The 67,805-nt window shown below is 42.8% G+C and overlaps 4 pseudogenes across 8 annotated transcripts in view; 1 reads left to right on the top strand and 3 right to left on the bottom strand.

Moving 5' to 3' along the window:
• The window catches only part of LOC144297115 (cationic amino acid transporter 3 pseudogene), a 13,546-nt pseudogene extending 10,573 nt beyond the window's left edge, over window positions 1-2,973 (bottom strand). For both annotated transcript variants that reach the window (XR_013364187.1, XR_013364189.1), the window contains exon 1: window positions 2,842-2,973. The product of XR_013364187.1 is annotated as a cationic amino acid transporter 3 pseudogene, transcript variant X1 (transcript). The remainder of the gene's footprint in view (window positions 1-2,841) is intronic.
• Window positions 2,974-20,397: 17,424 nt separating this feature from the next.
• Window positions 20,398-46,074, bottom strand: LOC144297113 (cationic amino acid transporter 3 pseudogene; annotated as a pseudogene). Of its 6 annotated transcripts, none has more exons than XR_013364180.1 (4): window positions 45,531-46,074; window positions 31,217-31,378; window positions 28,755-28,860; window positions 20,398-23,696 (listed from the first exon to the last, which is right to left on the bottom strand). The product of XR_013364180.1 is annotated as a cationic amino acid transporter 3 pseudogene, transcript variant X2 (transcript). The 6 variants fall into 6 exon arrangements; XR_013364184.1 differs by lacking the exon at window positions 45,531-46,074 and adding an exon at window positions 41,301-41,466; XR_013364181.1 differs by lacking the exon at window positions 28,755-28,860.
• LOC144297114 (cationic amino acid transporter 3 pseudogene) lies at window positions 45,798-48,882 on the top strand (annotated as a pseudogene).
• A 7,992-nt stretch (window positions 48,883-56,874) lies between these two features.
• Window positions 56,875-58,406, bottom strand: LOC144297636 (fibroblast growth factor 2 pseudogene; annotated as a pseudogene).
• Between the last annotated feature and the right edge of the window lie 9,399 nt (window positions 58,407-67,805).

The following is a 67,805-nucleotide window of genomic DNA, read 5'->3' as shown; positions in this document are numbered from 1 at the left end:
TTCAATGAAATGTTCTTGATGCAGAATAACAAGCTCCAGGCCAACTGTACATAGACTGATCCATTCAGCCAAATATAGACCAAACTCTATGTAGTTGCAGTCCAAGACATTTTTGTTTCCTTTCCATTATACCTGTATAGTCCCTGCTAGGTGCAGACACCACACTAGTATCATTGTGCCATCAATTGGGTAAACAATCAGATAGGCAGAGCTTTTCTAGGGGCAGTATAGACTCCATATTATCTAGTATCATTCTGGGATTGTTCTGAAAAGGTGACTTTTCTTAGTCCCTGTGAGATAACTTTAGAGAAGACAGAGTGAAATGCAATGTTCTTCATTTATGATTTGACACCCTGACAGGCCTAGTTTCAGTCAGAATCAAGTTTTAGAAATTCTTAACATTTACATCACACCAAAACAGGATGATCAACTTGACAAGTCAGAAAAACCTGAGCTTCTTTAGGGGGTCTTCAGAAACTAGATGCGCTATCAGAAAGAACCAGAATGAGATTTTCCAAACAGGAATAAGAAAGAGCTGGGAAAGCCAGGAAGTGTGTGCAACTAAGAGAATAGAAAGTGATAGGATACCTTGATGTCAATGGTGTCAATCAATTTCTTCTCTAATATCTTCCACAATTCTCTACTCCATTTTCTCAACCCCAAATCCTGTCTACACAGAACACCTAATAAAAATCCTTAGGAGAAAGCAGTAGAAGGAAATCCATCTGCCTGTCCACCTTATTTTCCAATCTAAAACTGTAATATAGGATAGACTCGGTCTACAATGAGCACTGTTCCAAATCATTTTTTCCCAAAAGGTCTTATTAAATAACCTTGTTTTTCTCCCCAAATCCTTCCTTTCCTTGTAAGATGAAAATCTAGGAACCTATCCAGTGCTCCTATCCATCACTATAAACTGTCTCCACATTTAGACCAGCAGTTGTGAGAGGTGAGGGCCCATGGCTCCTTCTTCCATGTACCTCTTCCCAATATACACCCTCAGTAATATACTGCACACAATGTGTCCTCCCATGTAAGGAATCAATTCTCTCTCTCTCTCTCTCTCTCTGTCCTCTCTCACCAGACTGTGCTTGCTTCCTCTCATAGCCCTAGGTAACTGTTCCACACCACCACCTGTTCCTTTGGAAAGTAAATAAGTATTGCTTTGGTTAGTTGCAGTAAAGACACCAGATCACCGGAGTCCTTTGAAAGTTGTGTCATGCCTCAAAGTCATGATTTCTTATGCAAATATAGATCCATATGACTTCTCCACCAAGACCCATCTGCCTCACCTCAGCTCAGGCATCATAATCTATAACAAAGGGCCTTTGCTACTACTTTTTCCAGGGCACTCTATCCATCTTTCGTAGGTCTTTCTAATCCCTACTCTGCCTTGTGATTTCTTGGATAATAAAAGAAAAAAGAGACAAGGATAAATCAAAAGAATATAATCCAAAAATTATATTTTTCATTTTTTTTCTTTTTAAAGATTTTATTTATTTATTCATAGACAGAGAGAGAGAGAGAGAGGCAGAGACACAGGCAGAGGGGAGAAGCAGGGTCCATGCAGGGAGCCCGATGCGGGACTCAATCCTGGGACTTCAGGATCACACCCCAGGCTGCAGGCGGCGCCAAACCGCTGCGCCACTGGGGCTGCCCCCAAAATTATATTTTTTAATTTGGAATATACTTGGTGAATGAAATTAGCCTGTACCATGATTTTGCTTAAACTAAGATTATAATGAAACTGCCTTCTAAAAGCACATAACACGTGTTCATTGATAATGGAGAGAAATTGTCAAAAACTGCCAGATGGCAAGAGAAATTAACCTAGAATATAACATTTTTCACATGTAATCAATAAAACAGGTTTCATATATCTCTAAGTGTTGTCTAGGCTCCTTGTGTTGAGGTATGGCCCACAGTGTATGCGATGGTGGGGAGTCGGGTAGGGTGGAGAACAGTTTAAGACTCCAAGAGCCTTCAAAATTAAGACGTAGCAAATATGTTTTGTGATAACAGCAAGCTGCCTCTTGGTCACCCAGTGTTTTAATGACCACACCCCAGGGGACCTTGGTAATCTTTCCTCTCACAGTCTGACCTGGTCTATAATCAATCCCCACCACAACTTTGTAAAATTAGATAAGAAAGGCAGGCAGACACCTTCAGCAAGTGTAAAAATAGATATTTAGCTCCTTGAGCCTACAGGAAGAAGCCCCTCAAATGCTCTCTGGCCATGGGGACCACATTATCAAACTAGGCCTGCTATTCTGCAAAGTCCACACGGATGGCCTCCCTAAGGAGATATGACATAGAGACTTTCAGAATCTCCAGGAAGAAAGTGAGGCAAAATATGAAGGAGGCAGCAGAGCCAGGTGGGAGAATCTTCATTCATTCAGAGAACCTGTGTAAGCACACTGTGTGCTGGGCCCTGTGGGAGAGACATAGATGAGGAAAGCAAGCTGTGCACCAGGTCAGAAAGGAAAGGTCAGGAAAGAGGGCAGGGCAAACAGGTGGGAGGATGCTGGGGGGAGAAGCATCAAGGAATAACCTCCCTTAACTCAGATTTTCTTCAGGAGAGCTGAAAATTCTCTAGTCTGAATGAGAATAGGGTGTAGGTCTCCAAATCCCTCTGACCCCAGAAACCACCTGCCCCTCCTAAACTCACAAGGTCTCTGGTCTGCACTCCTTAAACCAAAGTCTAGCTCTGGTTCCATGAAACACCCTCTGCTCAAACCCTACGGGGCTTCCATGGCCAGCGGTACTCCAAGCCCAGCCTTCTTCCTCTCTGGTTCTGACTCCGTTTTCTTATCAACTCTGTAAACAGAAGAAATCACTTACCCAGGGGCTTCTTCTGCCTCAGAGGAGAAAGACCTGAGAAGAAAGTGCAAGCCAAACCCAAGGAGGAGGAAAGAGGTTGGTCAAGCAGAGTCAGGACTTGGAGTGCAGCTCACAGGGCGCCCTCAGGGAGTGGGGCCCAGGGGAGGCGGGGCTTTGGGGAGGTAGAGCCCTTGGGAGGAGGGCCCATGAGAAAGATGGGAGATGGTGCAGGAGATGGATTAGGTACAATCTAAGACGAAAGCTGAGGTGGGCAACAGGAGACCAGTGGAGCCCTGCATGGTGAGGAGGTGGACTGAGGGCTTAAATGGGGCTTTGTTGGAGACTCTGATGGCAGCAAGAGGTGAATTTAGAGGTTACCAAGCTCTCCAGGGTCCTGGGTATGGAGGAGGTCCTGGCTGGCAAGAGGGGAGTGTGGGGAGCCCGGTGGAGCCCAGCCTGTGGTGTATGGAGGCCAGTCCCAGACCCAGCTGAAGAGCCCACTCTGCAGTCCTGTAAACAAGCATGGAAGCACCTCCTCTATCCCCAGGTGCCCCTCTCAGAATCTCTTACAGTTTCCTCTACCAGCGCCATCCATCCCAGGTCCATCACCTGGTTTTGTATCACCCCAGGAATAAAACTAAAAGGGAACAGGCTTAAGCTTCACCGGAAGGGACTTCATGAGTAACTCAACGTTCATAGCATATTCTGACTGAATGTGCATTGAGCCATGTGATGGAGGAAGTAAAGATCTAGTCCTGCCTACAGACATACCTGCTCTAGACAATCATTAAGTAGGGCTTTCAAGACCTTGAAATAAACACCAAGGGAAGATGATTCTTCCTTCCCAGAAAGGTAGCCTTCAAACAGAAACAAAATGTCTCAAAGGAGAAAAATTGAGTGGGAAATATCAGAAAGGGAGACAGAACATGAGAGACTCCTAACTCTGGGAAATGAACAAGGGGTGGTGGAAGGGGAGGTGGGAGAGGGATGGGGATGACTGGTTAACGGGCACTGAGGGGGACACTTGATGGGATGAGCACTGGGTGTTATGCTACATGTTGGCAAATTGAACTCCAATAAAAAAAAAGTCTCAGAAATGGAGAAGGTGGGGCTTCCTTAGACATCCAGGGCTGAATGCACACGGGATGGACCCATAAGCCACGGGTCTCAAGGAAAAGGGGCACCACTGCCTCATCCTATTTGAAAATTCATCATGGTAAAACGAGTCAGGGAGAGCCCAAGAAGGAGCCATTAGGATCAGAGGCAGGACAAGAAATGGAAATTTGGCACCAGGGTAAATAAGAGATCCAGGGACAACAGGTGCTTCCCAGAAGCTGGGAGGACACAGACACAGTGCCCCCATCCCTCTTCCACTCCAGCTCCAGCTATGCGTTTTCTTTTCATCCTACTCCTCCAGAACAGAAGCTAGGGCCCTTGCCTTGCTATTGTGCTCCTGTGTCCCCTGTATATTCCCCACTCTTCACTCCCTCCTTTTGTGGGTAACTAATTATAACATTTTAATTTAAAAAAAAGAAAAGAAAAAGAACTGTCCCAGGGCTGGGGAGTTGCAGAGGTTGCAGAGCTGGGATCCTAAGTCCCTTCTAGAGGAGAGGGACAAAGGGGTGGACCTGGCAGGTGGGCCCACCCAGGTGATGTCACAGGAAGTCTCTGAACCTTGAGTGGGGAGGCCGGAAGGGGAGGAGGCAGGGCTGTGAGCCAGAGACAGGAGCAGAGGCTGAAATACACAGATGAGAGAAGCAGGGAAATCACTAGAAGGGAGGGCAGAGAGGGACTAGGGATGCGGGAGGCAGCACAGGAGACAGACAGCAGGACATGCAGGGGGAGACACTGACAGACTCCCAGGGTGAGACTCACACAGATGTGAGGGGAAGAGAGACCCTCAGACCCTGAGGGAGGGACATAGGCAGGGAGACAGCCAGAAGGAGGAGCTGAGGGCAGACCCAGTCCTGGGAAATCTCAGACCACAGAACATCTGGAGTCAGACAGACACACAGACAGGCCCCCAGACAAACAGATGCATTGACAGAGGTGAAGGTGAAGGAGGCCAAGATGGAAGGGAGAAGCCAGGGCTGCAGGGAGGAGGTGGGGAGCAGACAGGGAGAGAGAAGGAGGCAGGTGTGCAGCAGGAGGGGGAGCCAGGCCAGGGAGGGGGCTGCAGAGTGGCTCCAGGAGCCTGTGCCCTCCCTCCTGGCTCCTGCTGAGCCCGGGCCCCTCTCAGGACCTGCTGCTGCTGGATGGGCCCAGAGAGCTGACAGGGCCAGGCTGCTGCCAGGGCTGCCCCAGGCTCCCTCCTGTGCCCACTTGGGGGTCCCAGAGGCCCTACGTGGATATGGACACTGCCTCCCCTGCCCTCCCCACCACGATGCTGTCATCAAAGGAGGCCCGAACTCAGCCCGAATGTCTCAGAGTTTATGCAGCCGGTACACCCAGGTGCCTTGTCTCCCTGCCTGCTATGCTGACAGAGCTGGCCCTGAGGCTGATCCCTGAGGCTTATGCCTGAGACTTACTCCAAATTACTCTACTGAGAGTGACTGGAAATTCTAGGAGGGCACTCAAGGATCCCCTAGGCCAGGTAGCCAGGTATGTAGGTGTCTGGAGCATTCTGTGAGAGGAGAGGTGAGGAGAGGAGGGAGGGCTACAGGAGGTGCATTCCTGAAGGGGTGCTGTGTGCAGAACAGAGAGCCTGGGATACTGCCTCAGCATCCTTGCAGATAACTCCCCAGAATCTTCTTGTGCCCCTCAGATAGGCACATGTGGGGCAACCAGTCCAGGGATTAGATGTGTGAGTTCTCAAATACAGGAAAGGGAACAAAAATATGTGTCCCTCTTATGTCCCCTCCTGGCACTGTAACCCTTCTTGCACATAGGAAGTTCTCCGTAAAGTCACTGGATCCAATTTTACCAGGCCCCCCTTAATATGCCCCTAAATCAGTAGAACTCAATCTCTTTCAATGTCCCTTCCCACCCCACCCCAACTCCCTCACCCCCAGCACCTCAGTATCTGTGCCCATCACAGTGTCCCTGCCAAGCCTGCCCAGCACCCCAGGGATCAGAGAACCCCAGCTCAAATCCCAGGCATCCCAAGCCCTCCACCCCCCTTATTTCCTTGGGGTCCCTCCCTCCTCCTCTCCCCTCTGCCCACCCAATGCACCCTGCCCCCCTGGGTGTCTCCCCAAAGACAGGCAGTCCCTAATGAGCCAGGAGCACTAGAAGGGGAGGACCCAAGGCAGCCTGGTGGGGGAGGGGGTTCCAGAGCTAGAGATAAGGAGTCCTGTCAGCATCTGTCCATCTGCCATCTCCTCCAGCATCCCTGTCTCCAGCCTCCTGGCTCCTGCCCATCCACCTCCCTGCTGAGGCTGATGGGCTGAGCTCAGGGGCAAATGCACAGAAGCCCAGACCTATCATGCCTGGTCAGCTCCAGATGCATGGTTCCCAGGAATGTCACTACCTCTGGCATCTTTCTTTGAAAACTCCAGACGACTCTGGGAAACTAAGGTTGTAGATGGGACCCAAGGAGGAAGAGAAATTGTCTCTCTGCTCAACATCTTCATCTCAGTCCCTTGTCTCTACCACACATCCCCAAAACACAACTTAAAACTTCATGCAACGGCAAAGAAGGTAAAATCTCAGGAAGACTCCCCTAGCCTTAAAGAAGTCCTGATTGCCTCAAGAAACCAGAGGACATGCGGTGAAAGATGAGGTTGGAACCACAGAATGCTGCTTGGGATACAGGCAATGTCCACGAGGTACGCAAATGACAGTCCTGAGGACTTGAGGGGCACCTTCTCCGCAGCGGCCTGCGACGCGCTCCGCGGCCACCAGAGGGCGGCAGAGAAGGGCGCTCCCCGCACAGCCCGCCCTGGGCCCTGGGCGCTGAGAGAGGGGGGGCCGCCCAGCCTGGGGAGTCGGGGCTCCAGCGAGAACCCAGGCAGTTCCGAGTTCAGGGAAGCCCTCCTGCCGCCCTCCCCACCGGCGTCCCTGACCCCCGCGGCAGCCCCTTCCCTTCCTGGCCCCAGCCCTGGGGCTGCTGGCACACAAGGGCCACCTGGCTTTTCCTTTATGCTTGGACAGCAGGTGGCAGCGCAGCTCCCAGAGGTGATGCCTCCAGGGGCCCCGCTGGTCACTAGAGCCAGCCCTGGAGCCCACGCGGGCTCCATTCCCAACCCAGGGGTCTTCCCTGGGCGCCCACAGCTGCTCCTAAAAGCAAAGCACACCCTGTAGGCCCGGTGGGAAGGCAGCTCGCAGCCCTGGGCTTCGATAACCTGATGTCACAGCCACCCCTGCCCCGGGTGATACCTGCTCACACACAGAACTGGGCACAAGGACTGTGAACCCCGCAGCACAGACCCGCGGGCCGCACACGCCTGCTGTGCACACCCGGCCTCGGCACCCACACCCTCTGCTCCTCAGACTCCCCCAGCCCTGCCCTCTGCTCCTCCCTCCTGAGCTGCCAGAGGAGCTTCTCTCCATCCCTCATTTGCTCTGTGCCCTGTGTGTCCAGAGGCCCCTGGAAGCTGCACACAGGGAAGCACTTCCCCTGCTCTAATCGGGTCCCTCCCACCACAGCCTCTGTGTTGTTCCCTGGCACTGGCTGTGGAGACACGGGAAACAGAGGGAAAGCTGGTGGTCTCTGAGCTCCGAGCTCTGGATCTGCTCTGCTGATCACCTCTCCTGCCCAGGAAAGGTCTGACCCATCTGTGACCCTCAGGATTTACCCCAAACCCTCCAGGTTTCCTACACATGGGCATACTTCCCTATCCAGAAGAAACTACTCCCATACTGGAGGGTGGGGTGTGGGGTCCAATTTCACAAATTCACCCTGGATTCCTTGGGTGCAAAGTGCAACAAGATGTTTTGAATTAGACTCAGTATGAACTTCCCATCACAAGGGTTCTGATATCCTCACCTTTTGTGAAATTCAGTGGAAATGCATACATGGCCTCACCAGAGGCCTCCAAGAGATAAGGACTTGTTCTGGACTTTTCTGGGTAGTACTGACTTGAGACAGTAGTTTCCACCGTGATTCGGGTCGTTCCAGCCTCAAAATGTGGCACGAGGACTTCTGGGGACTCTGAGGCCCTCAGGCTAAATGAGGGGAGCCTAGAGTTAGGACTTGCAGCCTGGTGCCCTCATTCCAACATTCTGGTTGTGGGGGCAGGGAGAGAGCAGGCCTGGACCCACACTGTCTTGCCTCCCTCCTACCCTGCCCCCCCTCCCTCTTTATGGCCCTCCCTGGTCAGAGCAGGGCCTCTGAGCTCTTCCCATGCAGGCCTGAGTGCAGGCCTCAGGACCCAGTCTCCACCCAGCCTCAGACTCATGACCGTGATGCCCTCACCCTGTACCTGGCAGGGCAGAGGCACCCCCTGCTCAGGCTCCCATCCCCTGCCCCCAGGACTCACAGCCTCCCTCTTCTTGCCTCTTCCCTCCCCCTACCCCATAGAACAGCTTCAAACTTGCTGAAAATGTTCTCAAATCAAATCAATGACATCTTTAGCTGTGAGTCTTCAGGCTTCCCTGTGATAGCACACACATATACACGCATGCAGCTACACACATGCACACATGCATGTATACACACAGATGCTCACACTCATACACACAGACACCTACACTCAAATACACACATATACACATCTGTACATCACAAACATTCTCACATGCATGCAATACATCCTCACAGACTCATCCAATTACAGACAGACCTGTACACGCAGACTTCGACACTTTCATACACTCATCAAACACAGCTGTGCACATATACACCACCATTCTATTCCTTTCTTCCAAGGACCCAGATCCAAGTTCTCTAGATTATAGAGCTCTAGAATGCCAAAGGGAAAGCAGGAAACCCACAGGACACCTATTTCCAGTTTCCAGGCCCACACTGGTTGCCTTTTAGTTTTGTTGACTGTTTCTTTTGCCTTACAGAAACTTTTTATCTTGATGAAGTCCCAATAGTTCATTTTTGTGCTTGTTTCCCTTGCCTTTAGAGTTATGTCTTGTAAGAAGTTGCCATGGCTAAGGTCAAAAAGGTTGCTGCCTGTGTGCTTCTCTAGGATTTTGATGGATTCCTGTCTCGCAGTTAGATCTTTCATCTATTTTGAGTTCATCTTTGAGTGTGATGTAAGAAAATGGTCCAGTTTCATTCTTGTACATTTGGCTGTCCAATATTCACAACACTATTTCTTGAAGAGAATGTCTTTTTTTCATGGGATAGTCTTTCCTGCTTTGTTGAAGATTTCTTGGCCATAAAGTTGAGGATTCATTTCTTGGTTCTCTATTCAGTTGCATTGATCTATGTGTCTGTTTCTGTGCCAATACCACGGGGTCTTGATGATCATGGGTTTGTAATATACCTTGAAGTAAGGCATTATGATGCCCCCAGCTTTGTTTTTCTTTTTCAACATTCCTTTGTCTACTCAGGGTCTTTTTTGGTTCCATGAAACTCTTAGAGTTATTTGTTCCAACTATGTGAAAAATGTTGATGGTATTTTGATAGGGATTGCATTGAATATGTAGATTGCTCTGGGTAGCATAGACATTATAACCATATTATCCTTTCAATTCATGAGCATGGAATATTTTTACATCTTTTTGTGTCTTCCTTAATTTCTTTCATAAGTATTCTGTAGTTTCTAGAGTATAGATCCTTTACTTTTTGGTTAGGTTCATTCCTTGGTATCTTATGATTTTTGATGCAGTCATAAATAGGATCAATTCCTTAATTTCTGTTTCTTCTGTCTCATTGTTAGTGTATAAAGATGCAACTGATTTCTATGCATTGATTTTGTATCCTGCCACGTTGACGAATTCCTGTATGAGTTTTGAGATGGAGTCTTTTGACTTTTCCATATACAGTATCATGTCATCTGTGATGAGTGAGAGTTTGACTTCTTTTTTGCAAGTTCGAATGCCCTTTCTTTCTTTCTTTCTTTCTTTCTTTCTTTCTTTCTTTCTTTCTTTCTTTCTTTCTTTCTTTCTATCTGATTGCTGAGGCTAGGACTTGTAGTACTAGGTTGTACAACAGTGGTGAGAATGGGCATCCTTGTTGTGTTCCTGACCTAAGGGGTAAAGCTCTCAGGTTTTCCCCGTTGAAAGTGATATTTGCTGAGGGCTTTTCATAGATGGCTTTTAAGATATTGAGGTATGTTACCTCTATCCCTATACTTTGAAGAGTCTTAATCAAGAAAGGATGCTGTATTTTGTCAAATGCTCCTTCTGTATCAATTGAAATGATCATTTGGCTCTTGTCTTTTCTTTTATTGATGTGTTTTATCATGTTGTTTGATTTGTGAATGTTGAAACACCCTTCCATCCCAGGAATAAATCCCACTTGGTCATGGTAAATAATCCTTTTAATATACTGTTGGATCCTATTGGCTAGTATCTTGGTGAGTATTTTGATATCCATGTTCATCAGCAATGTAGATCTGTATTTGACCTTTTTGATGGGTTCTTTGCCTGGTTTTGGGACCAACATAATTGTGGACTCAGAGAACAAGTTTGGGAATCTTCCTTCCATTTATATTTTTTGAAACAGCTTTATTAGAATAAGTGTTATTTCTTCTTTAAATATTTGGTAGGATTCCCCTGGGAAGCTATCTGGCCCTGGGCTCTTGTTTTTTGGGAGGTTTATGATGACTACTTCAATTTTCTTGCTGGTTATGGGTCTGTTCAGGTTTTCTATTTCTTCCTTTTTCAGTTTTGGTAGTTAATAAGTTTCCAGGAATGTATCCACTTCTTCTAGATTGCCTAATTGGCATTGCTCATAATATGTGCTTAAAATCATTTCTATTTCCTTAGCATTGGTCATGATCTTTTCTCTGTCATTCATGATTTTATTAATTTGGGTCCTTTCTCTCTTCTTTTTGATAATTCTGCCTAGGGGTTTATCTATCTTATTAATTCTTTAAAAGATTAGCTCCTAGTTTCATTGATCTGTTCTACTGTCCTTCTGGTTTCTATTTCATTGATTTCTGCTCTAATCTTTATTATTTCTCTTCTCCGGTTTGGTTTAGGCTTTATTTGCTATTCTTTCTCCAGCTCCTTTAGGTGTAAGGTTAGCTAGTGTATTTGAGATTTTTCTAATTTTTAGAGAGCACCTCATATTGAAATGTACTTCCCTCTTAGGACTGCCTTTGGGTATCCCAAGGGTTTTGAACAGTTGTGCTTTTGTTTTCATTAGTTTGCATGAATATTTTTATTAAAAAATTTATTTTTTATTGGTGTTCAGTTTGCCAACATACAGAATAACACCCAGTGCTCATCCCGTCAAGTGCCCCCCTCAGTGCCCATCACCCATTCACCCCCACCCCCCACCCTCCTCCCCTTCCACCACCCCTAGTTCGTTTCCCAGAGTTAGGAGTCTTTATGTTCTGTCTACCTTTCTGATATTTCCTACCATTTCTTCTCCCTTCCTTTCTATTCCCTTTCACTATTATTTATATTCTCCAAATGAATGAGAACATATAATGTTTGTCCTTCTCCGATTGACTCATTTCACTCAGCATAATACCCTCCAGTTCCATCCACGTTGAAGCAAATGGTGGGAATTTGTCATTTCTAATGGCTGAGTAATATTCCATTGTATACAGAAACCACATCTTCTTTATCCATTCATCTTTTAATGGACACCGAGGCTCCTTCCACAGTTTGGCTATTGTGGACATTGCTGCTATAAACACCAAGGTGCAGGTGTCTCGGCATTTCATTGCATCTGTATCTTTGGTATAAATCCCCAACAGTGCAATTGCTGGGTCATAGGGCAGATCTAATTTCAACTCTTTGAGGAACCTTCACACAGTTTTCCAGAGTGGCTGCACCAGTTCACATTCCCACCAACAGTGCAGGAGGGTTCCCTTTTTTCCGTATCCTCTCCAACATTTGTGGCTTCCTGCCTTGTTAATTTTCCCCATTCTCACTGGTGTGAGGTGGTATCTCATTGTGGTTTTCATTTGTATTTCCCTGATGGCAAGTGATGCGGAGCATTTTCTCATGTGCTTGCTAGCCATGTCTATGTCTTCCTCTGTGAGATTTCTGTTCATGTCTTTTGCCCATTTCATGATTGGATTGTTTGTTTCTTTGGTGTTGAGTTTAATAAGTTCTTTATAGATCTTGGAAACTAGCCCTTTATCTGATACGTCATTTGCAAATATCCTCTCCCATTCTGTAGGTTGTCTTTGAGTTTTGTTGACTGTATCCTTTGCTGTGCAAAAGCTTCTTATCTTGATGAAGTCCCAATAGTTCACTTTGTTTTTGTTTCCCTTGCCTTCATGGATGTATCTTGCAAGAGGTTACTGTGGCCGAGTTCAAAAAGGGTGTTGCCTGTGTTCTCCTCTAGGATTTGGATGGAATCTTGTCTCACATTTAGATTTTTCATCCATTTTGAGTTTATCTTTGTGTATGGTGAAAGAGAGTGGCCAGATTTCATTCTTCTGCATGTGGATGTCCAATTTTCCCAGCAGCATTTATTAAAGAGACTGTCTTTCTTCCAGTGGATAGTCTTTCCTCCTTTATCGAATATTAGTTGACCATAATATTCAGGGTCCACTTCTGGGTTCTCTATTCTGTTCCATTGAACTATGTGTCTGTTTTTGTGCCAGTACCACACTGTCTTGATGACCACAGCTTTGTAGGACAACCTGAAATCTGGCATTGTGATGCCCCCAGCTATGGTTTTCCTTTTTAATATTCCCCTGGCTATTCAGGGTCTTTTCTGATTCCACACAAATCTTAAAATAATTTGCTACAACTCTGAAGAAAGTCCATGGTATTTTGATAGGGATTGCATTAAACGTGTAAATTGCCCTGGGTAATACTGACATTTTTACAATATTAATTCTTCCAATCCATGAGCATGGAATATTTTTGCATCTCTTTATGTCTTCCTCAATTTCTTTCAGAAGTGTTCTATAGAAAAAACAGAATTCCTAATGAATAAAATTGTTTTGTAAGACATAGAAAAAAATCACTACACTTAAATTAATATATTTTACGTGACTTACAGATATGTACATGTACCTCAAATTGCTAAATCAATATAAAGATAGGCATTTGAATTATTTCAGCTACCAACCTAAAGTTTAGTCAAATGATTCTTATCTTATTGGAAAATGGTAAGAAACTTTTTTTAAAAATCAAAACACCTGCTTGACAAGCCCATGTGGATGTCTAAACAGACAACATAAAATGCCAAAAAACAGAATCCTTTTTTTAATAATAAATTTATTTTTTATTGGTTTTCAATTTGCCAACATACCGAATAACACCCAGTGCTCATCCCGTCAAGTGCCCCCCTCAGTGCCCGTCACCCATTCACCCCCACACCCCGCCCTCCTCCCCTTCCACCACCCCTAGTTCGTTTCCCAGAGTTAGGAGTCTTTATGTTCTGTCTCTCTTTCTGATATTTCCCACACATTTCTTCTCCCTTCCCTTATATTCCCTTTCACTATTATTTATATTCTCCAAATGAATGAGAACATACACTGTTTGTCCTTCTCCGATTGACTTACTTCACTCAGCATAATACCCTCCAGTTCCATCCACGTTGAAGCAAATGGTGGGAATTTGTCATTTCTAACGGCTGAGTAATATTCCTTTGTTTACATAAACCACATCTTCTTTATCCATTCATATTTTGATGGACACTGAGGCTCCTTCCACAGTTTGGCTATTGTGGACATCGCTGCTATAAACATCGGGGTGCAGGTGTCCCGGCATTTCATTGCATCTGCATCTTTCGGGTAAATCCCCAACAGTGCAATTGCTGGATTGTAGGGAAGATCTATTTTTAACTCTTTGAGGAACCTCCACACAGTTTCCAGAGTGGCTGCACCAGTTGACATTCCCACCAACAGTGTAAGAGGGTTCTCCTTTCTCCGCATCTTCTCCAACATTTGTGGCTTCCTGCCTTGTTAATTTCCCTCATTCTCACTGGTGTGAGGTGGTATCTCATTGTGGTTTTGATTTGTATTGCCCTGGTGGCAAGTGATGCAGAGCATTTTCTCATGTGCATGTTGGCCATGTCTATGTCTTCCTCTGTGAGATTTCTGTTCATGTCTTTTGCCCATTTCATGATTGGATTGTTTGTTTCTTTGGTGTTGAGTTTAATAAGTTCTTTATAGATCTTGGAAACTAGCCCTTTATCTGATACGTCATTTGCAAATATCCTCTCCCATTCTGTAGGTTGTCTTTGAGTTTTGTTGACTGTATCCTTTGCTGTGCAAAAGCTTCTTATCTTGATGAAGTCCCAATAGTTCATTTTTGCTTTTGTTTCTTTTGCCTTCGTGGATGTATCTTGCAAGAAGTTACTGTGGCTGAGTTCAAAAAGGGTGTTGCCTGTGTTCTTCTCTAGGATTTGGATGGAATCTTGTCTCACATTTAGATCTTTCATCCATTTTGAGTTTATCTTTGTGTATGGTGCAAGAGAGTGGCCAGGTTTCATTCTTCTGCATGTGGATGTCCAATTTTCCCAGCACCATTTATTGAAGAGACTGTCTCTCTTCCAGTGGATAGTCTTTCCTCCTTTATCGAATATTAGTTGACCATAATATTCAGGGTCCACTTCTGGGTTCTCCATTCTGTTCCATTGAACTATGTGTCTGTTTTTGTGCCAGTACCACACTGTCTTGATGACCACAGCTTTGTAGGACAACCTGAAATCTGGCATTGTGATGCCCCCAGCTATGGTTTTCCTTTTTAATATTCCCCTGGCTATTCGGGGTGTTTTCTGATTCCACACAAGTCTTAAAATAATTTGTTCTAACTCTCTGAAGAAAGTCCATGGTATTTTGATAGGGATTGCATTAAACGTGTAAATTGCCCTGGGTAACATTGACATTTTCACAATATTAATTCTGCCAATCCATGAGCATGGAATGTTTTTCCATCTCTTTGTGTTGCATGAATATTTTTAATTCTTCTTTAGTTTCCTGGTTAACCCATTCATTCTTTAGTAGGATGTCTTTAACCTCCAAATATTTGAGTTCCTTCCAAATTTCTCTTGTGTTTGAGTTCTAGTTTCGAAGTATTGTTGTCTGAATATATGCAAAGAATAATCTGAATCTTTTGTTATCAGTTGAGACCTGATTTGTGACCTAGTATGTGATTTATTCTGGAGACTGTTCCATGTGCAGTCCACAAGAATGTGTATTCTGTTGCCTTAGGATGGAATGTTCTGCATATATCTATGAAGTCCAACTAGCAATGTGTCATTGAAAGCCCTTGTTTCTTTGTTGAAGTTCTGCTTAGATAATCTATCCATCGCTGTGAGTGGGGTGTTGAAGTCCCCTACTATTAACGTACTATTATCAATGTGTTTCTTAGTTCATTATTAATTGGTTGATATAATTGTCTGCTTCCAAATTAGGAGCATTAATATTTATAATTGTTAGATCTTCTTGTTGGATAGACACTTAAGTTATGTTATAGCATCCGTTTTCATCTCTTACTACAGTCTTTGGTTTAAAATCTAATTTATCTCGTATGAGGATTGCTACCCCAGCTTTCTTTTGAGGTCCATTTGCATGGTAAATGTCCTCCATCACCTCGTTTTCAGTCTGATTGCATCTTTAGGTCTTAAATGAGTTTCTTGTAGAGAGCAAATAGATGGGTCTTGCTTTTTTATCCAGCCTGGTAATTGGAGTATTTGGCCCATTTACATTCAGAGTAACTATTGAAAGATATCAATTTAATGCCATTGTATTATCTGTAATGTCCCTGTTACCGTAGATTGTCTCTGTTTCTTTCTGGCCTATGTTACTCTTGGACTCCCTCTTTGCTTACAAGATTCCTCTTAATATTTCTTGCATGGGCTGGCTTGGTGGCCACATGTTCTTTCAGTTTCTGTCTGTCCTGGAAACTCTTCATCTCTCCTTTCATTATGAATGACAGACTTGTTAGATAAAATATTCTTGGTTGCATGTTTTTCTCAATTATTACTGTGAATATATCATGCCAGCCCTTTTTGACTTCTAGGTCTGTGGATAGGTCTGATGTCAAACTAGTATTTTTCCCTCTGTATGTTAGGAATCTCATCTCAATCTCTTTTCAGGATTTTCTCTTTACCTCTGAAATTTGCAAACTTCAGTGTTGTAGGTTGGTGTATTAATCTATTTTTATTGATTTTTGAGAGGGAGCCTCTCTACCTTTTGTATATGAAGCCTATTTTCTTCCCCAGATTAGGGAAGTTCTCCTCTTGGATTTTCTCAAATATAACCTCTGTCTCCACCCTCCGCCTTCACCCTCAGGAACACCAATAATTCTGATGTGGTTTTTATTTCATGGCACCATTTATCTCTTGAGCCTTTCCTTGGGGCTATTAATTTCTTTTCTCTCTTTTCCTCAGCTTCCTTCCTTTCAATCAATTTGTCTTCTCTCTCTTACTCTCTCTTCTGCCTCATTTACATTAGCTGTTAGAGCATTCATTTAGACTCCATCTCAGTTAGGGTACTTTTGGCCTGATTTGATCTCATTTCTGCACCAAGATTCTTTAGTGTGTTTTATACTTTTTCCAAACCGAGCTAGTAACTTTATAATTGTTATCCTGAATTCCATTTCTTTTTTCAATTTTTTTATTATTGTTTTAACAATAAATTTATTTTTTATTGGTGTTCAATTTGCCAACATACAGAATAACACCCAGTGCTCATCCCGTCAAGTGCCCCCCTCAGTGCCCATCACCCATTCACTCTCACCCCCCGTCCTCCTCCCCTTCCACCACCCCTAGTTCATTTCCCAGAGTTAGGAGTCTTCATGTTCTGTTTCCCTTTCTGATATTTCGTGTCCATTTCTTCTCCCTTCCCTTCTATTCCCTTTCACTATTATTTTTGAATTCCATTTCTGACATTTTACTTAAATTCATATCCATTAGATCCGTGGCAGAGAGTACTACCTCTCATTCTTTCTTTAGTTGTTAATTCCTCCTTCTAGCCATTTTGTCCAGAGAAGAATGGATGAACGAGTGACCAGAATAAAAAACATAAACCATGACCCAATCAAAATACACACTAGATAAATCTTATGAGATCTGAAAGAAAAACAAAAAAAATAGAAAAATAAAAAGAGATATGAGAGAATATAATCTCATAGGGTGGTCAAAACAGGGTAACCCACCTATTCCTGATTATATTTTGGGCTGTGTGCTAGATGACACTAAATCACAAAATTGTAAAGAAAGCAAAACTTACACATATATGTAAATATATATATTTACACATATATAATTGAATAGAGTGAAAAGAAGCCAAAAATAAAGTATATATCTATAAAATAGAAGAGTAAAAAGTGAAAGTTTAAAAAAAGACAAAAATAAAGAGTTGCTAAAATAAGAAACCATTTGAAAAGGGAATAAAGGAAAAAAGTGGAAAAACTTAAATTGAGAGATAAATGAATCATGAGAAATATCTTTGGATTCTATGTACTATTTTCCATTAGCATTGGAGTTTTACAGCCTTGTGGGGAGTGTAAATTTGCTGTACACTAGTTTTTCCAGTTGGTCTTCTGGGGGAAGGGCCTGTTGCACTGCTTTTCAGGTGTCTTTGCCTGAGCAGAGTTGCACTCTCCTTGCCAGGGGCCAGGTGCAGTATAAGCTGGTCTTCACTGTGGCTTTTGTTCCCTGAAGACTTTCTGCACCTCTTTAGAGGATCATAAGTAAAATGAGATTGGCTAAATCCATAAGTAAAATGGATTAGGCTAATCCAGCTTCAGAGCCAAAAGATTTGGGTCCTCTCTCTTTAGTAAACCCACAGGGATAAATGGTCTTCACTTTTGTGTGTGCCAGTCTGCAGATTTCTTTGGTGCTTGCCCACACTGATCCTCTCAGGGGAAGTTGGGGTGTCTCACCTTGATGTACATTGTAGGGTGCTGGGACTGAGAAAGTTTGCCAGATCCAATGCATACTAACCCTGCCCCTTCTGGAAGATAGAGGGCCTCCCAGCACCATCTCCTATAGGGACCCCACCCTGAGAGCTGTTGTCAGGTCATGCATTCACCTGGTCTATCTCTCCTTGTGAATGGCAGAGGATCCCTGTGTTCCAGTCCTCTACACGTTCCCCTGGTAGAGAGCAATCACCAGATCATCCCAGCTACTGGTCTATGGCAATCAGTCTTGAGAGCCCCATCCTGGGCTGGCCAACCCTAACTAGTTTCCCTGTTCCACTGCTTGGGAATTCCACCAGTTCAGGCACCTTTGTTAATTCTGTGACTCCAGGGATCCTGAGACCACACTGTCCCACCTAGAATTCTGCCTATTTCAACACCTGAGCTCCTTCAGGCAGTGATGTCTCCCACTGGAGCAGATGTCCAAGGGTTACGATTTTGCCCTAGGGGGTTGTAATCACTTTTCATTAGCCAGCTTACACAGGCTACCCGCTCCCTGCCATTTACCTTCCAATATATCCCCTCAAATTCACTTCTATGCACCTCCTACCTTGCAAAATGTGGTCACTTTTCTACTTGTTAAGTTCCAGATATTTTTTTTCGACATCCAGTTTGAATTCATGGGTGTTCAGAATGCTTTCATAGTTAACTAGCTAAATTCAAGGGATCAGATGAAAGGAGGTCCCACACTTTTCCACCATCCTGCCTCCTATAGCATTTTCAAATGTATTTGAAATTTTTAATTTAAAAGTGTGGTCCCAGGAGAACCAGCATCATCTCGGAACTTGTTAGAAGGACAAGATCTGGGCTTCACCCAGAACTACTGAATTACAAAACTGGGGACAGAACCCAGAAATCTGTGTTTTCACAAGCCTTCCATGTGAAGTGGCATCTGATGAAGTTTGAGCACTAACGAGTAGAGTAATATTCTTGACTTCTCTCTGACTGTTTTCTCACTATGATTAGTGACCTGAAGAGACATCACTGAGCATGATCAGCTCAGCCCCTTCTAATATTTTGTTGGTTTTTGTTTTACTTGTTTTGTTTTGTTTTTTATCCAGAACCAAATTACCCACAGGGCACATGCTTTCCAACCTGCTCACACACAAGAAATCTAATAAAAGTAGGCTCTTTCCTGTGCTAGGAGGCAGAGGTTGCTCAGCACTACTTGTGATGAGGAGTATATTCATGTGAGTGATGCAAGATTAAGGAGCCAATTAGGCTGTCTATATAAAGCTGAGGGCTTAACCATCTATTTCTATATCTTGATTATCAATTAGTTCAAACACAGGAGGTAGAAATAGAGTGTTATTTATTGGACCTCTACAGATCCAACAATGGGTTGTACTGAAAAGTAGGCAGGATGTTGGTTCAAATCACATGCAGTAGAGAGACCTGGTTGAGAGACTAATAGGACAGAAGAACCAGATGAAATACTACAGCTTTGTAAGCAAATGGAACTTTACAAATAGTTCTGACCTCTGGTGTTACAGATAAGTAAGCGGAGCATGGAAGGCCCTAAGTGGTTTGTCCAAGGTCACAATGCTAGTTAGTAGTGAAAACTAGAACAGGACCCAGGACACATGGCTCTGAGCTGTGCACTTTCCGAGCAGGTAGATAAAAGCAGACAACAGTGCAACAATTTTATTATTGAAGAATACTGACATGACCAATTAGAAGGAGAACCAGCCCCAGGGATTTTCAGCACGGGCAGTGGGTTCAAAGCCAGAGTGCTTTGTGCTCAGAGGAAAGCTCTGACTCCAATCCACCTGTGCATTTTTTGTTGCCCCCTCTCCATGAAGACACACTCTGCTCAGTGTGATTTGAACACTGCTTCATTTTCCTGTGCTTTTCCTGGTGTTCTTTCTGCCTAGAATTTCCCCATGAAACCCATGTGTAGAAATTCTATCTTTCCCTGGAGAAAGCCAATTTAAGTGGCATTTCTCTACAAAGTCTTCTCTGATTTTACCAGTCAACTCTCGCCACTGTGACAGTCACAAGTGATCATCTTCCACTTTGAATTCCCAGGACATTATTTACATATTATTTATGACAATACTTTTGACCTTGCTTTGCAGCTGTGCTTTACCCCTTGTAGTAGAATATAAGCCCCTTAAAGACAGCGACCATATTTCATTTTTTCTTTTTTTTATTTCTTTTATTTTTTAATTGAAATATAATTAACATATGGTGTTGTTATTTTATTCTCAGGTGTGCAAATGTGCAATATAATCATTCAACAATTATATATATATATCTCAGAGCTCATCCTGAAAAGTGTATTTTTAACTCCTTTATCTATTTCACCCATCCCCTACCTCCTCCTCATTGGCAAACACGGGTTTCTTCCTTGTATTTAAGAGTCTGGGGTGGTTTTTCTTCATCTGTCTCTTCTATTTATGTTTATTTCTTAAGTACACACATGAGTGAAATTACGTGGTATTTATGTTTCTCTGATCTATTATTCCATGTAACATCACAATCTCACATATGTATACATATATGTGATTATTTTCACATATATCTGTACCACATTTTCTTTATCATCAATTAGTCTTTCAATGGATACTCGGGATGCTTCATATCCTTGGCTATTGTAAATAAACATAGGAGTGCATATATATTTTTGAATTCATACAAATAAAACTTTTTGCACAGAAAAGGAAACTACCAACAAAATAAAAGGTGAAGTATATAATGGGAGAAAATATTGCAAATATATTGTTGGATATATACAACAAGGGGTTGATGTCCAAAGTATATAAAGGCCTTGCATAACTCAACACCAAAGAAACACAAATAATACATTAAAAAATGGGTAGAGAACCTGAATCAACATTTATCTCAAAAAGACATGTCAGATAGGCAACAGACACATGAAAGATACTCAATGTCACTAATTATCATGGAAATATAAATTAAAACTAAATAAGATAACACTATAACTGTCACAATAACTAAAATAAAAAAGAAATTAAAATTAAGAAATGTTGGTGAGGCTATGAAGAAAAGGGAACCCTCATGCACTACTGATGGGATGTATTTCATAATGCCACTATGGAAATCAGTATAGAAGCTCCGCCCAAAAATATAGAAATATCAGTATTTCTACTACTGGACATTAACCCAAAGAAAAGCATGTATTTTAGCTTTTATTTTTTAAAGATAGATTTATTTATTTGTTTGTTTGTTTGTTTATTTATTTATTTATTTATTTATGAATGAGGGGAGAGAGAGAGACAGAAAGTGAGCATCAGTGAGAGGAGTGGCAGAGGGACAGGGAATCTTAAGCAGGCTCCACACTGGATATTGAGACTGACATGGGTCTCAATCTCAGGATTCTGAGATTAAGACTGGAGCCAAACAAACAAAACAAAACAAAAAAAGACTAGAGCCAAAATCAAGAATTGTACACTGAACAAACTAAGCTACCCACATCTCTTTCTGAACTTTCATTTTCATAAGATTTTATTTATTTATTCATGAGAGACACAGAGAGAGAGAGGCAGAGACACAGGAAGAGGGAGAAGCAGATTCCATGCAGGGAGCCCGATGTGGGACTCGATCCTGGGATTCCAGGATCACACCTTGAGCCAAAGGCAGACTCTTAACTGCTGAGCCACCAAGGCATCCCCCTATAGTTCTTTCAATAAGAACTTTTTTAAAAGCCAGTATATAGTAGAAACACAACTGAAAAGTAGACGAGAGAAAGACAGAAAAGAAAAATTCTTCACAATAAATAAAGAGCACTATTAGAGTTCCTCTACAAACATCCCAAGAGAGGCATAGCTATCTCTGTGCTCAAGAGCACTCCCCATTATTGTGCAGGGTAACCAGAGTGCATTCGTGTGATGATATCAAACAAAATATGTATTGGCTCCGCTAAGTTCAAGATCTATAGTTTTTGCCCTAAGTGAAGTGGGTTTAAGGAATCTGGCTGTGCCGGATCCCATAACCAAAGTAGATAGCAAATCCAACCAGGACCCAGGAACCAAATAGAGCCCAGGTGCCAGCTGTCATCTGCATCATAAGGTAAATATTCAAAAAGATGCTCAGGAGCGGGAGGAGAGGCAGACCAGGTACCCTAAAGTGAATGGGAGAGGAGCTCTGTGGCTGCCTCCAGATGACCCCAGTCATCCCAGTGATGAGCACCAGAAGCAGCACAACTACTGTGATCCACACTGGGTCTCCAGAAAGCAGAACTGGCCACCGGGCCAGCACCAGACAGAGAAGAGTCAGCAGCAGAACAAGCAGTGAGGAGCAAACAGAGACAACCCAGCCAGAGAGTGCAGTGGGGGTGGGATTGCCTGGAAAAAATAGTGCCTGCAGAGTCAAACTCTCAGCTGCAGGTCTATTCTCCTGCACGTCTGCTTCATTTCCCTCACTCTCCTCCTGCACCTGTGCTTCATTTCCCTCATTCTCCTCTTGCACCTGTGCTTCATTTCCCTCATTCTCTTCCTGCACCTGCATTTCATTTCCCTCATTCTCTCCCAGAACCTCTGCTTCTTTTCCCCCATTCTTCCTTTCAGGCTGATACCTGAGGATGAGAACAATAAAAGCCAGCAGAGTGAAAACTAACAGAGCCCCAATTGACCTGAGGTCCAAGAGATCAGTGAATCCAAGGAAGAATGCCATTATTGTTGCAACAATGAAAATGATCATGGTAGCCAGAATGGGCATATATGTGCCGGTTTGGATCCTGGTAAGGACAGGGAATAGGAGGCCATCCTTTGCCATCATGTATACCTGTTGACGTATGGGGAACATGTTGCCAAAGACTTTGGTAGAAAGACTACAGAAAAATCCAACGTTTACAAAGTGGTAGGCAGGGGCCCAGCCAATATGGAGAAATGCCTCAGGCAAGGCACTCCCAGGTTGAAGTTGGTAGTAAGGCACCATAAGTGTAAGTGCCACTGACACACCAAAATACACCAAAAAGCAAATGAACAGTGAAATCATAATGCTTTTGGGGATTGAACACTTGGGATTCTGGGCTAATTCAACCCTGGTAACAATAATGTTGAAACCTGTAAAAGCATAGATACAGGTAGCTGATCCACGGAGAATCCCCTGGAAGCCAAAAGGCACAAATCCTCCAGAGCCCAGAAGGCCCAAGCTAGAGGTGTCATTGAGTCCAGCCTTTATGTAGTCATCTTCTGTGAGCTTCCAGTTGTGCAGGTCCCCCTTCAGGAAGCCAGAGATGATGACAAAACCAAGTGCCAATACTTTCACCAAAGTGAGCATTTTGGTAACCAGAGAAAGCTGCCTAATGTTCCGAGTCAGCAATTCCATGATCAATAATAGAAGGAACATAATAATGAAGCCTAGAATTTCTACAAAAACACCAGGAGCTTGTGGTAAAAAAGTCTCCTGCAAGGTCAGGGAGAACTTGTTCCCAAAAAGATTGTCAAAGAATAAGGTCCAGGCCCAGATCCTAATGCCTATGTGAGCAAAAGTGGTGAGGATGAGGAACCAGCCAGTGATGAAAGCCCAGAGTTCACCTACAGTGACATAGCTGTAGAGATATGCGGAGCCAGAATGGGGAACCCGAGCACTAATCTCTCCATAGCACAGCCCAGCCAACACTGAAGTTAGGCCAGCCACCAAAATGGAAATCACAAAAGATGGTCCTGCTTGATCTCTAGCCACCTCCCCAGCCAAAATATATACACTTACACCCAGGGTGTTGCCCACACCCAGGACCACTAAATCCAGAGTGCTCAAGCTTCTAGCAGGGGCAGTCTCAGCCACAGGTAGCTCCAGTGGATGTTTGCGCACCAGCTTTTTACCAAATCTTCGGAGTGCCTGGCACAGCATTCTAGCTAGAGTTGTAGCAATCCCGGGGAGCTGTGAGTCTCAGATCAGGTTCAGTGAAGCTGCGTTAAGCCCAGTTGGGTTGGGGATGCCTCAATTGGTTGCTCAGTTTTCAAAGCTGCTGCTTCATATTTCCTCTGGTATGTGGTGACCCTTCATAATTCCTAAGACAGAATAGACAATAAATATTTACTGACCCCATTATTCAACCCACCAACCAAAGCTCAGAAACCACATCACATATTGCAGCCCAAATTTCACAGAAAGTGACACCAAAGGACATGATAGAAAGATCAACTCAGTTTTCCTCCACAGAAAAAGTACCAAATACCTCTCAACATTCTTCTTTTTTACACACCACATGACATAATCCCATTTGGGTTCATCAAATTCCTGTAGCTTCATGTACTAATTAAGCTGTAAGACACAGCAGGGCATGAATAAATTGTGCAATAAATTACACACTGGATGTTTGTGCAGTGCTTGAACATGAATTATGACACATAAAATCAGGGACCAGTGGGCCTCATTGCAATTACAGACTCATTTTTAAAAAATCATCTGAGTTTAATATACAAATAGAGATCCTTCAGTCTTACAACACTTAGCCCCAAAATCAGATAGTCAAGATAGACAGGATTTGGTCCCCTCTATCCTCATTCTGCCTCATCCATTCATCTGTACTGATGCCCAAGAATGTACAGTACACCCCTTCCATTACCCACCTAGGCCCACAGGTGTTCTGTGAAAAGAGAGGAGGAGGGAGGAAGGGGCAGGGCCTTCATAATCACCTGCAAAATGGAAAGGACCAGGCTGCCTGGGAAGGTAACACTAGAGAAATGGGGGCAGTACCACCCCAGGTCCAGGACTGAGAAGTGAGAAGAGCCAGGAAGGTGGTTTTGTGAATTCTGACATTCAATACACCTCGCCTAAACCAACTACTCAAAAACTCACTCAACTTTTATGTGCACATTTATGAGGATGTGATGAATAGGGAGAAAAGAAGTAAGTCACCTAGCTCAACAGCTCACAACCAAAATAATTCCTCTGTCTCCTCCCTCTCTAGGTTCCAAAAGAGAAGGTGAGCTGACTTCTGCAGACAGTCTCCTCACTGGCCATACTGTGCTTTATAAACACCCTGCACCATCTGTGATGGCAGCTTCCAGGGGCCTGGAGACCCTGCCCTGCTCTGTGAGTAGGTATTAAAGCACTTGCGTATAATTGTCTATTAATTTGTCAAAAGGAGTTTTTCTAACTCCCACAAACCATTGTCTGAAAATATTAAATATATTTTCTTAATAAACAAATGCTACATATGGAACATATGCTTCCTCCTATCCCCTCCTTCCCTACTGCTATTCAAATGGTCCTCTCCTCAAGGGGAACAAGGCTTTGGGTGAAAAATTCACAGCAATGTCCAGAAATGAGTAATGGAGAACACAGGAGACAGTGATGCAGCCCCCACTCTCCTCCCTACTGAGGCTTTGGTTTTGAGAGAAGTTTACAAAATGTTGTCAGAGATTTTAAAGACATAAAGATGAAGTCAAAATTGAAAAGTCTTCTCTATGGATGATCAAAAGGAACTTTTGGGTTATGGGATAGACCTTCTGTCTATAAATCCATGTAGACTCCTTGTTTGCGACTCACCAGTTCCAATGTTATGATTTACCAATCAGTAGGTGAGATACATAAGGCAGGTCAGTTCTTCCCTAATAGAACATTTCTACAGTATCAATGTACTTGTCCCTCTAGCCTCATCCCCTACCCAGGTCCTACCCGAGCTGCAAAATTCTACACTCACCCTGTTCCCTTGCCTCTAATGCCCTCTTGGTCCTTTCGCTTAGCTATCCCCACTTCACTTTCAGTTCTCAGCTCAAGAGTGCTTTCCCAAGAAGCCTCCCTTGACCCTTGTGGTGCCCTCCCTATATACTCTCATAGCACACAGGATCCCTCATGTGCCATTGATCCTAATGTATCAAAATTCCAGATCAGCCTCCTGTCTCCGCCAATAAACTGTGAGTTAGATGATCAAGAAGTATTTGTGGAACAAATGACCACACTGAGAAGAAAACCTAAAAGAGACCATAATCCAGAATTCCTGCCTACATGACTTTGAGATAGCTACTTTGTAGCCATGCAAACCTTAAAAACCTTGCTCAGTAAATATGCAGATGGTATTACCTTCCTTGTAGAAGTCCATGAAAGTGAAAAGTGTGTAGGGAACATCACCTGTGACAAAACCTTCACTGCATGTCATTCATAGCAGGAATGAGCCATACAAGGTGATAAAGAATTGTTTGCTTTTGAGGACACTTTCTTTAAAAATATCAGTCTGTCTTGGATTATAGGCAACCAACTACCTACGCCTAGTTAGAGAATCCCTATTTTTTGAAAAGCATCATGATCAGGCTGTATAACCTAGGTACGATGTCCTAAGGCTGAGGTTCTTACTTCAGGAGACAGAGGAGGCCTAACAGAGACAACCTAGGTAATATTTATAAATTTCGTATTCTCTCCCTCTGGAGATACTATTCCACTAGTACATCACATGACTGCTCTCCAGTCCACCTGACAAGAAATTGTCCTCAGTTTCAAAGGGAATAAATTGTAAAAGCTTCCTTTACAGAAAGGCAGCACAATTTAGTATCTAGGAGTAAGGCTCTGTAGGTAGGCTGTTCAGGTTCAAAACTCAACTCAATCTCACACCCAGGGGGCAAATTAGTTCACCTCTTGGGGCTTTAGTTTCCACAACAGTCAAATGGGAGAAAAAGTGAATCCCTCATAGGGTAGTTGTGAGGTGTAAGTGAAATGATGCCTGTGAGATATGTAGCTGAGTGCCTAGCACAAGCCCAGCATGCAATATGGACTTAATATCATCTACCTCAAATGTAAAATTGAAAATGATCCAGTCCCCAAACAATATAATCAATTAGTCTTTATGGATATCGAGCCCCAAAATCATCCACTAAAACTCAAGTCTGTTAGCTACCCTTCATCAGACATATGGAAAGAGTTTTATTCCAAATAATTTGCCTTGAAAGCTAAGGACTCTAATTTGATATTCTCATTCATTTTGTTACTAAACACTTGGAGGTCCAGGCTTACTGAGTCAGACCAGGCATTGAAAACAAGCAATAATAGTGATAATGATAATAATAAATAATATCATCGTTGTCTACAGATGCCTCATCTTATTTCTGGAAGAGACAGTGCCTGGTACTGTAGTGATAAGAATAATGATCATTATGACACAAAATCTGGATGTGAATCCTGGACCTTTCACATGGCTACATAAACTATAGTGATTTGCTTAACATCTATGCCTCAGTTACCTCATCTAGAAGGAAACTGCTTGACTGGCCTCCCTGGCTCAGCTTGAGAATTCAGTGAGAAGATACAAACCATAATGAACTGCTGTGGGGGTGTCACTTGTGCCACCATTCTTAAGCACAATCTTAGTGGAATTAAGAACACACACACACACACACACACACAATTGGGCACTATAGTTGTTGAATGGGTAAATGTATCTAAATATACATGTAGAGCATGGATTGGAAGAACATTGTTAAATATACCAAAGCAAGTGTCTCCAGTAAGTAAGGGAAACAAGAATAGAGGTAAAGATGAAAAAGGAAAATAAAATGAACTGAAAAGGGGCCTGACAAGAAGTGATGGTGTGAAGATGCCATGACTGAGGAAGGGACTGACCACACTCTGTTCACTGCGGGTTCAACACAGGAATTGCAGGAGATAATGTTATGAGAGGACCTAGTACAGAGGCTAATAAATCAGTAGCAGTCAGTAGATTTAACATGAAGGGGAACCAGAATTATATAATCTTCAGGATATGGAGAATACAAGGAAGGAATACCTGCTAGACAGAGGATGAAAAACAATGGAAGATGGGGCACCCCTCCTACTAGTTTCTTCTGAACTCCTTTTCCTTTTCCCAATTCCTCTTCTCCTTCAGGTCCTTCAACTGTCCTTGGAGGCTCCTGTAGTTGTTACTAAGAATGGTTGTACTAGGTTTCTCTTTCTGGGGAACTGTCCCCAGCCACCTCCCTCCCAACTAAGACACAACAGTGGTTCTTCACAGTGCTTGAATCACACCACCCCTCTGAGGTTAGTCACCTCAAAAAAATATCATTCACTCTTCTAAAGTCCATATCATAGACCTTGAGCAGGAATCCCAGAGGAGGACCATCTGAATGGCAGGTTCAGAAAGGGCTAATGCTTTTCACAATTTCTGTTTCCCTCAATTGTGTTGTGCAGGGTGGTCCACGCTATCTTTCCAATTTACTGAAGATATATTTTACAGACTAAAATAGGAAGATACCAGAGAAGCAGCTCAAAGAACAAAGCATCTGAAAATCAAATAATTACATGACTCCAAGAGGAGAAGGCCAAACAAGTACATGAACAAGCAATCTTATAGAAAAGAAAACAAACCCATGATTGGGAATCCTGAGTGAGCGTACTACAAATCCACCTTATAACAACACAGAGAAAGATCATCCTTAAATGCCATATCTAGAAATGCTCTTTCTCCATGCAATAATCTGATTATTCCAATGGTTTATATTCAGGCCAGATCTCCGAATCAGCTAGTCAGAGCCCTACTCTAATTCTTCCCCGACCATGAGGCCCATCACCTCCTTCCTAATTCAGCTCTCACATCCTGACTTACCCTTCCTGGGATGAGCCTGTGGCCTGGGTATGTATTTGCCCTGTTAGGGTTACTCTCCTCATTCCTTCTGTCCATTCTTGGCATGATATATCTTCTTAACATTATTCTAAAAGCTTTCCCCAACATCTAGAAAGCCATTTGTAAGCCATTATTTCTAACCTTCTTCCCCTTTTCACCAGCGCTTATTGTCCATCCTGATGCTCAGCTAAAACTAATTTTCTCTTTCTGTCATGTCAGTTGGTGTTCTAGATATGTCCTTAAATTCTTTTATAGTCTAAAGCATCCAGAAGGCTGGGCCAGGGTCCATATACATCTTCCTACTTCTAAATTATACATTCTTGTGCCCAATTCTCACTCCCCAGGACAAGGTTATGCTAAGCAACCATAAGAGGAATTTAGGGCAGAGAAAATGAATGTATGAAAATATTGATTGACTATTGTTATCTTGAGATTCCTAGAAGGTTTTGTTTTTGTTGTTATTTTGGAAAGAAACAGTCAAACTGAGGTATAAACAGGAGAGTAAAACATGTACCATCATCTGTCCAAGTGCATTTCCTGAGGACATTTCCTGGGTCTGTGAATCTCAGTGTAATCAGAAAATAGTCTCTTCCAAAGGAGGTGATTACTTGGAGGATGTGCTTAAATAAATGAAGAGAGAAACAAGAGAGCTTGAAGCCAGTTTCCGTGAATTCCATAATGCCCCTGGGTCCCACTTCCCTCCTTCCTCTTCCCTGTGTTTCTCTCAGTCTCTGAGCTCCTTTGTAATTTTAAAACAAACAAAAAAAATCCCAAGTCCCCATGAAGAACTACTGTCACACCCAACAATTCATGCACTAAATTGCAAGCAGTCTTGATTTCCCAGCCCGCCCCACTCACTCTCCTTTGTCCTGGAGGTCATTGTGTTCATTATTCTCTCCTGAGAAGGGTTCTACCCTCACTCTGGACCTTTCCTTTTCAAAACATTCTTCAAGGCAGCAAGTTCCACGGGTTCCTGTGGCTGGGTGTTAACACTCCTGACAATCAGGAAGTTGGACTGCTGGCTCCTCCTCGATAGCTTCAGAGATAGTTTCTTTTTCTTTTTTCTTTTTAAAATTCAATTTGCCAAACTACTGCCATCATTTTCAGATGTAGTTTTCAATAATTAACCAGTTGCTTATGACACCCAGTGCTCATCACATCACATGTCCTTCTTAGTGCCCACCGCCCAGTTACCCCATCCCCCAACAACTTCCCCTTCAGCAACTCTCAGTTTGTTTCTCAGAGTTAAGAGCCTCTCATGGTTTGTCTCTCTCTCTCTGATTTTTCCTATTCAATTCCCCTCCCATCCCTTATGGTCCTCTGTACTAGCTCTTAAATTCCACATGTGGGTGAAACCATATGATAGTTGTCAAAGATAGTTTCAACACTGTTTTACTAGAAATTTGATATTTGAAAGGAAGGGTACTGATGGTATTAATGATCTTCAAGTTCTCAAAGTTTCAGAAAAGTGGACTTTCAATGCAACATCTCCAGAGATTATAGCAATCCTCTGTATCCAAGCACAGCTCCTTCCTGATCCCAAAGTGTATAAATACTTTAGTCCTTAAAATTTCCAGAGAATGAAAGCTGCAGAGCCAATCAAATCGGTGGCTCTCAAACAAAGAATTATAAATCTTTTTGGATAACTGAACTTCCTCAGAATTTCTGAATTTCTCACTCAAACAGCCCAACAAGTCATGTAGGGAGCAGTCAGGACAACAATATTAGAGGCTTTGAGTTCACGGTGAGAGCTTTAAATTATAGTTAAGTGTGGTAGTGCATGTGTACACAAACACTTCCAATGTGGGAAACAGGTCAGAATACATACAGAAAGGTAAACAGAGGGAAAGCCACCATGAACACTAGGGCCAAGTCTCATATCCAGGGTAGAAGAAATTACTTAACAATACGAAATGAAGAATAGCATCCTCCCAACTTCACATGCTGGTTGGGCCTTCTCTAGAAGTCTATGTCCAATCATCGTCCTTCATTTCTTCATTCAACAAACAAATATACGGCTCTCTATTTATTCAGCAGTCCAGATAATGCAAACAAAAACACAAACAACCCTCTACTCAAGCAGCTAACATTTCTGCAGTAGGATGCAAACATTAAACATAAGTAATGAGGATGTATATCGTGTTGGATTTGCGATCCGTGCTTCAGAGAAAAGGAAATCAAGCAAATGTTAGTATGTGCTCAGAGTGGGTGTTGTGACTTTAAAATGGATGGTCCAACCCAACCCTCACCTTCACACTATTGTGAAACCATCACCACCATTTATCACCAGAACTTGTTCATCTTTCTCAGCTGAAATTCTATACCCATTAAAGAATAACTCCCCATTCTTCCCTTCCTGGAGCTCCTGGCAACAACCATTCTACTTCCTGTCTCTCTGACTTCGACTACTCTATGTACCTCATATAAGTAGAATTCTACAATACTGTCCTTTTGTGATCTTCTTATTTCACTTAACATAATGCCTCAAGGTTCATCCATGTTGTAACATATAGAGAACTAATTCCCCTTTTAGGCTGACTAATATCTCATTGTGTGTCTATTCCAAATCTTGTTAATCTACTCATCCATTGGTGGTCATGTTGGTTATTTCACATTTTAGAATTTGGGAATAATGCTATTATGAACAAGACACTTGAGTCCCTATTTTCAATTTTGTGGGATATATACACAGAAGTAGGATTGTTGGAACATATGCTAGTTACATTTTTTAAAAGATTTTATTTATTTATTCATGAGAGACACAGAGAGAGACAGAGACATAGGCAGAGGGAGAAGCAGGCTCCCCGCAGGGAGCTGGTTGCAGGACCCAGTCCCAGGACCCCAGGTTCATGCCCTGAAGAGAAGGCAGACGCTTAACCACTGAGCCATGCAGGCTTCCCGCTAGTTGCATATTTAATAATTTTGAAAAATCACCATAATGTTTTCCACTGTGATTGTACCATTTTTAATTCTCACCAGTAACCAGAAGCATCCCAATTCCTCCACATCCTCTCCAACACTCCATATCCTGTTTTTGTTTTTGTTTTTTGGTTTTTTGAATAGCAGCCATACTGATGGGTGTGAAGTGGTACTTGGATGTCTTTCAGGAATAACAAGGAGGCCTGTAGGGCCAGAACACTGTAAATGAGGGAGAAACAGTAGGGGATGAGGTCAGATAGAAATCAGGAAGCCAGATCCTTTATGTAGGGTCTGAAAGTCACTGTGAGGACTTTAGCTATTACTCTAAGTGTGATGGAAACCCTAGAAAAAGTGAAAGTTTCACATGTTGCCACATTGATATTTAGAACCTTGTCCACACTGGACCTCTATCTGGTAGGTTTCAATCTTTTACAAATGCTGCATATCCAGGGTCAGTCTCTTATCCTACTTCCCGGACCACCCTCCTGGTCCATAAAATTGGGAACTCTAACTAATGAGATGCTCTCACTTCTCACTCAGATTCACCCAGCAGCCCTTGAAGAGAGTTTCCCTTCCATAAGGTGTGGTAAATCCCTAAATCACATTCTTCTGGGTTGCTACATTGTGAGAGAAAACAAGTTTGAGTTCTCTCTGCCCACCTTCCAGAAAATGATACTTACCGCAAGTCTTAAAAAGACAGACAGACAGACTGAGACAGACAAAAACACTCTTAACAAGACATGCAGTTTAGTTCTCTCTATTAAGTCCAAATTTCTAAGTTATATTTACAAGGCTTTCCATTTACTGTTGTTCTATCACTTACTCTTAGTACAACCTTTTTGTAACTCTTGCTTAAACAGGTCAAATTTTCCACCACACATGCACATGTTGTGGCATTAACAAAGCCCTCACACAGACTGTCCCTAATAGAACATGCTCTTTCCAAACACTGTTCAACATGACTATCCTTCTGGAAGCGTCTCTAGGCACATCTACAGATAGATATCTGATCTCTCCAATATGCTGTTCTCATCCTTTGGTCTCCCCTCATTAATGTCCAGTGGCATAACTCACTAGACTAGAATTTTGTACTGGGTTAACACCCAGTTAGGAAAGAGGGAAGGAGTACGCGCTCACAGGGAGTTGGAGCAGGATCCCAGGAGGCGCGGGGAAGCCCTCAGGCTCCCAGGGGCACTAACAGAGGAGGTGGCCCCAGGGGAGAGCGCGCCACACACCGTAGGCCGAGCTCCCTAAAGGGCTGCAGCGCGCTGCCGGCGGGGCCCCGGGAGCAGCTCTGGCGGCTCAGGAGGCGGCTTTGTGCCGAGGGGGCTGCGTGGCCCCAGGAGCGCGATTCCAATGGCGCCGGCCCTGGAGCATAGGGCGCCGGGGGACACAGCCCAAGATCCAGCACTCCCCACAGGACAGGCGGAGGCCGGGAAGGCCCAGGACAGCAAGGGCGCTCCTGCCGCCAGGCGGCCCAGAACTGTGCAGATGGGTGGCCCCGCCCCCCGGGGCATCCAGGCCCCTGCAGACTGATAGCTCCATAGTTCCTGCCGGAGCTGACTCCAGGGCTCCAGAGCTGGCCGCCGCCACTGTTGCTGTTCCTCCTGGGGCCTCACAGGATAAACAACGTCCACTGGGCCTCACAGTGACTTCACCAGATAAACAGGATAAACAACTGCCACTGAGCCTTGCACTGGGCAGGGGGCAGAGCAGCTCCCCCAGGTGCACACACCTGGGAATCAGCACAGCAGGCCCCTCCCACAGAAGACCCGCTAGAAGGACAGGGGAAAAGCGAGTATTGACCAAGCAGCACTGGAAAGTTCCAGGGTAAGTCGAGGGATTTATAGTATATAGAATCAGAGGATACTCCCTTTTGTTTTTTGTTTTCTGTTTGCTTCCTCGCTCCCCCACCCCCTTTTTTTCTTTTATCTCTTCTCTCTTTTGCTGAGTTTTCTACTACAACTTGTTTTTGGCCACTCTGCACTGAGCAAAATGACTAGAAAGAAGAACTCACCTCAAAAGAAACAATCAGAAACAGCCCCCCTCCCAAAGAGTTACAGAATTTGGATTATAATCAATGTCAGAAAGCCAATTCAGAAACACAATTACAAAGCTACTGGTGGCTCTAGAAAAAATCATAAAGGATTCAAGAGACTTCATGACTGCAGAATTTAGGTCTCATCAGGCCAAAGTTGAAAATCAATTAAATGAGATGCAATCCAAACTGGAGGTCCTAACAACGAGGGTTAATGAGGTAGAAGGAGGAGTGAGTGACAAAAAAGACAAATTGATGGCAAGGAGTGAAACTGAGAAAAACCGAGAAAAACAATTAAAAGATCATGAGGATAGGTTAAGGGAAATAAATGACGACCTCAGAAGGAAAAATCTACGTTTATTTATTTTTTTATTTTTTTTAATTTATTTTTTATTGGTGTTCAATTTACTAACATACAGAATAACCCCCAGTGCCCGTCACCCATTCACTCCCACCCCCCGCCCTCCTCCCCTTCTACCACCCCTAGTTCGTTTCCCAGAGTTAGCAGTCTTTACGTTCTGTCTCCCTTTCTGATATTTCCAAAATCTACGTTTAATTGGGGTTCCCGAGGGCGCCGAAAGGGACAGAGGTCCAGAATATGTATTTGAACAAATCATAGCTAAGAATATCCCTAATTTGGGGAGGGAAACAGGCATTCAGATCCAGGAAATAGAGATATCCCCTCCTAAAATCAATAAAAACTGCTCAACACCTCGACATTTAATAGTGAAACTTGCAAACTCCAAAGATAAAGAGAAGATCCTTAAAGCAGCAAGAGACAAGAAATCTCTAACTTTTGGGGGGAGAAATATTAGATTAACAGCAGATCTCTCCACAGAGACCTGGCAGGCCAGAAAGGGCTGGCAGAATATAGTCAGGGTCCTAAATGAGAAGAACATGCAGCGGAGAATACTCTATCCAGCAAGGCTCTCATTCAGAATAGAAGGAGAGATAAAGAGCTTCCAAGATAGGCAGAAACTGAAAGAATATGTGACCACCAAGCCAGCTCTGCAAAAAATACTAAGGGGAATTCTGTAACAGAGAGAGGAAGTCCAAGGGAACAATCCACAAAAACAGGGACTGAATTGGTATCATGATGACACTAAATTCATATCTTTCAATAGTAACTTTGAATGTGAATGGGCTTAATGACGCCATCAAAAAGCACAGGGTGTCAGACTGGATAAAAAAAAAAGTAAGACCCATCTATTTGCTGTCTAGAAGAGACTGATTTTATTATTTTATTTATTTATTTATTTATTAATATAAATTTATTTTTTCTTGGTGTTCAATTTGCCAACATATAGAATGACACCCAGTGCTCATCCCGTCAAGTGCCCACCTCAGTGCCCGTCACCCAGTCACGCCCACCCCCGCCTAATTCCCCTTCCACCACCCCTAGTTCATTTCCCAGAGAAGACACTCATTTTAGACATAAGGACACCTACAGCTTGAAAATAAAAGGTTGGAGAACCATATACCATTCAAATGGTCCTCAAAAGAAAGCAGGGGTAGCCATCCTTATATCAGATAAACTAAAACTTATCCCAAAGACTGTAGTGAGAGATGAAGAGGGACACTATATCATACTTAAAGGATCTATCCAACAAGAGGACCTAACAATCATCAATATTTATGCCCCGAATGTGGGAGCTGCCAAGTATATCAATCAATTAATAACCAAAGTTAAGACATATTTAGATAATAATACACTTATACTTGGTGACTTGAATGTAGCGCTTTCTACAATCGACAGGTCTTCAAAGCACAACATCTCCAAAGAAACAAGAGCTTTAAATGATACACTGGACCATATGGATTTCACAACTATTTACAGAACTTTACATCCAAAAGCAACTGAATATACATTCTTCTCAAGTGCACATGGAACTTTCTCCAGAATAGACACATACTGGGTCACAAATCAGGTCTTAACTGATACCAAAAGATTGGGATCATCCCCTGCGTATTTTCTGACCATAATGCTTTGAAATTAGAACTAAATCATACGACGAAGTTTGGAAGGATTTCAAACATGTGGAGGTTAAGGACCATCCTGCTCAAAGAAGAAAGGGTCAACCAGGAAATTAGAGAAGAATTAAAAAGAGTCTGGAAACTAATGGGAATGAAGATATAACCGTTCAAAATCCTTGGGATACAGGAAAAGCAGTCCTGAGGGGGAATACATCGCAATACAAGCATCCATCCAAAAACTGGAAAGAACTCACGTACAAAAGCTAACCTTGCACCTAAGGGAGCTGGAGAAAAAACAGCAAACAGATCCTACACCCAGCAGAAGAAGAGAGTTAATAAAGATTCAAGCAGAACTCAATGAAATAGAGACCAGGAGAACTGTGGAACAGATCAACAAAACCAGGAGTTGGTTTTTTGAAAATAGTAATAAGATAGATAAACCATTAGCCAACCTTATTAAAAAGAAGAGAGAATAGACTCAAATAAATAAAATCATGAATGAGAAAAGAGAGATCACCACCAATACCAAGGAAATACAAATGATCGTAAAAACTTATTATAAGCAGCTTTATGCCAATAAATTAGGCAATCTAGAAGAAATGGACCATTCCTGGAAAACCACAAATTACCAAAACTGGAACAGGAAGAAATAGAAAACCTGAACAGGCCAATAATCAGAGATGAAATTGAAGCAGTCATCAAAAACCTCCCAAGTCACAAAGGCCAGAGCCAGATGGCTTCCCAGGGGAATTCTATCAAACTTTTAAGAAGAAACCATACCTACTCTACAAAAGCTATTCAGAAAGATAGAAAGAGATGGAATACTTCCAAACTCGTTCTATGGGGCTAGCATCACCTTAATTCAAAGACAAAGACCCCAGCAAAAAGGAGAATTATAGAACAGTATCCCTGATGAACATGGATGCAAAAATTATCAACAAGATACTAGCCAATAGCATCCAACAATACTTTAAGAAGATTATTCACCATGACCAAGTAGGATTTATCCAGGGGATGCAAGGCTGGTTCAACACTTGTAAAACAAACAATGTGATTCATCATATCAGCAAGAGAAAAAACAAGAACCATAGGATCCTCTCAATAGATGCAGAGAAAGCATTTCACAAAATACAGCATCCATTACTGATCAAAACTCTTCAGAGTGTAGGGATAGAGGGAACATTCCTCGACATCTTAAAAGCCATCTACGAAAAGCCCACAGCAAATATCATTCTCAATGGGGAAACACTGGGAGCCTTTCCCCTAAGATCAAGAACAAGAAAGGGATGTCCACTCTCACCACTGCTATTCAACAGAATACTGGAAGTCCTAGCCTCAGCAATCAGGCAACAAAAAGAAATAAAAGGCATTCAAATTGGCAAAGAAGAAGTCAAACTCTCCCTCTTCACCGATGACATGATACTCTACATAGAAAATGCAAAAGACTCCACCCCAAGATTGCTAGAACTCATACAGCAATTTGGGAGTGTGGCAGGATACAAACTGAATGCCCAGAAGTCAGTGGCATTTCTATACACTGACAATGAGACTGAAGAAAGAGAAATTAAGGAGTCAATCCCATTTACAATCACACCCAAAAGCATAAGATACCTAGGAATAAACCTAACAAAAGAGGTAGAGGATATACCCTAAAATCTATAGAACACTTCTGAAAGAAATTGAGGAACACGCAAAGAGATGGAGAAATATTCCATGCTCATGGATTGGAAGAATTAATATTGTGAAAATGTCGATGTTACCCAGGGCAATTTACATGTTTAATGCAATCCCTAGCAAAATACCATGGACTTTCTTCAGAGAGTTTGAACAAATTATCTTAAGATTTGTGTGGAATCAGAAAAGACCCCGAATAGCCAGGGAAATTTTAAAAAAGAAAACCATAGCTGGGGACATCACAATGCCAGATTTCAGGTTGTACTACAAAGCTGTGGTCATCAAGACAGTGGGGTACTGGCACAAAAACAGACACATAGATCAGTGGAACAGAATAGATAATCCAGAAGTGGACCCTCAACTTTATGGTCAACTAATATTCGATAAAGGAGGAAAGACTATCCACTGGAAGAAAGACAGGCTCTTCAATAAATGGTGCTGGGAAAATTGGACATCCACATGCAGAAGAATGAAACTAGACCACTCTCTTTCACCATACACAAAGATAAACTCAAAATGGATGAAAGATCTAAATGTGAGACAAGATTCCATCAAAATCCTAGAGAAGAACACAGGCAACACCCTTTTTGAACTTGGCCACAGTAACTTCTTGCAAGATACATCCATGAAGGCAAGGGAAACAAAAGCAAAGATGAACTATTGGGACTTCATCAAGATAAGAAGCTTTTGCACAGCTAAAGAAACAGTCAACAAAAGTAAAAGACAACCTACAGAATGGGAGAAGAGATTTGCAAATGACGTATCAGATAAAGGGCTAGTTTCCAAGATCTATAAAGAACTTATTAAACTCAACAGCAAAGAAACAAACAATCCAATCATGAAATGGGCAAAAGACATGAACAGAAATCTCACAGAGGAAGTCATAGACATGGCCAACAAGCACTGAGGAAATGCTCTGCATCACTTGCCATCAGGGAAATACAAATCAAAACCACAATGAGATACCACCTCACACCAGTGAGAATGGGGAAAATTAACAAGGCATGCAACCACAAATTTTGGAGAGGATGTGGAAAAAGGGGAACCCTCTTGCACTGTGTGGGAATGTGAACTGGTGCAGCCACTCTGGAATTCTTGTGGAAGTTCCTCAAAGAGCTAAAAATAGGTCTGCCCTACGACCCAGCAATTGCACTGCTGGCTATTTACCCCAAAGATACAGATGCAATGAAATGCCGTGACACCTGTACCCCGATGTTTATAGCAGCAATGTCCACAATAGCCAAAGTGTGGAAAGAGCCTCGGTGTCCATCGAAAAATGAATGGATAAAGAAGATGTGGTCTATGTATACAATGGAATATTACTCAGCCATTAGAAATTACAAATACCCACCATTTGCTTCGACGTGGATGGAACTGGAGGGTATTATGCTGAGTGAAATAAGTCAATCGGAGAAAGACAAACATTATATGGTCTCATTCATTTGGTGAACATAAAAAATAGTGAAAGAGAATAAAGGGGAAAGGAGTGAAAATGAGTGGGAAGTATCAGAGAGGGAGACAGAACATGAGAGACTCCTAACTCTGGGAAATGAACAATGTGTGGTGGAAAGAGAGGTGAGCGGGGGGTGGGGGTGACTGGGTCTGGGGCACTGAGTGGGGCACCTGATGGGATGAGCACTGGGTGTTATGCTATATGCTGGCAAATTGAACTCCAATAAAAAAATAAAATAAAAATAAAATAGATCCAGTTAAATATCTGCTCTAGATATTAGTGCAGATCTAATGCTAACATCTAATAATAGTTATTATAAGGATGGTAATAATTCTTATTAATATAATAATAATGATAATAATTATTATTATTCTCAGTCTTGGTTTGTGCAAAAGTTGAAAAATGAGAGAAACCACTGCAGTAGTAATGAATGTACAACCTCTCCTCTGGAGAAAGAGACGTAAAGACCACATAGCTTCCCTGAAAGGTTGGATAAAAAGCTGAAATAACCAAATTCAGCTAAGACATAAAAATAAATATTCTAACTTATCACCCAAGAACCTTCTGAGAGTAACTTTACCAAATCAATCATTTACCAGGTATCCTCTCAACTATTATTTCACTTTGTATTATATTCTGTTTGCAGTAGTTACGAGAAGTCCTTGTCTCCCTTTCTAATATAAAAGTCCTTAGGGTAGAATCTGCATCATGTTCTCTCAATAAGGCTAGAAACCCTAATTATCCAAGTAAATATTTCTAGGTGCAAACAACTTGAAGGCATGACAGCCCCCAAAGTATCTGCTAATTAGTCCAAGAGGAAACACAGCCACCTCCTCCAACTCATCTACCTACCCTATTACCCTCAGCACCTCCCAACTCCCATCCTAGTCTGGCAGCGGCTGATTTCCAAATCAGTGAAAACCCACCCTGATGCAGACTAACATGCTCCATACCAAAGGTATATAGACAAAATCCATATGCCAGATGTAGACCAAAATCTATGCAGATGCAGACCAAAACGCTTTTGCTTCCTCCCCACAATATCTATGGAGTCCCTGCTACATGCAATGCCACATTAGTTTCATTGCACCATTATTTGGGTAAACAAACAGATAGCCGGAGCTTCTCTAGACCTGTATAGACTCCAGATGATCTCGTATCATTCTGGGATGGCTGTGCACAGATGCCTTTTTCTTAGTGCCTCTGTGATAACTTCGGAGAAGACAAAGACAAATGCAAAGTTCCTTATTCATTATTTGACTCATTTCCAGCTATACAGTCAGACACAATCCAGTTTTGTAAATTCTTAACATTTCTTTCATGCCAAACCAAGATGACCATCTTGACACTGCATACAACATGGCTGGCTGCATGGAAAGGCTGACTATTTCTCTAGTTATCTTCCTTCATATCTTTAAATGTGTTCTTCTGTCCTCCCCTGTAAGGACTCAGCTCTGTCTCTGTCCTCTCTTACCAGACTGTGCTTGGCTTACCTCATAACCTTGGGTGGCAGGCAGCTTCACACCACCACCTGCTCCTTTGAAAAATGGTTTGTTTTGTTTTGTTTTATTGCGGGAAAGACACTAGATCATCCAGTCATTTGTAAGTTGTACATGCCTCAAAGTTCTGAGCTCTTCTCCAAATATAAATCCATATGAGTTCTCCACAAAAGACCCACCAGCCTCACCCCAGCTCAGGCAGAATAATCTACAACAACCAGCCTCTGTTACCATTCTTTAAGGGACACTCTTTATCCCTCTTACTAGCTCTTTCTCATCCCCATCCTGCTTTGTGATTTCTGTGATAATCAAAGAAAAAATGACAAGAATAAACTAAGTGAATATCCAAAGATCATATTTATCAATTTGGAACATACTTGGTAAAGAAACTGACCATTCCACATAATTTTTGCTTTAACTAAGATTAAAATGAATCTGCCTTCTGGAAGCACGTAACACATATCAATTGATAATGGAGAGAAGGAGACCAAGAGCTGCTAGAGAGCAAGAGAAAGAAAACCTAGAAATTAACATTTGCCACATGTAATGCAAAAAACAGGGGGCATTCATGAAGAAGTATTGTCTTGGCTTCTGGTGTTGGCCCACTGCCAAGAGTATACACAATAACAGTTTAAGACTCCAAGAGCCTTCAAAATTAAATAGGTGCAAATAAGTTTTGTGATAACAGCCAACTGCCTCTTAGTGACTCAGTGTTTTAATGGCCACTAAGAGGCCACACCCCATGGGACCTTGGTAATCTTTCCGCCTACATTCTGATCCGGCCTATAATCCATCACCACCACACTTTTTAAAATTAGATAAGAAAGGCAGGGAGATACCTTTAGCAGCTACAAATAATAGATATTTAGCTCCTTGAGCCTGAAGGAAGAAGCCCCTCAAGGCCTTTCTGGTGATGGGTGACCACCTTATCAAACTGGACCTGCTATTCCACAAATTTCACACCGATGTCTTCTCTAAGAAGATATGAGAAGAGACTTTCTGAAACTCCAGTGAGGGAGCAAGGCAAAACATGGAGAAGGCAGTAACACCCAGTGAAAAAATCAATTCATTCCAGGAATATAAGCATACTATGTGCTAGGCCCTGTGGGAGAGGCAAAGATGAAGAAAGTAAGCTGTGTACCAGGTCAGAAAGGAAAGGAGGGCAGGGCAAACAGTGGGAGGATGATAGAGGAGAAGCTCCAAGGAATAACCTCCCTTAACTCATATTTTGATCATCAGAGCTGAGAACCATTCTGTTCTGGAGAAGAACAGAGTGTAGGTCTCCAAATCCCTCTGACCCCAGCAAACATACCTGCTTTTCCCAAACTCACAAGGTAGTGGTCTACACCAGCCAGATCAAAGTCTAGCTCTGGTGCCATGAAATACCCTCTGCTTAAACCCCACAGGGCTTCTGTAGCCAGTGGTGCTCCAAGCCCAGTCTTCTTCCTCTCTGACTCTGTCTCAGTTTTTCTGCCAACTCTATTAACAGCAGAAATCACTTACCCAGGGGCTTTTTCTGCCTCCAAGGAGAAACACTTGGGATGAAAGAGCAAGACAAACACATGGACAGGGAAGGAGCTTGGCCAACCAGAATCAGGCTTGGAGTGGAGCTTAGAGAGGCCCTGATTGAGTTGAGGCCCTGGGGAGGCAAGATCTTGAGGAGGAGGGGCCTCAGGAAGTCTGAGTACTAACCAGGCTGGGCCTCAGGTTGTTGAGGCCAAAGGGCAAAACGGGCCTGGGAAGGATGTGAAAGTAGGAAGGAGGTGGCTTAGCTGGAATGGTGGAGGAAGACTAGAGGGGGACAATGGAAGACCATTGGGGCCCTGCATGGTGAGGAAGTGGACTAAAGGTTTAAATGGGGCTTTGCTGGAGACTTTGCTGGCAGCAAGATGTGAATGTGGAAGGAAACAAGTTCTCCAGGGTCCTGGGCCTGGAGGAGGAAGTACTGGCTAGTAGAAGGAGAGTGTGGAGAGCTTGGTGGAGTTCAGGGTATGGAGGCCAGTCCCAAATCCAGCTAAGAAGCTCACTCAGCAGTCCTGTGAACAAGCACAGAAGCAACCCTGCCGACCCCCAGCTGTCTCTCCCAGAATCTACTACAGGTTCCTCTAAAACCACCAACCATCCTGGCCCCTCAGCCACGTTTCCAGTGATGCCAGAAATAAAATGAAAAGAGAATAGACTTAAGCATACCCAAAGGGATGTCCTGAGACAGTCACTCAGTGTTCATAGCATGTTCTGAATGAATGTGCATTAAGCCTTGTGCTGGTGGAAGTAAGATATAGTCCCTGCCTATAGATTTCTCTGCTCTACCCAATCACAATGTAAGGCTTCCAAGACCCTGAAACAGTGATCAAAGGAAGGGACCTCATCCTTCCCAGAATATTAATCTTCAGAGGCAAGACCTCCCAGAGATGGAGAAAGTAGGGCCTATTTAGACACCCAGGGCTGAATGGACACGTGATAGTCCCACAAGCAATGGGTCTCAAGGAAAGTGGAACAACTGCCTCTACTTGATAGTCACAAGATTCATCTAAATCATAAATTATGTGCTTTTTTATTTTATTTTTTAATAAATTAATTTTTTATTGGTGTTCAATTTACCAACATACAGAATAACACCCAGTGCTCATCCCGTCAAGTGTCCCCCTCAGTGCCCGTCACCCATTCACCCCCACGCCCTGCCCTCCTCCCCTCCCACCACCCCTAGTTCATTTCCCAGAGTTAGGAGTCTTTATGTTCTGTCTCCCTTTCTGATATTTCCCACACATTTCTTCTCCCGTCCCTTATATTCCCTTTCACTATTATTTATAGTCCCCAAATGAATGAGAACATACACTGTTTGTCCTTCTCCGATTGACTTACTTCACTCAGCATAATACCCTCCAGTTCCATCCACGTTGAAGCAAATGATGGGTATTTGCTGTTTCTAATGGCTGTGTAATATTCCATTGTATACATAAACCACATCTTCTTTATAATTATGTGCTTTAAAGACAGAGGTGGAGGTGGAGGGAGGGGAGAGAAGGGGAGCACGGGTCCCTAAAGGAACAGAGTCTATACTAACAATATAATCACAGACCTTTGAACATAGAGCAGAAAGAACTCCCCCAGATCTTGGTAAGAACCTCCACCTGTGGAAAACCGACAGGAAAAATGAGTGGGAAAAATTAGAGATGGAGACAAACCATGAGAGTCTCCTAACTCTGGGAAACAAACAAAGGGTAGTGGAGCGGGAGGTGGGCGGGGGGATGGGGTAACTGGGTGACAGGAACGGAGGAGGCACTTGATGGGATGAACACTGGGTGTTATACTATATGATGGCAAATGAGACTTTAATAATAATAATAATAATAACAACAACAACAAAAACCCTACAGATCCACGGCCCCCGTCCTAACACATCTCCAGGGAGCAGGGACCAGGGGCCCTGACTGAGCACCTCCTGTGTTCCAGGCACTGTGCTGGGGAGGGGGTGATGGTCCAGCCTAGACCACAGAGCCAGGATTCCTAGAGGCAGAGGAGCCTGGCAAGACTGGCAGGAGGGCTGTGATGACAGGAAAGTAGGAGAGAGGCAGCTGGGTGTGTGATCTGTGTCTGCTCCCAGGTCCTAGGCAGTCTTCCCTGCCTCAAGCTGGGATTGTCCCAGATGTGCCTCTGCTTGAGGGAAAGAAGGGCAGGTGCAGGGGAGGGTCTGAGTATCCTGCATCTGGTCCCCAGAACAATCCCTTCCCCTTCTCCTATGGTACTCACTGCCTACTGGGGAGAGGGCGGGAGGTTGGAGGAAAAACCAAATCCCACAAATAATCACCAGATAAAGAAATGATCTGGCCCAGGCCAGGGAGAATAAGGAGGATGTGTTATTGGGCCATAAATGCCTCATCAAGGAGGTGCACAACATGGTGAAATCTGTTGGTTCTGTCCATTCCTGGTGATTTCTCTTGAAGTCTCTGAACCTTGAAGGGGGAGGAGGGAATAGGGGAGGACACAAGAGTGTGAGCCAGAGACAGGCATAGAGACTGAGAGACACAGAGATGAGAGAAGCAGGGAGAGCTCTAGAAGGGAGGGTAAAGAGGGACCAGGGATGGGGGAGGCAGCACAGAATATTGACAGGGGACATGCAGGGGAGACACTGGATCCCAGGGTGAGACTCACACAGATGTGAGGGGAAGAGAGACCCTCACACTCTGAGGGAGGGACACAGGCAGGAAGACAGCTGAAGAAGGAGCTGAGGGCAGATCCAGTCCTGGGAAAACTCAGGCCACTCCTGTGGAGTCCTCTCTGGAGTCAGAGAGACAGAAAGACAGGCCCTGAGACAGACATATCTGCTTGCAGAGGTGAAGGTGAAGGAGGCCAAGATGGAAGAAGAAGCCAGGGCTGCAGGGAGGAGATGAGGGAGCAGACAGGGAGAGAGAAGGAGGCAGGTGTGCAGCAGGAGGGGGAGCCAGGCCACGGAGGGGGCTGCAGAGTGGCTCCAGGAGCCTCTGCCCTCCCTCCTGGCTCCTGCTGAGCTCAGGTCCCTGCCACAACCTGCTGCTGCTGGATGGGCCCAGAGAGCTGACAGGGCCAGGCTGCTGCCAGGGCTGCCCCAGGCTCCCTCCTGTGCCCACTTGGTCCAGGGGCCCTATGTGGATATAGACACTACATCCCCTGCCCGCCCCCCACCCCAGAATGCCTCCATCAAAGGAGGCCTGAGCTCATCCCTAATATCTCAGATTTTATAGAGCCTGGCACACACACAATGGAGTTGGGGGAGAAGGAAAAAGAGAAACTGAGGCAGGCAGGAAAGGGAGGTTACCACCTCTGGTGAAGGTACTCGGACAGCCTGGTTAGGGATCTCATGGAGGAAAGAGAGGAGGTAAGTCCAGGAATATTTTTCATTGAGAACTAAAGAACAGTCACACACAGTGTGAGAAAAATAACACACGAGTGACTGTCCTTTCATTTGGAGTCAGCAGTGTAGACACCTGAGCAGTCAGGATCAATGCCTTCAAGCAGCTACTCGCTAAGGGCTCCCACAAGTGCACATATGAAATCCACAAAAGGAGAAACTGAGGTAGAGAATACAGACCTGGAGACCAGGGTACATGCTTGAATCTAGGTTATAAGGGACCAGGGATGAAGCCACCAGCCAAGTATGGGAAGACCTAAGACAGCACAGCAAGCTGGCCCCTGCCTTCTCCCCCAGGCTTTCTCACAACTGTGCTGAGACCAGCTCCCCCAGCTCTTCACAGGGCCAGGGGAGACCCTGAGAACATTGACCCAAGCAACCTAAAGGAGAATTGTTCTCCCCGCCCTCTGCTCTGTCAGCCACATGTGAAGGTCCCAGAGCCAGATGTGTGATTACAGCTGGAGTTCAAGGAGGGAAGGTGCAGGGGAACCTTCCAGAGAAGTTATGCAGAGAAGACCACGGAGCAAAACCCAATGTAATTCGCAGTCCCATGGACACTTTGAAGTGTAATCAATTTCAGAATGTCCAGAGTTAACAAAAATTAAGGTCAGGAGCTGGGTAGGTAATCACATTTCTCCTCCATGTTGAACATTTTACCCTCCTAGTAGACCATGGACAAATGTTTTCAGGAAATACACGAAAGCAGATCCTAGAAATCTTTAAAATGTGCAAAGTTCTTTTGCATAAATTTCATTTTCTCCTCAATAATAGGCTACAGAAGCAGACACTAGTGCTGCCATCTTACAGATAATAAAACTAAGGCATAGAGAGAGTAAATAACTCACCTCAAGTCATAAAACAGGTGAGGGAACAGCAGAGAGTCATATGACCATACTGTGGGGCCCCTCATGAACTTTCTGCTCTGGGAAGCAGCCAGGCTTGGGGCCCGGGTGTGGAAGGGACAAGGGACTCCCCAGAGCACAAAACACCTGCCTCCTGGGGCCCTTCTCAACATGTCCTGTTCAGCCTCACTGAACCATATCTAACACTCTTGGCTCCCAGAGGTTGCTACAGCTCTCTGAACCTTAGAATCTTCTTCAATTCCAGCTAGAATGCTGCATCAAGCACTCCGCAAGTTTGGTGAAAAGTTGGTACACAGACGTCTGCTGGAACAAAAAGTCCACGAGTTTAAATCTGGTAGAAGCCTGAGCACTCTGGATTTAGTGGCCCTGGGTGTGGGCTGCACAGTGGGGGTTGGTGTGTATTTCCTGGTTGCTGAGGTGGCTAGTAGTCAAGTAGGACCGGCCACTGTGATATGCTTCTTGGTGGCTGGCCTAACTTCGTTATTGGCTGGGCTGTGCTATGCAGAGTTTAGCGCCCGGGTTCGGCATTCTGGTTCCGCATATCTCTATTGTTTTGTCACTATAGGTGGACTCTAGGCATTCATCACCAGTTGGAACCTCATCCTCTCCTTTTTTATTGATACAGTTGTTGTGATCCAGGCCTGGACCTTAATTTTTGACTACCTAATTAGAAACCAGATCTCTGAGAGTATCTCAGAGCACATTCCCCAAGTCTTAACAGATAATCTAATCTACTTTACTTTGGTCCTTGGATTTTTTTCTCTTAGAATTTCAAAGAGTGGCTTATCATAAGTTCTTCATAGTTTTAAACTTCACATTGGTGAAGCTTTTGGTTCTCAGTTTTGTCATCATCTCTGGCTTCGTTAAGGGGGGACCTGCACAACTGGAAGCCCACAAAAGAGGATTACGTAAAGGATGGACTCAATGACACCTCTGGCCTGGGCTCTCTGGGCTCTGGAGGATTCATACCATTTGGCTTCCAGGGGATTCTCCAAGGAGCAGCTACCTGTTTCTATACTGTTATAGGTTTCAGCGTTCTTGTTACCAGAGTCAAAGAATCGCACATGCCTGAGCGTTCCATCCCCATGGGCGTTGTTATTTCACTGCTCACCTGCTTCTTGGTGTATTTTGGTGTCTCTGCAGCACTTACACTTATGGTGCCTCACCACCAGCTCCGACCTGGGAGCACCTTGCCTGAGGCATTTCTCCATATTGGATGGGACCTTGCCTACTCTGTTGTAGCTGTTGCAATTTTCTGTAGTATTTTTATCAGCATGTATGTTCCCCATACGTTTTGTTATACACATGATGGCAAAGGATGGCCTCCTGTTCCCTGTGCTTGCCAGGGTCATCACTGGCACATACACCCACTTGGTGTCCAGCATATTCATTTATGTGATTGCAGTAATTATATTATTATTCTTTGGATTCACTGATCTCTTGGGCCTCAGGTCAATTGTGACCCTGATATCTTATTCCCTGGTAGCTTTTTATGTTCTCATCATCAGGTTTCAGCCTGAGAGGAGGAATAAAGAAAACGAAGCAGAGGAGCAAGAGGAGAATGAGGGAAATGAAGCAGAGGTGCCAGAGGAGAACCTACCCGCAGCAGAGAAGCTAACTCTACAGAGACTGTTTTTTTCCAGGCAGCCCCACCCCCACTCCACTCTCTGGCCGGGTTGTCTATGTTTGCTCCTCACTGCTTGCTCTGCTGCTGACTCTCCTCTGCCTGGTGCTGGCCTGGTGGCCAGATCTGCTTTCTGAAGACCCAGTGCGGATCACAGTGGTTGTGCTGCTCCTGGTGCTCATCACTGGGATCACAGGGGTCATCTGGAGACAGCCACAGAGCTCCACTCTTCTTCACTTCAATGTACCTGGTCTGCCTCTCCTCCCACTCCTGAGCATCTTTCTCAATGTTTATCTTATGGTGCAGATGACAGCTGGCACCTGGGCTCTATTTGGTGCCTGGATACTGACTGGATTTGTTATCTACTTCACTTATGATATCCAGACAGCCTTAAGTGACCAAACCATAGACCTTGAACTCAACAGTGCCAGTACATTTTTGGTTTGACATCAACACACCTGAATTCAGTCTGGTTCCCTACACAGTAATGGGGAATACTCTTGAGCACATGGGAATCTAGGGCTCCTATGAGATATTGGTGTGAGAATACTAATAGAGCTCCATATTTATGGTAGAGTGAAGGATTTAACTTTGCTCTTTCTCTCTTTTTTTTTCTTTCTACTTTTTGTGTCTATACTGCTTACTGACTTTTACAAAATTAGTATTAGAAGAAGCTTGAAGGCATTTTCCTCTTCTTTGGTTAAATATCCACTAGTGAAGGATGTAACTAGCTGTCTTAGTCAGTATATCATGACTCTTGATCTCAGTCTGGTGAGTATGATCCCCACAGTGGCTGTAGCCATTGGGAAAATATCCAGTAACAGAATTACTGGATCACATGGTAGTTCTTTTTAAAAATTTTTGAGGAAATTCTATACTTTTTTTCCATAATGCCTGCACTATTAACATTCCCACTAAAAGTGTATGAGCGTTCATTTTTTTCATTATCTTCACCAACACTTGCTTTTCTTCTATTTTTCATTTTAGGTAAACTGATACCTGATTGCAGTTTTAATTTGTATTTCCTTGATGATTAGTGATCTTTTCATGTGTCCATTGACCATCTGTATGTCTCTTTGGAAAAGTGTCTATCTATTCAGGTCTTCTGCCTTTTTTATTTGGATTATTATTATTATTTTTTTGGAATTGCACTGTATAAGTTCTTCATGTATTTTGAGTGTCAACCCCTTATTGATATATCACTTGTGGGTATCTTCTCCCATTCAATTGCCTCTTTTTGTTGTAAATGGTTTCTTTTTCTGTTGGAAAGAATTTTAGTTACATGATTTTGAAAAGATATATGTACCTTATGTTTATTGCTGCATTATTTATAATAGGCAAGATATGGAAGTAACCCAGTATCCTCTGATAGCTGAATCAATAAAGAAGATGTGAGATATATGTATATATGTATATATATATGTATATATATATGTATATCTATATATATGGCATAAGGAAGAATAGAATTTTGCAATTTGTAACAACATGGATGGACTGGGTGGGTATAATGCTAATGGAAATATGTCAGTCTAAGAAAAACAAATGCCATATGTATGTTTTCACTGTTATATAGAATTTAACAAATTAAAAAAATTAAAAAGAAAAAAGACAGAGAATAAAAAAAAACCCACCCAGACTCCTAAGTAGAGGGCCAAACTGATAGTTGCCAAAGGGGAGATGGGTAGGGGAATGAGTGATTTAAATAAAGGGAACATGAATACTCCTAACTCTGGAAAACAAACTAGGGGTGGTGGAAGCGGAGGAGGGTGGGGGGTGGGGGTGAATGGGTGACGGGCACTGAGGGGGGCACTTGACGGGATGAGCACTGGGTGTTATTCTGTATGTTGGCAAATTGAACACCAATAAAAAATAAATATATTATTAAAATAAATAAATAAATGGAACTTATCTTCATGAGCACTGAGAAATATGTGGAATTGTTGAATTCTTATATTGGACATGTGAGAGTAATATAAGAACATTGTAAGCTCATTATATTCAGTAAAAAATAAATAACTAAAAGAAACTAGAAAAAGACCAAAAAAAGATGACATATGGCCCCTGCACTAAAGAAGCTGCTACTCTAATACAAGGTATAAAGCAAAGCTGTAACACAAAGTAGAAAGTGTTGTCAAAAGTAATATACAAATGGAGGGTATTATGCTGAGTGAAGTAAGTTGGTCGGAGAAGGACAAACATTATATGTTCTCATTCATTTGGGGAATATAAATAATAGTGAAAGGGAATATAAGAGAAGGGAGAAGAAATGTGTGGGAAATATCAGAAAGGGAGACAGAACGTAAAGACTGCTAACTCTGGGAAACGAACTAGGGGTGGTAGAAGGGGAGGAGGGCGGGGGGTGGGAGTGAATGGGTGACGGGCACTGGGGGTTATTCTGTATGTTAATAAATTGAACACCAATAAAAAATAAATTAAAAAAAAGTAATATACAAATGAAGTATTTGCGGAATTCAGAATAGAAGATGATCATTTGTGGCTTGCACAGTGGTGAGAGTTAATTGGTGAAATTAGAGGATCTCTGGCCTTGTGCTTGTCTGTCTCACTTGGGTGTGGAATGCCTCAGATGGGCTCCTGCTCAGAACAGGGTAATGTACAAAATGAACTCTCAAAATCATTGTTGTCCAAGAATTATCCAGTCAACTTCTTAAATGAGAGGCTGTGGTGGATGTGTGGTGTATGTAATGTGGTGACACATGGGGATGATGAGTGACAGAAGAAAAACACCAACCTTATTAGAGCACTGAAATCTGCTATCAACTCTCCTAATCCTTTGGACATTCGGGCTCAAATAGAGTTTTAGGTTTACAAATCCTTCCTCTCTCCATCCATTTATTTTGTGTCAAGGAGATATTCAAATCTCCTAAGGGAAAAGAATATCCCTCTTATGTATTACTTGTATCTTCACAGTCCCAAAATGATGATGATGATTGTATACCCACCATTTGCTAAGTATTCCACTTTCCACCACCACCTATTTATTATGTTTTATTTTTTTATGGGAGTTCAATTTGCCAACATATAGCATAACACCCAGTGCTAATCCCATCAAGTGTCCCCTTCAGTGCCTATCACCCAGTCACCCCTACCCCCTGCCCACCTCCCTTTCCACCACACATTGTTCGTTTCCCAGAGGTAGGAGTCTCCCATGTTCTGTCTCCCTTTCTGATATTTCCACTCATTTGTTCTCCTTTCCCCTTTATTCTCTTTTCACTATTTTCTTTCACTATTTCTTTCACTATTTTTTATATTCACCATATAATGTTTGTCCTTCTCCGATTGACTTACTTCACTCAGCATAATACCCTCCAGTTCCATCCACATCGAAGCAAACGGTGGGTATTTGTCGTTTCTAATGGCTGAGTAATATTCCATTGTATACATAGACCACATCTTCTTTATCCATTCATCTTTCGATGGACACCGAGGCTGCTTCCACAGTTTGGCTATGGTGGACATTGCTGCTATAAACATCAGGGTGCAGGTGTCCCGGCGTTTCACTGCATCTGTATCTTTGGGATAAATCCCCAGCAGTGCAATTGCTGGGTTGTAGGGCAGATCTACTTTTAACTCTTTGAGGAACTTCCACAGTTTTCCAGAGGGGCTGCACCAGTTCACATTCTCACCAACAGTGCAAGAGGGTTCCCCTTTCTCCACATCCTCTCCAACATTTGTGGTTTCCTGTCTTGTTAATTTTCCCCATTGTCACTGGTGTGAGGTGGTATCTCATTGTGGTTTTGATTTGTATTGCCCTGATGGCAAGTGATGCAGAGCATTTTCTCACGTGCGCATTGGCCATGTCTATGTCTTCCTCTGTGAGATTTCTCTTCCTGTCTTTTGCCCATTTCATGATTGGATTGTTTGTTTCTTTGCTGTTGAGTTTAATAAGTTCTTTATAGACCTTGGAAACTAGCCCTTTATCTGATAGGTCATTTGCAAATCTCTTCTCCCATTCTGTAGGTTGTCTTTTAGTTTTGTTGACTGTATCCTTTACTGTGCAAAAGCTTCTTATCTTGATGAAGTCCCAATAGTTCATTTTTGCTTTTGTTTCTCTTGCCTTCGTGGATGTATTTTGCAAGAAGTTACTGTGGCCAAGTTCAAAAAGGGTGTTGCATGTGTTCTCCTCTAGGATTTTGATGGAATCTTGTCTCACATTTAGATCTTTCATCCATTTTGAGTTTATCTTTGTGTATGGTGAAAGAGAGTGGTCTCGTTTCATTCTTCTGCATGTGGATGTCCAATTTTCCCAGCACCATTTATTAAAGAGACTGTCTTTCTTCCAGTGGATAGTCTTTCCTCCTTTATTGAATATTAGTTGACCATAAAGTTGAGGGTCCACTTCTGGGTTCTCTATTCTGTTCCACTGATCTAAGTGTCTGTTTTTGTGCCAGTACCACACTGTCTTGATGACCACAGCTTTGTAATACAACCTGAAATCTGGCATTGTGATGCCCCCAGCTATGGTTTTCTTTTTTAAAATTCCCCTGGCTATTCGGGGTCTTTTCTGATTCCACACAAATCTTAAAATAATTTGTTCCAACTCTCTGAAGAAAGTTCATGGTATTTTGATAGGGATTGCATTAAATGTGTAAATTGCCCTGGGTAACATTGACATTTTCACAATATTAATTCTGCCAATCCATGAGCATGGAATATTTTTCCATCTCTTTGTGTCTTCCTCAATTTCTTTCAGAAGTGTTCTATAGTTTTTAAGGTATAGATCCTTTACCACTTAGGTTAGGTTTATTCCTAGGTATCTTATGCTTTTGGGTGCAATTGTAAATGGGATTGACTCCTTAATTTCTCTTTCTTCAGTTTCATTGTTAGTGTATAGAAATGCCATTGATTTCTGGGCATTGATTTTGTATCCTGCCAAGCTACCAAATTGCTGTATGAGTTCTAGCAATCTTGGGGTGGAGGCTTTTGGGTTTTCTATGTAGAGTATCATGTCATCGGCGAAGAGGGAGAGTTTGACTTCTTCTTTGCCAATTTAAATGCCTTTAATGTCATTTTGTTGTCTGATTGCTGAGGCTAGGACTTCTAGTACTATGTTGAATAGCAGTGGTGAGAGTGGACATCCCTTTCTTGTTCCTGATCTTAGAGGAAAGGCTCCCAGTGCTTCCCCATTGAGAATGATATTTGCTGTGGACTTTTTGTAGATGGCTTTTAAGATGTCGAGGAATGTTCCCTCTATCCCTACACTCTGAAGAATTTTGTTCAGGAATGGATGTTGTATTTTGTCAAATGTTTTCTCTGCATCTAATGAGAGGATCATGTGGTTCTTGGTTTTTCTCTTGCTGATATGATGAATCACATTGATTTTTTTTTACGAGTGTTGAGCCAGCCTTGCGTCCCAGGAATAAATCCTACTTGGTCATGGTGAATAATCTTCTTAAAGTATTGTTGGATGCTATTGGCTAGTATCTTGTTGAGAATTTTTGCATCCATGTTCATCAGGGATAGTGTTCTATCATTCTCCTTTTTGGTGGGGTCTTTGTCTGGTTTTGGAATTAAGGTGATACTGGCCTCATAGAGGAGCCATAAACAACACATATGATGTTATTGTATTCTAGTATAATTTGATTTATGAACACTGAAATTTTAATTTTATAAAATGATATGTCATGGAAAAAAAAAAAAAAAAGCTTTGGGGATCCCTGGGTGGCTCAGTGGTTCAGCCCCTCCCTTTGGCCCAGGGCGTGATTTTGGAGTTCTGGGATAGAGTCCCACATTAGGCGCGGTGCTTCTCTCTCCGCCCATGTCTCTGCGTCTGTGTGTGTGTGTGTGTGTGTGTGTGTGTCTCATGAATAAATAAATAAAATATTAAAAAAAGGAAACAAATAGCTTTGCATATACATTCGAAAATTTTAGCAATCAAGGGTTATTTTGGATTTGACTAATATTGTTACTGGAATTAAACTATAAGAAAACACAAATTCTTGACCATTTCACCCCACAAGGATGAACAGTAACTTTTAAATGAACCTCAAAATAAGTATTTATAAAGTCACCTATAGAGCAGTAGTGACTTAATTCTCCTCTTTATCTACTATTTATTTTAAATAGTCAGGAAGTCAAAACTTAGTGAAATGTCTCCTACCAGAAAGTCTTAAATGAGAACTCCCTAAAACAACTTCCTGAGCTCAATACTTCAAACAGGGAAATGTGAAATAAGCTAAGAACTCTTCATGTTACTGATTTTACAGTAAATAGAAGAAAGAAGAAAGAGTTTTCCTACCTATTCCTGACCCTTGACTGGGTCAAATGCAATCTGAATCATAATAAATCAAGATGCCTCATTTGATCTCAGTATTATTTCTCCATGGTTTTTTTCCTCCATATGTATGTCCCCTACTTAGCCAACATTTATATATAAAGGCAACTTCCTAGGTTCTTTATAAATATTTAAAAATGTATATATATTTGAAACTTGATTTTTTAAAATGTTACACAGATGAAAATGCCCTATAAACAGTAAATAGCCAACTCCTAACAAACCATAAGTAAATTTACTACACTGAGATATGTCCATAGCAAATTTTGGCCTAGGTACTTAAGGATCTTCTGCTTAAATTCTATTGCTTAGGTCTTCTGTTGAAATAACAGATTTTGTGGTGGTACAAGTAGTGAAAGAGGGGGCCACTTATTTTGGAACACCTAATTATTTCATACTATCCTTATGTGATATATGAGAGTGTGTGTGAACTAGTTAAATTTATATCTTAGATCCTTACCCAATCCATGGTGGGCAAAAATCAGGCTACAGGAAGTATGTTTAGCTTCCTCCTCTGCATCTTGCCTTCTCAAATGAATTGACTTTTTCCTTTTGAGTTTTTATGGATCTTGTGAATTTTCAGTTTACTTATATTTAAATGCAAATGAAGAACACATTTTCAAGCCAAGTATATATTATTTTAGGTTTAAGTGTACTCCAGAACACTTCAAGTACAAATTAAAAAAAAAAAAAACGGAAAAAGTAGTGAATTCTGAATTAAGTATTTGTGGCTGGCACAACAACCCTACCTATCTAGAGAGCATATATATACCTCAACCATGAGGAGTTACAAGAAAAGCAGCTGGCGTTCATCATATTGCTTAGGAGTATGTAAATTAAAGCTTTCCCTTAGAACTGATAAAACCCTGAAAGCAACTAGAAATGATAACTGATAATAGAGTTCTGGAGACTATGTCCATATTAGAGCATTTCTGTCTTATAACATAACAGATTATCCTTGAGGATGAGCCAAATTACCTAAGTATTGAAATTATTTTCTTTAAACTCTGTATTTAGGAGTGTATATATTTTAGGAATACAACCATCACAAATGTGCACACATTCCTATTAGCTCTTGAGTAGTAAACTCTAGTTAACTGGGAAACACATTTGTTTGGAATCCTTCATTCTTTGATAATACTAGGTAAATGAAGCACTTAAAATATTAAGGGGAAGCATATACAAAATAGAATACAATCTTCAGGCTGTAATATAATACCCTAATAGTACAAAAGTATCTACAAGGTTAAAAACAGAGAAATTGCCTTCCTAAAATATCATCATTACCATGGACAGGAAGAGAATCTCCTGCATGGTCAAAGGACCAGAAAGCAGCAGGGGGTCTGTTCAGAGCTCATCATTGCACCAGAATCAGAGGGAAACACCGGGGAAACCCACATTCTGCACAGTTTTTCCTATTTTATTTCAACCTAACCCTATTGTTAAATATTACAAACTAGAAATAACAAAATAAATTCCATTTCACTGTCCTGTAACTAAACAAAAACACTGTGACATATTTAAACATATCTCTCAGTCAGCAAAAATAAAAATGAAAACTTCTTGGTTTTTCCTATGTTCCTTAAACATATAAAATAGTAAATGTTATTTCACTTGAGCTTACAGTACGTTAAAATAAAGGTACAACAGAATAAAGCAGTTTATCTGGATAACCAAATTTAAATTCATGGCAAAAAAGCTGTGGGGTAAAGATTTCCATTTTGAGGAGGAAGGAGTCACCCATACCCTGGATGCAAAAGCACTTATATACCAATCAATTTTTAGTCTAGTCAATAATATGTTGATTCAAGGTAAACTGATCAAACTACCCAGGCAGTGCTGATTTCTAATCAACAGCTCAAGTGACTGCTGAGTAGGGTAGATTCACTCACTAGTCTGTCCTGTGCCTCCATGATATATAAAAAGACTAGATTCTGACTGAAATGCCAAATTCTTGATTAGTGGTAGTAAGAGTTTAACGGAACCCCCGTGGTTATTTTTTTAAAAGTGCTGACAGAGGGGATCCCTGGGTGGTGCAGCGGTTTGGCGCCTGCCTTTGGCCCAGGGCACGATCCTGGAGACCCGGAATCGAATCCCACATCAGGCTCCCAGTGCATGGAGCCTGCTTCTCCCTCTGCCTGTGTTTCTGCCTCTCTCTCTCTCTCTGTGTGTGTGACTATCATAAATAAGTAAAAATTAAAAAAAAAAGTGCTGACAGAGTAAACATTTCGACAATAGTTAAATTGTAAATGTCATTTGCTGATTTCACTTAAGACTAGTGACACAACCTGTAACAAATTTAATAAACATCTATTGTATTCCCAGCTGAAAATTATCTTTCTTAAGGAAGATTCTCCTTTTATTCACATAAATTTTTTTTAATGTTTTTAGTTTAAAACAGTAATTTCAAACCATGTTTAATCTATGGAAAATCTCAAGGGGAAGTCAGCATGTAATTCAAAATGGTGGACAAATGTCTTACATTTTAGAATACTTTGTTTTTCCTGTGCATAGTGCTATAGCTCTTTCTTAGAAAACAAACATGAGCTTATGTAGGCAATTGTTAAGACAAGGCAATAGTCCAACTGCAGGAAAATTGAGATGTTTTCTCTTGATTTCTTCTTCAACAGTATAATTTTCTATTTGACAAACAAGGAAATAGAAGCATTGAATAGAGGTCTTTGAACAAAAATCTATGCCTGTGACAATTGTGAAATTGGGAAGCTTCTAAGCAAACTTAGCAAAGAAGGCAGCTTTTTAAAGAGTTTCTCATAAACACTTTAGGAGACACTGACAAAGCATCACAAAATTAGACAAAGCCCACTTAGGGGGTTCTTCTGGAGATTTAGAAAAAGCAACCACAGAAATATTAATGGTGATCAAAATCCTGTCCCAGAAATTTGCATAATATTGAAAAATCAACCTTATAAAATGTGAAATCCATGTCGTATTATAAAATTCTGTAAATTGCAAGCTTTTCTTTTTTTTTTAACACTTTTGATAAAATAGTTCTTTGGAATCTCAAGAAACGAAAGGGAATGCCAAAAATTACTACTGGGATTCCCCTGACAGAATAATTAGGGGAGCATAACAAAATGGTTATAAATGAAACTCTTCTATGACTTTAGAGGCTTGACAGTCCCACCCAAGATCACCAGGAAGGTTTTGAACTTTCCACACCTCAGTGCATTCTGCAGCTCTACAAACTCTTGTAAGGAAGAATGAATCAATTTTTCTTAATACTGATATGTATAAATTTAGGCAGTTTTGATGGATGATCACAAACAGGAAATAATGAAGAAATATGTAAGAGTATTAATGGTAAGAACCTGTGTTTTCAACTTTTGGGAAATAGAGTCAGAAGAGATTAAAAATGTGACCCCCAAAATATACATACGAGGTGGGTAAGCCTACAAATAGCAGCCAAAGAAATATTCGCTATTTCAAAAGCTTCTAAGATGTATAGTTGTAAGAAAATACTTTAGTATTTCAGGATGTCCAGAAGGCAAAGAGTTTATATTGAAGTTTTGCTTTTCAACCTTTGGATAGTGCTACTATATCTGAAAATCTTTGGTGATTAAAATTCTCAAAATGTGATCCTTACTGATTTGTACACCTATCTTTTATGTAGGAGACACAGCAGTTCGAGAAGTTTTTGAAGAGACTGCTATAAAATCAGAGTTCAAGTTCCTCCTGAGCATTCAGCAACAGCACGCCAACCCTGGAGCTTTGGGGAAGTCAGATATGTATATCATCTGTCTCTTAAAGCCATATTCATTCACCATAAATTTTTGCCAGCATGAATGCTTGAGGTGTGAATGGATGGATCTCAATGACCTGACCAAGACTGAAAATACAACTCCCATCACCAGCAGAGTCGCTAGGCTGCTGCTCTATGGATACAGAGAAGGGTTTGACAAGATTGATTTCACCACGGAAGAACTTCCAGCAGTTTACGCAGGCTTGTTCTATAAACTCTATCACAAGGAACTGATAATTACAGAACTATGACAGGAATGGATTAAATCCATATTTGCATATTTTTAAAAATCTTAAGTAAATTGTACATGCAGAATAATGTGTGCCATATTATAAAAAGTAGTGGACATTTGGGGTTAACTAAATATCTGATTTTAATTTTCTCACAGTATAATTTACCTGAAGAAAACTTACTTGAAGAAAATGTGCAAATTTTAAAAATCTCTTTTCAAATGAAGCAAATGTAAGGAAGAGAGTGTAGCTCTAAGTAAGCTTCACTAGATAAAGGCAAATGCAATATAAAAGGTGGAAGTCTATACATTTTCCAGGCATTTTTGTTGCTTTTTCTTTAGTAAGGCAATGATTAAATATTTACTCTTAGATAAAAGGTTATCTGACCATTTATCCAAACCGAGCAGATAACTGTACACATTTTTTTTCTTTCATTAACAAATTTCCAAAATATGCATCTTCTTTCATGTGAAATGAGATCAGATGCTGCCATTTAGATCAGCTCTTAGCAGACATTGGAAGAAAAGGTATAGCGTTCTGCCCAGGTCCTGTTTTTGGTCCAAGTTTACACTGCCCAGTTCGTTCCAGTGCCACATACCAACTGGAGCATTTCCTTGGCCAGTAAGTATTGTAGGTCTTAGATTCCAATCGTTCAAAAAAGAAGCACTCGTCGGTAACACACTGAGAAGCCAGTAACCTTCCACCTGCCTTCATAGCAGGATAGCGATTTGCACATGCTCCTCAGACGGACAGAACGCCTCTCTCTTCTGCTTCAAGTTGCAATTTGACGTGAGGATCGCTCTTCTCCCCGACCCCGTCCACCCGGCCCTCGGGGTGGATCCGCAGGAAGAAGCCCCCGTTTTTGCAGTACAGCCTCTTGGGGTCCTTGAAGTGTCCGGGCGGGAGGCGCCGGCAGGGCGGGCAGCGTGGTGATGCTCCCGGCTGCCATGCCCCACCCCGGAGGGGCTCTGCCGGGGTGTCCGCGCCCCCAGAGCCGCGCGAGGAGCCGCCGCCGCCCCGGACCCCGGCCCCACCCGGTCCGGGGCGCGGCCACGACCCCGGCCCCCCCAGCCTCCCGCCCGGCAGCGCGGGGCCGCGCCCGCGGGCCCCCAGCCTCGCGCGGTCCTGCCGCTCCCCTCGCGGGCTGCCCTGGTGCGCGGGCGGGGAGCTGGGGCGGGGCCGGGGAGGTGAGCTCGGGGAGCTGCGCGCGGGCTGGGGAGCTGCACTCGGGGCCTGGGAGCTGCACTCGGGGCCGGAGAGCTGCACTCGGGGCCGGGGAGCTGCACTCGGGGCCGGGGAGCTGCACTCGGGGCCGGGGAGCTGCACTCGGGGCCCGGGAGCTGCACTCGGGGCTGGGGAGCTGCACTCGGGGCCGGGGAGCTGCACTCGGGGCCGGGGAGCTGCGCGCCGGCCGGGGAGCTGCACTCGGGGCGGGGAGCTGCACTCGGGCTCGGGGAGCTGCGCGCGGGCTGGGGAGCTGCACTCGGGGCCGGGGAGCTGCGCTCGGGCTCGGGGAGCTGCGCTCGGGCTCGCGGAGCTGCACTGGGGCAGAGGAGCTGAGCGCAGGCGGGAGCTCCCCTCGGGGCCGGGGAGCTGCGCTCGGGCTCGGGGAGATGCAGCAGGGGAGCTGCGCGCGGGCTGGGGAGCTGTGCCTGGGGCCAGGGCCTGGGAGCTGTGCTCCTGGAGATCATCTTTGAATTCTGACTACTACGCAAGGCATCTAAGGTATAAGGGGGAAGTACCAAGAACTGCTTGGATGAAGCACATTTGAAATATCTCTGAAGCCCTGCAAGGAGATAGACAAGGAGCTATTATACATTGTTAGAGCCCTTGAAGGAAAGGACTGTCTGTGTAGTTCATTCATCACTCTTCAGCATGGTGGTTGGCATAACAATCAATAAACAGTTATTGAATAAGTAGACAATGAATAAATAAGAAACACTCTTGCATCAGGGAGTGGAGAATGGGAGAATACACCAAAACCCAAAGTGACAGGGATGTCAAAATCAGGTGCTCATTGGAAGTGATAGGGACCAGGACTAGAAATCAGTAATAACGTAGATGAATGAAAATGGACCAGCAGTTCAGCTGAAGAAGAAATCAATAGGCAACCAGGGAAGAGGGAATAAGGAGATGAGATTAAAATGAATATTTTGCAAGAAGATATACGGAATAGATTTTGGGGAGAAAGAAAGGAGCAAAATCAGATGAGGCCAAGTCCCTCCTAATTTAAGAGGGATTCGAAAATAGCTTTGAAAAAAAAGAAAATAGCTTTGAAACTGACGAACTGGGATACTCGGCCGCTCACTCCGCAGGCCTCAGAAGCGGACTTATTTCACTCAGCATAATGCCCTCCAGTTCCAACCACGTTGAAGCAAATGGTGGGTATTTGTCATTTCTAATGGCTGAGTAATATTCCATTGTATACATAAGCCACATCTTCTTTATCCATTCATCTTTCGATGGGCACTGAGGCTCCTTCCACAGTTTGGCTATTGTGGACATTGCTGCTATGAACATCGGGGTGCAGGTGTCCCGGCGTTTCATTGCATCTGTATCTTTGGAGTAAATCCCCAGCAGTGCAATATTACTCAGCCATTAGAAATGACAAATACCCACTATTTGCTTCAACGTGGATGGAACTGGAGGGTATTATGCTGAGTTAAATAAGTCAATCAGAGAAGGACAAACATTATATGTTCTCATTCATTTGGGGAATATAAGTAATAGTGAAAGGGAATATAAGGGAAGGGAGAAGAAATGTGTGGGAAATATCAGAAAGGGAGACAACATAAAGACTCCTAACTCTGGGAAACGAACTAGGGGTGGTGGAAGGGGACGAGGGCAGGGGGTGGGGGTGAGTGGTGACGGGCACTGAGGGGGACACTTGACGGGATGAGCACTGGGTGTTATTCTGTATGTTGGTAAATTGAACACCAATAAAAAATTATTTTATTAAAAAAAAGAAAATATTTGGGCCATGATTTGAGTGAGTTAAAAATAACTCCCTGTGAAAATTTATTGGAGTTACAAGTGAGTGGGTTTTTTTAAAAGATATATTGATTAATTTTAGAGAGAGAGTGAAGGAGAGCAAGTGTGAGTGGGATGGGGCATGATGGGCAGAGGGTGAGAGAGAGAATCTCTATTCCATGTCCTCGCCAGGACCTATTTTGGCATACTCACCCAGGTTGTGGTCATCGTGATCATTTGCATAATTGTAGCAATTGTGGCATTCTTCTTTGGATTTACTGATCTTGTGGACCTCAGTTCAATTGGGTCCCTGATACCTCACTCCCTTGTTACTATTTGTGTATTCATCCTCAGGTACCAGACTGAGAGGAGGAATGGGGGAAATGAAGCACAGGTGAAGAAGGAGAATGGACCTGCAGCAGAGAAGCGGATTCCACAAGGACTATTTCTTTTTCCAGGCAGCCCCACCCTCACTCCACTTTCTGGTCAGATTGTCTCTGTTTGCTCCTCACTCCTTGTTCTGCTGCTGACTCAGCTCTGCCTGGTGCTGGCCCGGTGGCCAGTACTGCTTTCTCAAAACCCAGTGTGGATCACAGTGATTGTGCTGCTCCTGGTACTCATCACTGGGATCATTAGGGTGATCTGGAGACAGCCACAGAGCTCCCATCCCCTTCACTTTAAGGTACTTAGTCTGCCTCTCCTCCCCACTCCTGAGCATCTTTATGAATGCTAGCACCTGGGCCCTATTTGGTGTCTGGATGCTGGCTGGGTTTGCTATGTACTTCAGCTATGGGATCCAGCACAGCCTGGTTCCTTAACCTCACTTCACTTAGAGCCCAAACTGTGAACTGGAACCCAGCAGTGTCAGTACATATTTGGTTTGACATTATCATACCTGAATGCAGTGTGCTCCCCTGCACAGTAATGGGGGGTACTCTTGAGTACAAAAATAGCTAGGTCCCCATGGGATGTTGATGGAGGACACGAATAGAATTTATTTATTAATAGGATATATTTATTATGGAGTGATGGTTGAATCTTTGGTATTTCTCCTGTTTCAAAAACTTGTCTACTTTCAATTGTGTCTATAGCTGCTTACTGGCTTTTAAAAATATTATTAAAATAAACTTGAAAAAATGTTTTCCTTTCCTCTACTTACATGGCCACTACTGGAGGGAGTGCCTGGCTAGCTCAATCAGTAGGGCATGGGACTCTCCTCAGGGTGTTGACTTTGAGCCCAGTGTTGGCTGTGTAACTTACTTAGCAAAATATCCAGTAGCAGAATCAGAATTACTGGTCATATGGTAGTTCTTTTTTTAATGTTTTCCATAGTGGCTACATCAATTTACATTCCCACCAACCATGCACAAAGGTTTCTTTTTCTCTACATTCAGCCAACACTTGTTTTTCTAGTTTTATGTTTTTTGTTTTTGTTTGTTTGGGTGTTTTTTTTAGCCATCCTGACAGGTAAAAAGTGATATCTGACTGTAGCTTCAATTTGTATTTCCTTGATGGTTAGTGATGCTGAGCATCTTTTCATTTGTCTCTTGGGCATCTAATGTCTCCTGTGGAAAATGTCTTCAAGTCCACTGCCCATTTTTTAACTGGATTATTTGGTTTTCAAGTGTGTGTGTGTGTGTGTGTGTGTGTGTGTGTATAGGGTTGTGTAAATTCTTCTCCCATTCTGTAGGTTGCTTTTTTGTTTTGTTGATGATTTCCTTTTCTGTGCAAAAACTTTTTAGTTACATAAATTTGAAAAGATACATGCACCCCTATGTTTATTGCAGCATTATTTACAATTGCCAGGATATGGAAGCAATCCAAGTATCCATCAATAGATGAATAAAGAAAATGTGGTTTATCTGTATATACAACCATAAGCAAGAATGAAATCTTGTCATTTGTACCAATATGGATGGACTGGGTGAGTATAATGCTAATTGAAATATGTCAATCTGGGAAAGAAAAATCCCATATGTTTTCACTCTTATATGGAATTTAAGAAATCAAACAACCTTTAAAAAAAGGAATAAAGAGAGACAAATAAACATATCCCCTTCGAAAATACAGGAAACAAAGAGTTGCTGCCAAAGGGGAATTTCCCAAAGGGGAAATCTTGTCATTTGTACCAATATGGATGGACTGGGTGAGTATAATGCTAATTGAAATATGTCAATCTGAGAAAGAAAAATCCCATATGTTTTCACTCTTATATGGAATTTAATAAATCAAACAACCTTTAAAAAAAGGAATAAAGAGAGACAAATAAACATATCCCCTTTGAAAATACAGGAAACAAAGAGTTGCTGCCAAAGGGGAGTTGGGTAGAAGGATGGGTGATTTCGATAAAGGGAATTAAGAGTACACTTATCTTGATGAGCACTGAGAAATATGCGGAATTGTTGGCATTATATTGTACACCTGAAAATAATATGGCATAGTGTATGTTAATTATACTTCAAAAATGAGAGAAACTAGAAAAAGGCAAATAAAGAGATGAAATGTGTCCTCTGCCCTTAAGGAGCCTATATTCTAATCCAAAGAGTAAAGCATAGCTGTAATACAAAGGAGGAAGTGTTTTCTTTTGTTGTCCCAAAATATTGGGAATTCAGAATGAAGGATGATCATTTGTGGCTGGCACAGTGGTAAGCACTGATTCCTGAGATCAGAGGAAACTGTAGAGGAATGGCATTGGAGTTGGCTCCCTCTAGGGAAAGACAGGATTTGGGCACATAGGGGCTTCAGGGAAAGACTGTGAGCAGAGAGAACACCATGAGGAAAAGCACAGGAAAATGAATCAGTGTTCAGAGCAGACCGAGCAGGCTGTGTAGCCTGAGCCGTGGCTGGGTGAGGGGCCACAGAGCATGGACAGGTGGATTGGAGTAGAGCTTTCCTCTGAGCACAGAGCCCTTTGGCTTTGAAGCCACTGCCCATGCTGAAAATTCCTGGGGCTGGTTCTTCTACTTGGTGACATCTGGATTCTTGGACTTTAAAGTTTCTGTACTATTATCTGCTTTAATCCACCTGCTCAGAAAGCGCACAGCTGAGAGCCACATGTCCTGCGTCCTGGTCTGTTTCCACCACTAACCAGTGATGTGACCTTGGGCAAGCCTCCCAGTCCCTTCCAAGCTCTAAATATTCATCTGCAACATGGGAGATCAGAACTGATCATTTCTAAAGTTACATTTACTTAAAAAAATGCTAGGATTCCCTCTGTTTTTTTCTGTCTGGTTATTCTTTGAACTAGGCCTCACTATTGCACGTGATCTATATCTGCATCCTGTCCACTTCTCACTACAACCCATTGTTGGAGCTGCAGGGGGCCAATAAATAACATGCCATTTTCTCCTCCTATGCTTGGAACCAATTTTAATGGAGACATAAAGACAGATGATTAAACTGTTAGCTGTATATCTTCAGCCTTATTGGCTCGCTAACCCCACATCATTGAATAGGCAGACTTACTCCTTATCACAAGTAGTGCTGAGCACCCCTGCTCCCACAATGGGAGAGAGTCTGCTTTTTAAAGATTTTCTGCTATATGAACAGGTTGGAATGCATATGTCTTGGGGTCAGGGTGGTTCTGGATGAAAACCAACGAAAAACTGCAAGGGGCTGAACTGGACATACTCAGTGTCATTTATTCAACTCACTAATCAATGTCATAGTGAGAAAGGAAGGTTGGGGAGAGGACAGGCACAGTACTCTGTTTGGTGGTGCTCAAATTTAAGCAGGAGTCATCTCACCTGGAGGGCCTGTGAAAACAGATTGGTGGGCCCCGGCCCCAGTGTTTGGAACTCAGCAGGTCTGGATGGGTCCCAGAAGTTGTACTTCTCACATGGTCTAAGGAGAAGCTGATACTGCTGGGCACAGACCAGACTTTGAAAACCAAATCACCAGCTGAAGCCTCTTTACATGGAAGGTAAACTGAGGGAAAAAAAGATGTCCTTGAACACTTACTTTCATTAAGGGAAACATTTAGATTAAAATATATCATTGATCCTTTCACAGTGAGGAAATCATAGTGAATCTTTTCACAATGTAGGTGTATATTAAATAATCACAATGTACACTTTAATAATTTACAGTTTTCTATGTCACTTAAACCTCAATAAAGCTGAAATAAAAAAATACCACAGTCATCTGTGTGTCTTTATTTTCTGTATTTTGTTCCTGATTGTAGATTATAAGTAAGGAGTATTTTTGTTCACTACCCAGAGCATCCAGCTGGGGACCAGGCACATATGAGCATTTAATAAATTCATGTTAAATTGACTGAGCCTTACACATTTATTTGGAAGAGAACATTCTTCATTCCTTCAGGCTAGCACTGTGCTACTCCTTTACAACTATCTCCTGGGATACTTCCTTGACAAGTAGCATTTCTCTCCATCCAGATCAGATTCTGTACCCAGCATCTAAAACTGTACCCAGGCACTTCATTTCTAAAGTTACATTTACTTAAAAAAATGTGCCTGTACCCAGGCACTTCTGGTTTTGCCTTGTGTGGCTATGCCTGAGTTCTGGTGACTGTCCTGTCTGTTCCATCAGACTGGAATCTTGCTCAGGGCCAGGAGCAGGTTCTCCCCTTCCTCTAGTCCCAACCGTAAGAATAGTGTTCTTCATTCAAAGAGCAGCAGGGAAAATACAGCCCTGGGCTGGAGAATGGCAGACATGACTTCCCTGGATCCTCTTCCACCTATTCCCATGGGATTTGGAATAGGGCCTAAAATAGTGCACTGGATAGATTGTCCAACTGACTCTACCTGACCCCAGGGGTTCCTTGAAGAGGCAACTGGCTCCAGTGTGGGCACAACAGGCATCTTTCTTGAAGCAGCCAGTTTTATGGTTGGGAGAGAAGGACCAGTGATTTTTCTATTGTATTTATGCATGGAGCCTGCCTGGGAGGGGTGGATAAGAAGCTGCATTCTTGTGGAGTTTCTCATCTTCCCAACAGACAGTAGGTGACTCCAGGGAAGTCTACTAGGGGAAGAATTACTTACACCATTACCAACTCCTTTAAATGCTTTTTTCAGAGACGGGTGCAAAAACCTTCTGAGAATATCTAAGATTCTTTGGGGAGAATGTATTTACAAAGCAAATAGGGAGGAAAATGCACTGAAATAGAAGGAATTAGGAACTGTTGGGTTGGAGTCATCATTGCTTTGGAAAAGAAGGTATGAGTAGATACTGAGAGAGAGGTATTGGTTAAGGGATACTTCCTAGAGGAGGATGCCTCTGGAGCAGTCTGGGAAATAAAAGAGGGATGGGTGAATTGAAAAAGAAAAGGACAGCACTTCTAGGTTACAAGGACCTTTAGGAGTCACAAAAGAATGAGACTCCTTGAGGCATGTGTGTTCTCACATTTTATTTTATTTTATTTAAAGATTTTATTTATTTATGCATGAGAGACATAGAGAGAGAGAGAGGCAGAGACACAGGTAGAGGGAGAAGCAGGCTCCATGCAGGGAGCTCGATGTGGGACTCGATCCTGGGTCTCCAGGGTTAGGCCCTGGGCTGAAGGCGGCGCTAAACCGCTGAGCCGCCCGGGCTGCCCTGTTCTCACATTTTAAGGGAATTTAGGAGCAGGCCTATATTATATATTGTGTCATTAAGTGAGACTTCTGAATTAGGAAGAGATGAGATATAATTCTCTTTGCCATCTGAGGGATAGACAGAAGGTTGTCGACAGACAGACTTTTCCTGGGAGACATTTGTAGCAGCTGCTGCACTTATCTAGATCCTTATTCTTCAAAACATGGTCCATGGGTGTCACCTCAGAGCTTGTGTAGAAATGCAGAATCTAAGGGGCTCCTGGATGAGTCCATCTCTGAAGCATCCAGCTCTTGATCTCAGCTCAGGTCTTGATTTCAGGGTCTTGAATTCAAGCCCTAAGTTCAAGTCCTGAGTTGGGCTCTGTTTTAGGCATGAGGCCTACCTAAAAAGAAATTAAACTAAAAGATATGCAGAACCTCTGACCCCAACCCAGACTTGCTGAATCAGAATCTGCATTTTTAACAAGATCCCAAATGACCTGTATGCTCCTTAAATTTTGAGAAGCACTGGCCTTAAATTAGTGAGGAGAGGTGTCTGGCCTCAGATGAATGCTATAGAAGGTCTGATATTGGGAGCACAAGAAGAGGGTCTTAGGCTACGGAAACTAAATTGGGGAAGAGGGAGAAGTGTGGCCCCTGACTGCCCTCCTGTCCCCAGGCTTCCCACATCAGTCACTGTGGAGAGTTTGGCACTCTGCCTCCTTTGGGAAAATACCTGCCGTGCCCTCGCTGGAATCTGCCTGGTCCTCAGGAGCTCCCCTGATGCAAGTATTGCATGGATGGAGACCACTGCCAGTTCTGTTACCTCTACCACATATAACGGCCTGAATGAGAACAGGTCATATGAGTCATGCCCCGCCTCAGGGTTGTACTGTCCCTTAATCAAGTATGAAAATACTAATTGAGGAGCCTTTGGAGGTCTGAGGATTGAAAGGGGAGTCCTTTTCACTATCTGTCCCAGAAGTTAGGATACTTCCATCTTTCAAAAGCCTTAAGGAGTGACCAAATGATCTCATAAAGGATTATACCCTGGTAGGGACCAAATTAGTAGCTTTTTAAGGGATCATTTGATGACTTTTAATGGGTTAATAAGAAAATATCAGGCCTATAATCCAGAGACCTGGAGTGATAGGCCATAGAACAAGGTTACCAGGTGAGTATTTGAGAATTTTCTGCAGCCTTTGAGGATTGTGTACATCATCCCCAATCAGAACGAATGATAAAGAAGCCAATATTGAAGGAAAACAGACTGAGATGGAACTTGAGGAAGAATTTTCTGAGATTAGAGGGTAACAGGGTAAGTGGGAAGGCACAGGCTCTCTGGTCATGCCCACGGCTGTCTCATTTGAATTGGGAGTGCCTCAGATGGGCTCCTGCCCAGAAACAGTGAAAAGTACACAACAAACTCTCAAAATCTTTTCCTCAAAAGAATTCTCCAGTCCACTCCTGAAATGAAAGGCTGGGGCGGATGTGTGATGTATGTAAGGTGGTGAGGCATGGGATGATGATTGACAAAAGAAAAAAAAACTTAAAACACTGAAATTGGAAAATTTAAAAACACGGCCTGGATTTAGGAGGACAATTTGCATGTTAGGGCTCAAAAAAGAGTGTCAGGTTTCTGTGTACTTTCTCTCTCCATGTTTCTATTATCTTGTTTCATTGATGGTATTTTAAATCTTCCTCAGGGAAAAGAACATCTCTTTTACATATTACTTCTTTAGAACTCCAGTGCCCCCACAATGACGATGATAGTAATAGCTACCATGTGCTGAGTGCTATGCCCTATACTTTGTCCAAACACTTTCCATAATCATCTACCTAAT

This window comes from Canis aureus, chromosome 25, assembly GCF_053574225.1.
Source record: "Canis aureus isolate CA01 chromosome 25, VMU_Caureus_v.1.0, whole genome shotgun sequence".
NCBI classification, from domain to species: Eukaryota; Metazoa; Chordata; class Mammalia; order Carnivora; family Canidae; genus Canis; species Canis aureus.
The sequence above is the reverse complement of the archived record's forward strand: the minus strand, read 5'-3'. Positions and strand labels throughout refer to the sequence as shown.